This window comes from Diadema setosum, chromosome 5 (genome assembly GCF_964275005.1).
Source record: "Diadema setosum chromosome 5, eeDiaSeto1, whole genome shotgun sequence".
Lineage (NCBI taxonomy): Eukaryota > Metazoa > Echinodermata > Echinoidea > Diadematoida > Diadematidae > Diadema > Diadema setosum.
In genome coordinates, this window is record NC_092689.1 from 39,399,911 (window position 1) to 39,471,999 (window position 72,089).

Sequence of the window (72,089 nt, forward strand, 5' to 3'; positions counted from 1 at the left end):
TGTAAAGAAATGACAACATGTTGTAACTAAATGAACATGTTGTAACTAAATGAACATTTCGTCCACGAAATGATAATTTCGTTAACGAAACAGTCATTTTGTCGACGAAATGACCAATTTCGTAACGACATATTCCGTTTGACACTTGGCGCTCCATGGTTTTTGTCCATGGTTTAGACCATGGTTTCATTTGTACCACCTTCGTGCATTCGGGCCTTTAGGTCTAACTTTGCTCTGGAATACCAGTAAGTATAAAACATGTATTTCCCAGGGGAATCTCGTGCTAACTAGTACTGCCACAATATTTCAGGTATTACTTTGTTTGTTTGTTTGTTTTTACATGTGGCATGGAAAAGGACACATGAGCCGGTTATGTAAAGATGTGCTCCTGGACAGGCACTGATAACACATAATAGTTTCGTGCAACATTCCACGAGGAAGCATTCCAAGGACAACTTCAAAGATTGTCCAAGGTTTCCCCCAAGATTAGTACTGGAGTAATCAACACTTGCAATTTGCATTCTCTTTGTCAAAACAGCTTGACTGGATTACTTTTACAGAGCAAATGCAAGAGGTAACCATTTACATTTCGAATACATTATGATGCTGGCTTATGCAGGTGACCCTAATGTCATCTGCTAAGTTGACACTCCCATTATCCTTTAACCCTTTGACCACAGCACCCAAGATGTCTCAGAACAAAGTCTGTAGAAATTACATGTCCTTCAGAACATCAATCTGTTGAAAGCATGGCACCAATGTCATGAAAGCTGTCATTGCCAATGGGTATCTGTAGCTTATACACTTGCGGTTACAAGATGCAACATACACTGAACAAAGTTTACAAGCAGCAATATTTTAAAGGGAGTAAGGCAACAGTACTGTACATACATTTATGTATAAAAGAATAAAGTTAAGTATGATTGTAAGTACGTTCTGTATCATTTACTGTATACGCCATATATTTCGCTTGTCTAAATTTTCGCGAATTGGGAATTCCGGACTATTTCGTGAGTGGTTAAAATTGCGATTGTGGAGTCCTGTACTGAATGCAGAAGTGTACACACGTACGTCACATTTACATCGGGATCAGAGTCAATATTTTCGCGTGTGTTTAATGTCGCAAATAGCACCTAACTTGCGAAATTCGCGAAAATAAAAACCTCGCGAAATATTTGGCGTATACTGCAGCTCTCATTTCCACTTTAAGTACAGTCCTTTTGGATGGGAAACAAAGAATATCATGCACTGGTCAAGGATTGTCTTAATGACACTTAACTGTAAGTGAAATTTTACATGTTTAGCCCTTTATATGCCTCTGATATTTGTCATAACTTGCCAGGCTTTACTGCTGGTATTCATATGATTCCCAACCCCCCAAATACTAAGTTAGATGTAAGTTGGATAAACCCACTTTTAATTTGGACAGTCACACATGGAAGTCAGTTTGATACCATATCAAATAGGGGGGTGACACACTCAACTCTCATCCATAGATTGTTAGTTTCAGGACATAATATGATGCTGACCAAACAAAGCTCACTGGTAGATGCTCCAGTCAATTAAGAAACCAGTGTAAGGGATTCAGGTTTAAGCAGAGTAGGATGGAGATGACATCCATACCGAGTCATGGGACTGACTGAATTAGGATAACGATGGTTCACAGTTTTTTGCTGCTCACAGCTGCCAATACAACAATACACTAAATATGATACTCTGAAATTTCAATAGACAAGGAAGAATCTGAACCTCTGCAGAATTCCAGTTTCCATAGAGCTCGACAGTGAGTTTTCTGTTGTTATATGTATGAATCTGATTTGTGTGAGAGAGAAACTTTACACTGCATACTCTGCTTTGGGTCACAAGCATCGTACCCATGAATTTTCATTCAACAAATCTCACTTTTATCTTAAAAGCGAAAGTATATATGAGCAGAAAATAGAAATCTGGCATTTGTTGCTGTAAAAGCTGCATAATTTTGGATTGTTGGGATCCTGCCAAGATCATATACCCTTCAATTAACAAAGCTGGCAAACTAACTCAAGACTAAGTACACATTCAAGGTTTTGCTAGAAGAGAAATACTGCTTCACTTTATGCTGTGGCACTGAAATGTCTACAAGGCTTTAGCGTTCAAATCTTGAAACATGCGTTTCATATTTCATTAATAGTACATATCCAAACTGAAAGACCTAGAGTACAAATATGAACATACGCGTATCACAGGGAAGGATAAATGTCTCTCTTTGGGTGAGGGTAGAGTAGGGGACACTGTGAGGTTACAACATCATTGTCTTCCATGGTTGACAACTGATGTCAGTTGGACTAACATCAAGTGATACGCATGTAGGCTTTGGGCAACACATGGACAGGTAATGAACAAGGAGACATTCATTTCATAAGGCACAAGTATTCAAAATGCTCATTTTGAAAAACAGGGTAAGACTAACCACTTGGTTCACAGGAGAGTACTGACACAATTGTGCAGATTTGATAAGTGACCCTATATCTCCCTGAATACTTCTTTTAGTATTAAGTATTTTGTGCCACAAATTCAAGGTATGGATGATTACTGATGACACATACATGTACTATCTAAACTACCATATGAATGACTGCCACATGCAACTCATCACATGGGACCAACATCAAAAGCATCTACTTTGTGATGGAACTTCCTTTGTATGCTTATGATGTGTTCCCTGTTTATTTTCAAAAGTGCCATTTACTGCTCCATAATGTGAACACTAACTACATTGTACATCAACACATCGAATACAGTAGACTCTCGTAAAAAACACTGATACAATAGACTCTGTTGTACAACAACTTGTTGTTTCCTGTAGAAAATTTCAAAGCTCCTAGGTAATATCAATTTGTGAGCCTTAATATAACAACATTTCAATTCATCAGAGTGATTTCACTGCTCCAATTGAGTTTGCTTTCACAAGAGTCCACTGTAGTACCCAGCTAAGTATTCTATTGATGGAGTTGACCTTCAAAAACCTTCCAAGACCTTCAAAAGTACAATCATTTAACACATCTAACAACTAATGCCCACAGAAGAGTTTGGCTACAGAATTTTTCTCTAAATTAAACTGATGTATATCTACTACTTTGATATAGCTCTTCATTATATTTATAACTGACCAACTGAATGATGAGTTTATCACATAGAATTGCAATAAACATAATTTACAAGATAAATGTTTGTGAAATATAGCTCTGTAAATAATAACTGCATCAATTTGAGCTGTTAGCAAATCATTGGTATGTATATCTTTTTCATAATTTACAAGATATATTTTAGTGGAATATAACTCTGTAAATAATAACTGCATCTATCTGAGCTGTATTGCACAAATGCACACGAGATGTAAGTAAAGCTTGCATACAATAATTAAAAAAAAAAAGAGTCAAGAAAGTAAATTGAAGTAGCTTTGGCTAGGCCAAGCATGTAATGACATGAAGTTCTACCCAAATTAAACAAATGTACATTCACTGACGTTGCAAACCAACCATTCTTTAAAGTAACCTATTCTTAACCACATCAACGTTTGTGACCTCAAAAATGATTCTACATATCATTCAATCTATGGCCACTGCCTGTAACTGACTAGGATACATGAAAATATTTAATGATAAACATAAAAGATATATAATTTGCATTTGCATGTAAATACAGTTTTATCCATCAAGGTGAGAAACTATGAAACTCTTCAGTGGAAGTCACCTGTATTATCAAAATGAGGAAGTATATACTGTGGATGACAAAAAGTAAAATGGCATCTCACTTTCAAATTGAGTCTGGCTTGAAACAAGTATCGGTATGACACATTTAAACTCTGAGAGGGGAAAAAAGGGGGATATTACTTTCTTTGTTTACAAATCCCACAAACAATTATGAACACTTTTGAGACTGAGATTTTCTACAGCTGGAAAAACAATTATCAAGAGGCAAAATATACAGAGATGGATAATGTCTCGATCATTTTCATTGCTAGTCACCTTGTAGTGCCTAGCCCTTATTGCTCTAAGTTGCACAGTTGTATAAAACAAGCAGCAATTGCTACTCTGAGCACACAATCAAAGAATATTACCGTATCTTTCTCCCTGTAATAAATTCCAATGCTTCTACTTCTGATATAAATAAATATATATTCCTATGTATACTGTCACATGGAAATAACCAATTGAAGAGAATATTTACCACATAAGATAAGCACAGTGATTAAAGATCAATATCCCTTGCTAAGGGTACTTTCAGTAGAGCTCCAAGTTCTTTTACACTTGCAATTGTCACACCACTGGTATCAATTTTATGTGGCAAAAGATATCATCAAAGGCAACAATGAGGAAACCACTCATTGTGTGCAATTAATCCACACTAGGAAAGATAAAGAATGGAAGGAATGCTGGCAACCAATTAATTGCTTATCTCACAGTTCAAAGTAAACCACACACGGGAGAACATCACGTAGATACTTGCCTGGCTCATATCTGAGTCCTCTGAGGGTATTGCATCATTGCTAGAAGAGTGAATGCATCTCGTTTGCCTGCACGCTCCTTCTATTATATGTCACACATCCTCCTCTCATTCTCTGACTCAGAGTCTTGACTCACGGTCAATTCACGTCCAGAGTTTGGTGGGGGCAATGCCCTCTGATGTCATGATACTTGGCTGGAGATCCTCTCTGCACAGGAAGTCCAGTGGGATGACCACCAGATGACCCCTGACCTCTTGCAGACTCTGCCTGGCCTCCTGTGGATCAGCCTGGGCTAGTGGAATCTCCTGCCTGTACTTCTGGAGCTCCAGAAAGCTGGTGACCCGGTTACTTGGCAGACACCTGAACACCTGCAAAACACACAAGGGCAAGAACACACTCATTGCCAACATCTCATTCAGTGTAGAAGTGATACCATCTAGATCTCACCCTTTATTTGCAGCATGGTGTCTGAACCAGGGCCGCATTTCATAAAAAGTTGATATGATAGCAACTCTTGCTGGAATGGCAATTGTCATGGTAATGACAAGAATCCAGCCTCCTGACTGGCTATTGCTATTGTAAGTTGCCATTCCAGCAAGAGTTGCCATCCTAACATCTTTTATGAAATGGGGCCCAGGACTACCAATATTCATGCATTCAAAGCAGGGAGATTCTACAGGGCGATCAGGGAAATACTTGTGCATTACAGGCATTTAAATGGACAAATATAATTCCCTATTCAGGAAAATTTCAAAATTCTCTTACTCAGCCAAACGATATTATAAAATTTAATGGAAGCCTCCTGCAGAATCACAGAGACTTGACAGTTCTGGGGGGTGTTTCATCAACGTTTGTCAGCACTGACAAGTTGTCATCGCTGACAATCACCATAGTAACAGTCAGTGACCAGAGCATCTCAGCCAATCAAAACCAAGGATTTTGCTGAAATTGTCAGCGATGACAACTTGTCAGCGCTGACAAACGTTGATGATAAACCCCCCCCCCCCCCCCCCTTTAGATTGTTTTCAAATCTTACTCCAAAAGAACTACACACTTTGTGTGACACTTGTGTGCAAACTCAGCCAGCCAGGCTTTCTGCAGTGGGGTGCCAGTGAATAAAAGTGAATCAAATGGACATAAAATGTGATCCAATTACTGACAGCAAACTAACAGGGTCCTACAATGAATTTAATCATTGAAGCAGAAAATGCCAAAGAGGAATCAAAATACTTGTATATTACATCATTTCACAGTAAACTGATTTGTAAAATGTACAACTTCACTCTATGGGATTTTCAAGAGAAATGAGGGCAGATCACGTAATCAACAAATACACATCTAGTTGGCAGTTATCACGGAAGGGAGCATCACATTGGCAACTGACCTCCTCAAAAATATCAGTGTTGGTGTGAGCAATTCTCTGCCATGTCTGATCATAGAAGGCATCCGAGACTGGGTCAGACACATCGATGTGGCCATCACCTTTCAGCACACCAAGGTGCTCCCTAGGATGGCAAATAAAGAGTACCCAAAGTTTGAACACAGCCACTCTGACACAGCAACATTTGTTGGTCATTGACACAGCAACATTTGTTGGTCATTGACAGAAGAACATATCTATTTTCCAAACACACTCTACATGAAGAAACTCAATGAAACTGACACCTGAACCTTCACTCCTCTGAATAATATCTTTCTTTCACTTTTCATGTCTAGTCCAGATCATTCCACAAAATAGGATCTTTCTATTTGTACATATTTTTTAACTGAATAGATAAATCAAGTTGTTCACAATGGAATTCTACTGTCACAAACATTGTGCTTTGTATATTACACTTACTGTATAGGCATGAAGAAATGATATAGCATGAATCTTCTGATACATTGATACACAAATATCAATACTGAGAAACAATGTCAATATACAGTCTGGAGAGTTTTAAATCAAGTGCAGCTTCATGTTACAAAAGCCAGAATAATTGTATGGAAACTGCAATGAATGTTGCTATTCTTGTATTACTGTGTGGGCTAGGTAATGGCCTGCACTAAAACTGTGCCGTGCCTACGGACATGAATAGATGTGAAAGGATTTGTAAGGGTTTGTGATACCTGAACAGCTGCTGCCTGAACTGCAGGGCAAACTTTCCAGCCATGTATTTCCGACCATTCATCCGGCTCTTTACGCGCTCTGTGTCCTCGATGCGCACGGCCAACTCACTGTCCCGATTTCCCAGCATGCTGCGGTCATTGATGTTGGCCGAGCCCAGAATGACAAGTTCGTCATCGACAATCATCAACTTGCAGTGGATGTAGACAAGTTCCGTGACAAGCCGCCCGTCTAGGACATCATGAGTACGCAGCCCATAGAAGCTAATGTAGTCATCAGGATTGGGAACTGCGAGATGAGAAACACAATATTGTCATGAGAATCACTACTCTCTAAGTGTCTGTGTGATATCACTAAGCCAGCTGTGGAGCAGTAGATGGATTTGCAGACCCACGACTAATGGGCTGACAAAGGCATGATAAAAATCTGTGCTGGCAGGTAGCTACATCAAAGATGGTATTTCAGTTCATGTTGGAAAATAAGGGTAAATACTCTCTCTAGCAAGGGAAGTGATCAGAGTTATCTGTGTCTCCTGAACAACACTGAAATGTGTCAAATTGTTTCTTCCACTGAAAATCAGATGCTTAGCACTATGTGCACAGATCCATAGAGAGAGATTTCTCCATATCAGTACTATTTAACAAGATCTAACATAACAGAACTTTATCACCTGTGCAAACTTTGGAAATTATATGGAATGTCATGGAATCATATGGGTCATTCCATTTTGTACATTATAGCCTTTTGCTCTAAATTTAAATTTTTGTTTCCTCTGTTTAACAAGCTTCTTCTATTGTTGATCAAAATGCTTGCATTTATATATAAAGGTCACTTTCAGACAAAGTCCTTTAGCCTTCATTAAACATGTATACTCAACAAAATACACACTGATGGCATTCTCTACTTGATACTTCATATGACATGTCACCAATCTACTGAGATCACAATGTTTTATTTATCAGAAACCACATTTGATAATTGATCATTGCACTGACAATGTATCTTACTTCATCTAAATGTTATTCAGAGATAACCACAGGGTGCGAATATTCAAAACTTATGGAGTCGACATCCCTGTGGTTCTGAAGTGATACCATGTCCCAGGAAACCATTTCCTCTGCCTCCTGCTTCTAACTCATCAGCTATGTGACTGCATGTCTCATTAAAGACTGATTACAAGAGACTCCCATTAAATAGCAAAGTCACTGGGACAGGCAGCTTTCTTCCACTGTACCAAAGTTTTGATGTAGACAATCAATAAAGTATATACCCAAGGTAAGGACAGATAAAATTCTGGGGTCTCAATTTTTTATCTTGCTGTAACGAGATTTTTGTTATAATTCGTTTTTGTCACAACGGGAGTGCATTGTATCACACTCACCACCAGCCATCATTAGCCTCCGGAGCAAGGAGTTGTCTCCTTTGTAGATGGCCCTGTACTCCCAGTGTAGGACAGCATGAATAGCACCTGCAGCATCGGTGCCAACCTCACCCTCAAAGGCTGGTAGGAGGGGCATCATCACATACACCCGGTATGTCTCTCCGGCACTGAAATGCACAGATCATGTGAGTTCAAAAAGACGACTGTGAATGACGAAAGCATCAGCTCGCCTTGCCCAAACAACTATTTACTAAAGATCACTGGCTCATACATTGTTTGAAAATTTCCCCTTCAAAAAAGATAAAGACCATTTAACACAATGATGGTGATGAGTATGTTTACATGGATTAAAATCTAATATGATAATGATGGTCAGGATCAGGATGATGATGATGATGATGATGATGATGATGATGATGATAATGATGAAGATGATGATGATGATGATGACACTTTGTAATGGTTACGAATGAAGATCTGTCTAAAATTACTGTAATTTGTGTGAAGTCAGACTGTTCTGTGTGTTTTTGTTTTGTTTTGTTACATATCCTTCGGAAACTCCCATCTTTATCACATCTCTCTCTTTTATCATCTCCATTTTGCTCCTTAAAACTGTCCTTGTGTCCCATCTTCCAATCTCTGATCTTATCACAACCTCTCTTCATTAACATCTGATCACCATGCAAACTTTTAATCAACACACATAAAAAGTTGCATGCCAACATAAATTTACAAACATCTAACAAACTCTGCGCCAAGTGACATACGCAATGAACACCTGAAAGCTCTGCATAAACACAGTGATCACAACGAGGAATATGAGAAGAGGAAATGAGCTCGGGCTAAGCATACAACAGTCACAGAACACAAATAACAAAAGAGAACATCCAAACTAAAAGAGCAATAAAGTCACAGAGAAGCTCACATGCACCCAGGGAGAAATCTGAACCATGATAAGAATTTTTAAATGCTTTCTATGGACAAGTCCCATGGGAGATCAGCACAGATGGGTACACATAAAAATTGTTTTGATTCATACAGTTAAATGTGCAATACCCAAAAACATTTTGCTCTGGTTGGCAATTTTTAGAAACGGTGCCAGCTTTCTTCTGTTAGCAATAAATTTCTCGTTGCCAAGGTTTGGCTGTTTGATTGTCTGTACATGGTACCAACAGATGGGTAAACTCCTAAGAAAGCAAAATAATAATGACCCAAGTGTTCTAACATTCACCATTGATATCATTAATAACAAAAAGTTGTACTGTCATCTCTCCTTTATGTGCTATTTGTCAAACAGTGAGACCAACTCTGATGATATATCAGTCTTGTAAATATTTGGGTTTCCATCTGCTGAGGACATGCACAAGTGATTTGAAATGGAATAGATATTTCAATTCTTGCTTTCCAGTCGAATTGAAGGCATACGATGGAAAGAAGTTTAATGTTTCCTACCCTTCCAATTAGAGAGTTGTAAGGTGATGTCATCACTTGATATGATTTGCCCATGTAGTTCTGTTTCATGTCACTGGTTTGCAAAACATGAAACTGCACAATTTCTCGATTTTATTTATACCCACTGTTAATGAAACTTGTAAGTTCTGTTTGTTTGAACTTTATTCAGTATAAGCATCAACTTAATTATGTAGTTGTTTTTTACTATATTATCTATTACAGGCCAATCTTTTCATATTGATTATGTTAATGTAAATATATAGATATGAAATCAGTGATATGATATGGGAACAAATACAACTTGTGAGAGAGGGTTTGAGAGAAAATAAAATTGTATGTCAATAACTGAAATGGCATGCATACCTATAAGCCCTCATTATCCGCTCAAAGATGGCATCCGCTATCCTGTTGGTGACATCTGGGTCACGAGCAATGGAGATGAAGAACTGGTTCTGGGCATACAACACATGGGAGTGATTTCAATGTCACTGATGACATGCTAAGCACAATATTGGGTATTCTTTTGTTTTTCTGGTAAAAAGTAAATACAGATATTAGTCTGCTTGCACATACATTGTACGAAAACTACAAATTGGTTAAACTCTGTGATTTGCTTTGTTTGATAGCACACTACACAGAAAGGGTTTTGGATTCGGGGAAGGGTTTGGGACAAGGTTACGGCATGAATTAAGATGATGACTAGGAAATTCAAAACAATCAAAATAAGGCATGAAAAGAAAAAAATAGAAAGAAAATAGGATCCAACCACCTGACAGTACACAACACACTGCCATCACATGGTAGTCTCATTTGGCAAGTTCATATATTCAAATGACTTTCATCAAAATATACACATTTTCACCTTTCAGTCCCAGTAAGATAATATAAACACTATGAATGTGTGAATGATTAAGGGGTTTCAAAAGAAAAACTTCAGTGTCAAAACATTAAAACAGCCATGTGACCATGTCTACCACTATCATGGACATGTTTGAGGAAATGCAAGCATATATTTAAACCTTCTCACAGCAAACTTATAAAAAGTACAAAACAACACATCTAAATGCACAATGGAGCATCTTTTTCTAAGAGCATGGGGGAAGAGAGAGAGATAAAGTATAGAGGAAAAACTTCAAGTTTACTTCTTTTCAATGCAGATGCAAATGCGCATAGGTTCAGAAATGACAATGACCTTATCCCCCATGTGGTGCTTTTTCTTTCCAAACAGCAAAAAACATGCAGAGCATAAATGGTCACATTCTTCATTACCTATACTAACAGCATTTCAGTAGCCCTGGCTTGGAAAAGAGGAGATGAAAGACAGTGATGCACAATATATTTAATAAACAACAAACAAACAGACAAGTAAACAAACAAAAAGACTTGCCTCACTGTTGTCATTTGAATTCACACAATCCCGTATTGTATACACACTTTGACCTTTACTACACTTGCACTGAAATAGTAACTCGTAACTTCATAGGGATTTTTTTTTACAAAGTTCTGAATCTTTTTTTATTTATGAGGTTTTGTCCTTATCATGGCCTGCTTCATCTTTGGGCATCTAGTAAAACACAACAGCTATGCTAGAAAATGGATGGCTAAAGGGTGAAGAGTCACATAAATGTCTTGCCTGTACTAACTCTTCCCATGCCAATGTGCAACAACATTTGCTATGATAGGCAGGACTACCCAGTCAAACCTAGGAAACTTTTCTTATTTGGTGTGATGAAAAAAAATGAAGGAAAGTGATGAATATACTATTGGCGATTACAAGTTAAATCTTGTTCATATCTAAGCAATACTATTGATACTGATAAAGACAGCATACATGAAGATGGTGAAAATACACCAAACAGACAATTTTAATAAGGCTTGAAAATAACTGGTCATTTCGTTTTTGAGGAAGCATTCACATAGAATATTCACACAAGTCAAATATCACGGTGGCTGCCTGTCATTTGATAAATCTTCTGAATAAACAAATAGGATTCAAATATGCACTTGCTTTTCATTGATCAGCTGGGGGGAAATGGATCCTGAAGAAATGCAATGCCTTTCCTTTTGGTTTCCTTTTGCAGATGGACAATCCAATCCTGAGTTTACTCTCGTTTTGCATTTGATTTATTGTTTTGCTCACTTCATCGCATGGTACATAGAAAGGAAGTGAACTACATGTGAGATTGTTGTGCCATACCTCAATGTAGAGGAAGTGCTTGCTGTTCTGAATGGCATGGATGTACGCCTTGTGGATGGAATCTTCTGTCCTCTGCATACCAGCTGACCACTGAGCTGAGGAACGCAGGATCTACAAAAGTGTTGAACATGACCATTATTTGACAAGTCCTTCAGTTGATTGACTGGTTGCTTTATAATAAGTTCTGACACATGAAGTGTGATTCACAAGCACAATCAAGGCCTTGCTGAAATCAGCTCTACTTTCTATAAAAAATTGTGTCGATATACAGGCAAACTGAATCTCTCAGAGCTATCTGGTGTTCAGGTTGGCCAGTCAATGTTACAGATGGAAGAATCAATATTGGAATGATGATCTTGTAATTTTTCCCAAATATAGCTTCACATATCTTGTAAAACTAAAATACGACATGAAATCCATCTATTGCAGTAATGTTATTAAAGTATGCTGAATTTCACTTTAATCATCAAAGTCAACTTCTATGTGCAGTGAAAACCTGTAGGTAATGATGTCTACGGTTTAGACTTCACCTGACATGTACAACTGGTTGCCTTGGCAGTCATCTCTTGGAATGCATCACTGGAAGATGATGCAGATTTTGGGATGAGAAGAGGAACCCCTCGAAACTCTTTTTTCTTCTGCTCCTGTATAATTTTGAGTGGGAGGATTGAAGTTTTAAAGAACTGAGACAAGATAACAAGAAATGAGTGCATATATATATATATATATATATATATATATATGTATGACCAGCAAAGAAACATATCTATCAGGAATGAAACCTTTAAATGGTTACATTTTGTGTGATTCCCTTCCAATACCAGTCCACATCAACGCTTTTACGAGATGATCATTACACCCATACACTGCATTTCCTGATACACACTGTAGCTATAGTTTGTGATATTCATCTAGTCCAAGGAGGTATACCTCCTGGTGTAGTCTTCATGCTTGTTAACTTGTATTTACTGTAGATTACAATGGCAAATTACCTTTGTGAAGTTCCACCGCTGAATGAAATGTCTAGCTACATCCAAGGCTGCCTGTCCATGGACCACTGCAGCAATGTCATGCCAAGGCATTCTAGGTACATTGTAACGGTCAACGTTTTCTGACGAAAAAGAGTAGAAAAAAAAAATCAGTCGACTAATACTGACATCTGATATATACCGTTCGATAGTCAAAGGGATACTTAAGCTAGTTTTAGTTATATCAATTAATGACAATTGTAACAGAACATTATTAGTCAGTGTAAAATCAGAACAGCGAAAAGGTAGCAATGACATACAGAATCTAATAACAATGATAGTAATTCACAATATTTATATAGCACATTATCACATGAAATGTCACTAAGCGCTAATGCCTTTTACACTAAAAGCCTACCCTGAATGCCTGCTCAGGCTCAGTCACATCCTTGGCAACGAAGTTACAGTAATCACAAATTTTGAATCACAAATCTTGATTCACCTTGAAATGATATTTGGTATGCTTTCTTTCACAGTAATCATGTACACATATATAAACAGGAATGAGTGACAAGCACACAGTGCCTTTTACACTGAAAGCCTACCCTGAAAGGCCTGTTCAGGCTCAGTCACATCCTTGGTGACAAAGTTACAATAATCTTTGCCCATCCAGATCCTCGGGGCTCCGTCCTGGATGCCAAATTCCTGTATCCTCCTCTCCACCCCTGTCAAGGTCATACCATTTCTGACTACACCTCCATCTGGGTATTAGAAAGTCCGGGGAAAACTGTGATGGTTTTTCTCACAAAACAGAGGGCCATGATGTTGACTGCACTGGACATTACTCTCTAACGTATTAAACAATTATCAATTTCATATTGTATCTATTTGGTTCACTGATAGAAAGACTTGAAAATATCCATTCAATTAAAGGAATAATACATGCACCAAACACAAAGCCACACATACCATTCATGGAATCTATGGCACTAAAGTTTCACTAGCAGCACCACCAACAAATTCATATATGTTTTCTGCAGAATGCCTCAGTGAAATAATGATTTGATATCTATGAAATGACTAATACATCACAAACTTTTGCACAAGTCGTTTTTCTTCAATTCAATGAATTCTTGCATTGAGTTTTTTATGCAACTGATTGACAAACTGCCCTACATTGACTTCAATGTAGGGCAATTTGTCAATCAGTTGCAATAGAAAAGTCATTTTTCATTCATCAAGTACACACATTTCTCCTGTGATAGCATACCATAGGGCAAATATGCACTCTACAAAACTACCAGTAGTCACTTCAGCAGTCACTCATCCATTCTGTGAGTTGCATGGTGATCACATCTCATCACTGAGCATACCTGGGTTAAAACAAACAAACAAACAAACAAACTATCCTATCATGACTAAATTAGAGATATTACACTCACCCACTTCGTCTCCCCCTTTTGTCATGGAGGTCTCCCGTCCCTTTTCAGTTGTATTCTGCCAATGAATAGACACAGACCATCATATATGTATCTGTCAAACATAACTTAAATTTCTTACCCCCTGAGAAATTCTTGCTTTAAGGTTCTATGTAATGTGACCATGTTGCCATTGAATTTCAGTACTATCAAAAAATGTGTATATTTGAGGTATCTTAAGGGAAAATACACTTAGGAATAAATCTAAACCCCCCCCCCCCCAATATATTCATATTCAATTTTGACATTCTGAACACAACAGAAATATCGGCAACTTATAAAATAATCCTGGCTAACCTGTGACATCAGGCCTTGCTGACTGAATGCGGAACCTGTGTCTGTGAGCCTGTGCCTGAAGTCATCCCACCGTCCATAGCAGATGTCGATCCCACCAATGAAGGCTATGTGCTGGTCGACGACGACGGCCTTCTCGTGGTGGGCCCACAGCATGACACCTGCCCCTCCAGGTATGTGGTCTGGGTGTCTCATTACCTGTAAGGAGGTGAAGAGCAAAATCTTATTGGTTCTCTTACAAGAGATGTACATGACAGACGAGGAGTTTGCCAAGTGCGGGAGGCCAAGAACACAAGAAAGATGTCAGCATGGCTACTGTATATGCCTATATTTTGCAAGTATGATATCTTGTGAATTGAGACAAATTTTAGAGTGGTTAAATCTGCAATCAAGAACCACAGCAGTAGGATGAGAAATACATATCATTCCTTTTCACAAGAAAACTAAGTAATTTCCCACCTTTGAGACAAAATATAGTGTATTTGTGTTGCAGAAGGCAATATTTTTTTGCATGGTGTTAATTTGTGAAATGTAATGTACATAACATATGCTGGTCAAAGATGACAGCCTTCTTCTACAGGATGACACTGCAGACATAACGGTGTGACTGTTGTGTCTTCAGTGCTTCCAAGAACATTTTATGGAAAGAAGATTCTACTGAGAAAAACAAACAAACTGGAAGTAATAGCAGATAGTCTTGTAGAGTGAAAAGAGGCCTTTTGACACTACTGTGGACGGAAACATAACATAGGACACAAGAATTATTTGTTTTCCATTTCTTTTACTGTAAAAGTGGAAATTTTTGCGCATTTCACGCAACCAGAAACTAGAGCGAAAATAAAAGCACGCGAATATTTTTGCTTGCTATATGCACCACTATGTAATGTATTGATTCCCCAAAATTAAAAACACACAAAGTTCAGCTAACTTGGCTGAGGGCAAAAAAATTACTCGCGCGAAAATATCCACTTTTACAGTAACCCGTTGAGGATGAGTCTAGAGTATACTCTGGCAGGTGTCTATGGGAAATGTGTGTTGTAGCAAAATCAAACTGTCTTCAACGGGTTAAAGGCTGGTGATAAGCACATTTTACTTACCTGGATGTTTGGATGCAGTGCCATCAAGGTCTGTTTAGTGTGTTGACTTCCCAGAGCTATTGCCATCTCAACCTCCTTGTACAACAGCACAAAGACCTTCACCCCTTGTTCCTGTCCAGTAAGAGCAATATGTAAACCACATATAACACTGTTCAGACTAAATGTCATAAATTACTGAATGCTTTTCCTTCTAAGAAAATAATTTGGCTATTTTCAATGATATAGCTTATATAGTTAATTCTACAGAATGACAGATAATTAAATGAAATATGTCTTCAAGAGTGCAGTCTGGTATTCATTTCTGCATTTCTTTATAATTTGTAAAACATGTACATTGCTCCTGGTTCTACGATTCTCCCATTTTTATGGAAATGCCACGAAATGTACATATTTGCAGATACAGCTGCATCAATTCATTAATACATGCAAACATACATGAACACCAACATGTACACATACATACATACTTTGTACACCTCTGCTCATGTACATACGCAAATATACATACAGGCATGCATGCATACAAACATATCAAAAATTTCTTACAGCTTTTCTTTTGAGGATGCAGTCCAGCCGCCACCTATTTCCCTCCACTGCTGGTCGTTTCATGTAGATCTCAGCGATCAACCTTGAACAGCATGAAAATGGTGGCAAGAACAAATAGTGATGAAAGCCTGGAACCAATTTTATAGAAGGAATAGCATACACATGTAGATTATTGTAAGTTGCAATTATCACAGGCCACTAATGCAGCAGCCAGGAACAACCAACCAGGAGTATCATATGTCACTCCCATGATAACTGCACTTAAAGTCTGTGAGTGAGTGATTAACAGTGTTGAGATATGTGTGTAAACTGTAAGTGCCCCTAATTCTCTGACTGGTTTCACCATGTCGGCTCCAACCTCAGTATTTCTTGGATTATTTCCTAAGGATTTATCAATTTCCTACCTGTTAATAGATATGTGTGCCCACTGGATCTACTCTGATAATTTGAACTGTTTGGTCTGTTGCCAAGGAATTATTCCTCTAAAATGCACAAAAAGTAATTTGAGAATAAATAGGAAGGTTACACAAATCAAGAACTGAGTTGAAAGCAAAAATGATCTTCTCTTAGAAAGAGGAACACATTTACATTAAATATTCAGTGGGGCACAGGGATGATTCAAAAAAATGAACTTTAAAACAAATGTGCTATCCATATTTGCTGAGTTAAAGGACAAGTCCACCTTCATAGACATGAGGATTGAGTGAATGCAGCAAAAGGCCTATCAGTAGAACACATCAGTGAAAGTTTGAGGAAATTTAGACAATCCGTTCAAAAGTTAGGAATTTTTGAAGTGTCTGCTCAATCACTGCTGGATGAGAAGACTACTACAGATTGTGATGTCGCATGTGTACAACAATATAAAGAAAACAAAGAAAATTTGACATATTTTCACTTTTCTTGACTTACCTCTTTCAGAAGGCAGGAGGAATAGTATTACCCTTAACATACGTCAGCGACAAGTCGAGGAAATGTGCACTTTTTTCATGAAAATAAAATTTTGTGACATTTTCTTTATATTTTCCTTATATCGTTCTACACATGTGACATCATACATTGTAGTAGTCTTCTCATCCAGCAGTTAATGCGCAGATACTTTAAAAATTCATAACATTTGAAGAGACAGTTTGATTTTCCCCAAACTTTCACTGATGTGTTCTACTAATATTGCTGCATTCACTCAATCCACATGTATATGAAGGTGGACTTGTCCTTTAATAGGTTTCTGGATAAAACCAACTCTGAGTTCACATAAAGAGGTACTCATGAAACTCACCACCAGTCCAGGATGAAGATCTCCTGTTGTGCCTGTTCCATAGCATCAGCTATCATCTCAAAGTAGTCAGAACCATCAGCAAAACTGATGGAGAAAATGAAACAAGACATACTGAAATTAAGCAGGATGATGACTGACATACAGTATATTCAAAATGACTGCAATCAATTAAAATGTTAATTATTGGACAGTGCGAGGGCAGTAAATTTTTCATATGATTTTTTACCTACAGTTGTAGCTAAGAAGTTGCTCCTGTGGAATACAAATCCCTCACATGCATATTGCCATACTTACTTACTGGGCACTGCATTTACAAGGTAGGGCCCTACTAACACACCTGCCCACTTGTCCAGGGTGACTAAATACCCGCTGTTGGGCAAGTAGAATTTACAGTATATGGCACTTGCCTGTTCAATGTATACGGTCCTTGCCCTGGGAGAAATTTTTTAAAGCATGTCCTGTAAGGCGCCTTTGATGTCGTATTAGCTCAATTTGATATTTGGCAGAAATTTGGGTTATCATTTAGTTTATAGTAGGACCGACATTTGTGTCAAACAATACACTCACACATTCATCCACCCATCAGTCAACATTAGCAGTCAAGGTGTCACAGGAGAAATCAACTAACTTTAGAATGATAGTGACACAGTCAACAAACTGAAGTGTCTCACTACAGTGTATGATACAATATATGTTGAATAGCAAACACTAGTGTCCTATACAGTTAAGGTAGATTAGCACAATGGTTGATATTACTACATGAAACACATTTGTACTAATATGGTTTATAACATGCACCACTTTATAGAGGAACAGCACAGGCTGTCACACCATATGTCATAGTGAAGTTTGACATAGAATATTACATTTCCAAAGGCAGGGGAAAAGAGCCAGACTTCTAACACATAGCCTCCAATCCTAATGTTCTCTTTAAGCAGTAAGGGTAGCATCAATCTGAACAGCGACAACAACAACAAAGACACATGGTACAGTATCCACATTAGCATTTACAGAACATACCCCTGTACCATGGTGTCCTCCCGGGGCGGGGCGAAGGAGCCGTAGGGATTGTCTAGGGTGTACTCGCACATCTGAGCTCTTTGTGAGATGCTGGACATCCATTCAAAGGCTGTAGACTTGTGGTTGCACTTCACCAGCAGGTTTCTATATTACAAACATTATCACAGGCCATAAGTGTATCATCAAAGTCACTCAACCTGGAGTTTGATTCACACACTCATACAGTGCATGGGAACACATACAACACATAAAAAGATTCTAGCTATTCCATTGGTTGTTTGTTCATCACATGACATGCATTTAAAAGTACCATTGCACACTGACGCTGCTGAGCTGTGCAATTTTTGTTGAGCAATTTTGGATATTGCATGGCTGACATCACTCTTTTACATTCTCTTCCATGTTAGGATCATGATCAGCTCGTTGTGTTTGAACCGTTGCACGGAATGCATGCTTCTGACGTACCAATTTACATACCTTCACCAAGTGCACTCATTCAATTACAAGCATGCATTCAGTCACTCATTTTACTGTCAGCAACTTCAACTGCTCGCTTTCGTCTATGACTGATCAACCTGTGGCAATTTTCTTTGTTTTGTTTCTGTGACTTTATCAGGTTGATGTGGAGACTAGTCACACATATCAGGGTACTTTTCCCCTCAGTTTTCTCAAACTGTTTCATTTGACCTTCTTTCTCTGAACAACTAACCATCATTTCAATATGTGATCAGAAGGCAACTGTATTCAAAGTGGCAATCTACAGTGTATAAACTCGGACAAAATTAAACACTTCACTAACAAATCACTTCCTTCAATAAAACAAAAAACTGGAAAAATTGTTTGTTTCATTTTCACATAATTCATCTGGCCTGTAAAAATGATTTGTAGGGCTGACAAAGTAGCTGATGGCACATCCATGGAGGCAAATAACAGAAGGTCACAGGCTTAACTGTACCATTCATCCTGTGAAATTATGATTCCATACCTGTATGTGTTCCTGATTGTCAGCCCATGAGATAGACCTGTATCTTGCCGTCCACATGCCGTGCGAAAGTCCTGGTCCATGAGCAGCACGGCTCTCAGATGACCGTCCCTTGGTCTGACGTAGGCCACAAAGGAATCCTTGACAACCAGCCACCTACAAACACACAACGGAAAGCCTGCTCCTTGATTAGTCTGGTGTTTACTGTATACACCATATATTTCACAAGGTTTTTATATTCATCAATCTTATGAGTTGGATGGTATTAGTGAATTTAACAACCTGCAAAAACATTAATGCTGATCCCGAGTTGATCACGAATTTAACCCCTCGCGAAATTGTCTTTAAGGCACAACTTGTGAAAAATTAGACTTACTAGATATATGGCATATACAGTACCATTTAACTGTCAGGTAATTCCAGTGTTTTAACATTCTTTGTAACAAATGCATTTCTCCTTCATCTCTCTTTCAATTGCAATACCAATGCTGGATGCTGCAGTGAAGAAAATACTCAATTTAGTTTCCTTGCCACATTGGTTACTGGTAACGTGAAGGCAAAATGAATGACAAATCACAGCCAAATCACTGGCTTTTTTGATGTAACATGTACAAATGCGAATTGCCAATCTTTTGCCATACATACTTTTAACAACTTTTGACTGAAGAATATACAATCTTGAAATTTCCATCACAAAGACAGACATGACTTGTGGCTTCAACCACAAAGTTTTGATTTCCATTATCCACACAATGGAAAAAAAGAAACACACCAACATAACTCTGAACACTTGATTTCACTCCTGAAAAGCTTTGGGCATTGTAATGAGGCTCACAAGAAGACACTGACCAGTACACTTCATTTTGTGATATCCTGCTTACAAAAGATCATACCTTTTGCTGTAGTGACTCTTAGCGGTGCATGAAAGAAAGGAAAAGCAGCCGAGCTGAACTCTGCGACCTCCTGATCTCTTCAGAACCCATCCTTCTCTGTCGATAGTAGTTGAGAAATAGAGGGAATGAGAGGGACAGGAAAATGGACATCGACAGAGAAAACAAACTTAAACTCATACATAACTTGCATTTCAATAAATATTTATCTACTACCTACAATACATGTTTCCCTTCACGTTAGATTTCAAATATGACTTTCTATACAGTCTTAGTGATCTTTTTCTTTTTTAGTTGCAAACTGGTGCAAGAGGGCTGTAACAAAATAATCATATCTTAGTTTCTTTAATTTGTAATTCCACTTTCTATGTATCACAGTATATCAATCATAAAATTTGTTGTATTACGTGAAGGGGAATTGCACCCCTCAAGCACTGCTCTTTAGCATTCCTCCCCATTTTCAGCATTCTGCGTACTTATAATATTCTGTAAACTTATCTTTTATTATCTACTGTGATGCAATTAATGCATTCGATTTCTGTAAAATATCTATGTTTCCGTTGGCAATGGAAAAATGAATGAATGAATAAAAAAGGACTCATCACAGTGTAAAATAGACAGACAAGAGAAATTAAAAGCTGCCTCAAGAAAGAGAAATGGAAGGGGGGAGAGAAAAAGAGAGAGAGAGAGCGAGAGAGAGAGGAAGATGGAACGAGGATTATGAGTGATTTTACACTGAGATCATGCATGTATCTCTGTGAACATTGTCAACAGACTGAACAGACTCTCAAAACACAGTATGACTTACTTTCCTTTAGGCCCAACTTCATCCACAAAGGACATATGACTGACCTCCAAAAACTCTAGCTAAAGAAGGAAAGAGACAGAACAAGCAAAATATTTGATATAATTTTTTTTCTCATAAAACACTCATAATCTTAAAAGTTTCAGTTTTCACTTATTGTCTTATTTCAGGGGGTACTTATGACACAACATCATATGCAGCAACTGTACATCTACTATACAGATGTTTCATCCACACAATGTACAACAATACTAGCGTTTTATTTTACTTTAGAGATTGGTTTCATGAACATAATGCAACCATCTACGTCTAATGTGTTGGAAAACTGCCAGCACTCACATCAATCACATCATGTAAATTCAGCCATCAGTTACTGGGAGGTTTATCTTGTGTTTGCCGTTTATCATAGCGAGTCTCATTTTTTGCAAATCAGGACTTCCTGAAAATTTCGCGAGTGGTAAGATTCTGATCACAGAATTAGAGTCAATATTTTAGCACGTTGTTAAATTTGCAAATAGTACCGAACTCCCAAAATTTGTGAAATACAAACTTAGCAAAATATATAGCATATAAAGTTGCTTGATAGCTTACTGTCTTTGGATGATTTCTGTACAAGGGGTTGTTTGCCACGCCTTGCAAGTACTTCTCAAGTTGTAGCTGTGATAAAAGAAAGTTACAATGTTAAAAATAATTGCAGTAATGCAGCCAGTCAGTTTTTCAAAGGAAAACCTACGATATACTGAAGCCGTAAGTTATCTTAAGTTTTGGAATCAAATGCAAATTCTGTACATTTTGACAAGTTTAAGTGTAACTTGTATCAACTGCTAGCACAATACATTCAGCAGTGTAATTTTAACAACAGCTATACGTATGTGGTTTTTTTTTTTCCTTCAGACAATGCTGAAAAGTAAATCAAACTGATGTAGATGATAAAAGTAGGTTTGACATTTATATCCAATTATGCACACTTGTTTGCATTACTTCCAATGTCTTTATACGTACTGCACCATTTTCCATCAATATGTCATGATGATTGTATTTATCGCTGACACACTACTTCCCCAAACATAGTGGTAATTTACTGCTTGTACTGATTAAGAGAGAGATAAGCTGGCTTACCCAGTCACTATATTGAGTCATGATCATAATATAAACGTCAATGTGTACCATGCAAACACAAACAGTTTGGAAAGCCAACTATGTGAAAAGAGCTTTGCGGGTAAAGTCCAAAGCAGACCAAGCACCTTATTCAACCAGTGTGATCTGTTTTCATACTAACAAGTCCACAAATATCACACAGTGGCCAAATTCAGAATTCTGAAGACCATGAAACACGATAAATTCACATATATACTTCTGGTAAAATTGGTATAAATGTTTTACAAGATATGACAGTTTGTGTTTATTGCATCCCATATGAAAAACATGAAATCTAGCTTTACTGGTCACATTTGAAAACTTGACCCATATCAATGACATATGGCTTTTCAAGAACTTGCCTTCACTACTGTCAAGATGGTCATGGTATCACAGTTTGCAAACAGAGAAACTATTGATAGCACTAAGCATGCACAGCTTAGCTATCTCGGTAAGAACGAATGTACTTGAACTGTCAAGTATTTTCTGTAAACATGTGTACTAATACACAACAAAAAGAAAAAGCCGTGGCTATCTATATTACCAAAGTAGTAGTTGAAAGGATAATATATACAATGAATGACATTAGTAGGGATCTTGACTTTCATCTTACATCTTAGTTTCTGAAGGCAAAGTATACCATACTTCTTTTCAATGAATATGTTTATTATGTGTGAAAGAAAAAGATAAATATACAGGGAATAATTTTCCAACTCAAATTTGATTAGCAAATTTAAGCTGATGAACAATATTTCTAATGGTATCCTGTACATTTCTATGGAAGAAAACTGCTATACAAAAATTAGTTTGTGTAGCTGTGGAGTAAAAATGCATAGCAAATTGCGATGCGATACCAGGAAAATTATTCCGATATATGTGAATCCCCCCCCCTCAAAAAAAAAAAACAAAAAAAACCAACAACAACAACAACAAAAAAAACACTAAAACCCTACATCCATCCAAATTATCATACTTCCTGACTGGGTAATATCACATGACAAAGTGTTTGTAATGGATTAGGCAGTGTGCATTAACTCTTCTTCCTTTGGAAACATACCAGCGGTATTGAATAAACTTAGTTGATATTATGATTAACTTACCATTCTCTTGGCCAGCTGGTGGGATCTCACTAAAGCATCTAGTGTTCTTGGGAAGTGGGGAAGGTCATTGACATCATCAGGGAGGCCCACAAATGTTTTATGCCTTTCCTTGTGGCTTGATGACATAACAGACAAGAGACAAGTTTATACAATGAATGCTCACTTGAGAGAAACTTTGTTGTTCTCATAACTCATTTGCCCATGCAGAATATAATTCATTTGACAAAGGACACCACATTCAGTAGATTCAGAACTTACATTTCATACAATATCAAAGTCCTCAGACCTTGAATGGCAGCAGAAAGATGTATAAATAAAACAGAGAAAAATAAAATGGCTGATTTTTACCAAATTGGTGTATGTGTGTGTGTGTGTGTGTGTGTGTGCATATAGCAATTGAGATAATGATATAACATTAATTACAGTAATGACTTTTCGAAAATGAGCTGGTAACATTGTGAAACAAAGCAGCAGAACTTACTAACAAATACAAATATCTGGGCAAGTGCACATGCATACCCACACAAACACTCAGACAGACAGACACATACCCACACACACACACACACACACACACACAGGATGTATTATATTCTTGAACTCACCTAGATTTACCAAGCGGTATATGCAGCCTGGCTTTGTAGAGAATGAGTTCCTCATGCAGACGAAGGAAGTGATTGTACCTTCTGTGAACTGTCCACACACAAGGCCCATGTTGCACCTCAATATAATAGCTATGAAATAAAAAGGAATAAACTGCTAGTGCTGCACTTTTATTTTATAAAGTGTAGCACCTCAACGAACAAATACAAGTCAAACTTATTTCCAGTTAACTGTATTGTACCACACAAATTGAACTTCTCCATCTTCTCAAAAAAAAAAAATAAAAAAAATCATTATACATATTATTTTCATTTTAAGGCTGTATGAAGACACATTATGTAAATATCAAGTTGCAAAAGTCTCCTGGTTTACAATTTCGCTGTTTGCTTGTCTGTCATTTGTATATTTGTTTGCTTTTTTTTTTTTGTTTTTTTTTTGATACCCGGTAAACATACATAGCCACATGACATGTGATATGCAGTGTCTAAACAGCTGATATCAGATACGGGATGTCTCTTCTTCAGTTTTATTTTCCCTCCTTCTCAACTAACATTTTCATATCTTTCTCAGACAAATTACTGAAGTGGATTTTGGTATCTACTGATGAGGTACAAAACTACATTGTGTGTCTATGCGCACATTGCTTCTGTATGTTTTTTTTTTTTTTTTTTTTTTTTTTGATACAGAGGGCAATGTCCTTACTGAACTGCTCTATTGAACATCTCATCTTGAATTACAACATTTTGTAGGTGTTTATACTTTAGGAGTGTCTAATCCAGAAAAATTTAGAGCTATATTTTTGTGATTCATTAAAATGGTCTATTCTTTCACTAGCCATGATTTTTTCAGTGGAGATAATGCATCAGATATGGTTGAGTTATATGTATGGGACAAACATTCAGATTTTGACCTTGACTTCTATTCATAGCCTTCTCATTCCTGCCATAAATTCACTCCATCCAATGACTCAAGTTACTTCAACCCTATGCAACATTTCAAGATATGTTCCACCTACTGTTTTTGCATCACTCATGAAGTCATGTTAAAACTGTTATAGAGAATTTATCTATTGCAACTATGCCACTAAAAAAAAGGGGTTAAATCTATGACATAACTTCTAAGCATCTAGTCAAACGTGAAATTGTAGTTTGACATTCATCTTTGATACTGACCGAACTTAAACAGATTGTCCAATAACGTATCAGTTACATGCTGAATCATATAATATCCATGTGCCAACTGTGATAATGACATGTGATATGCAGTGTCTAAACAGTTGATATCTGATATGTCTCTTCTTCAGTTTTATTTTCCTTCCTTCTCAACTAACATTTTCATATCTTTGTCAGACAAATTACTGATGTGGATTTTGGTATCTACCGATGAGGTACAAAACTACATTGTGTGTCTATGCGCACATTGCTCCTGTATGTTTTTTTTTTTTTGTACAGAGGGCTATGTCCTCATTGAACTGCTCTATTGAACATCTCACACTGAATTACAACATTTTGTAGGTGTTTATACTTTAGGAGTGTCTAATCCAGAAAAATTTAGAGCTATATTTTTGTGATTCATTAAAATGGTCAATTCTTTCACTAGCCATGATTTTTCAGTGGAGATAATGCATCAGATATGGTTGAGTTATGGTGTATATATGTATGTGACAAACATTCAGATTTTGACCTTGACTTCTATTCATAGCCTTCTCATTCTTGCCATAAATTCACTCCATCCAATGACTCAAGTTACTTCAACCCTATGCAACATTTCAAGATATGTTCCACCTACTGTTTTTGCATCACTCATGAAGTCATGTTCAAACTGTTATAGAGAATTTATCTATTGCAACTATGCCACTAACAAAATGTGTTAAATCTATGACATAACTTCTAAGCATCTAGTCAAACGTGAAATTGTAGTTTGACATTCATCTTTGATACTGTCCGAACTTAAACAGATTGTCCAATAACGTATCAGTTACATAATGAATCATATAATATCCATGTGCCAACTGTGATAATGTTAAATCAGACACTTCTGACTCTTCCAAGTTTACAGTGTAAGTCCCACATTCAAATCGACATTTGGTGGATTTGCTTTTTCTTCACCAAATTGTATGAACTGCTATTGTCATAGAAACTCTGTCCAAAATTGAATGAACTTCAAACAGACAGTTTCTCCATTCATCATGTAGGCATTCAAACTGCACTGGAACACAAGTGCATCGACAGATAAATCACACTAAGCGATGTCTCTAGAAGCACCTTTTGTGCAGGGAGGAAAAATAATTGGTTGCAATATGTCACAGATTTTGATCACATGAATTCAGAAATGGAATACGGCAATCTGGCATTTAAAAAAAAAAAAATTCTACAAAAAGTGAGGTGAGTGGTATCATACCTTTCAAGATTAAAGGGTGTGTACAGTTCTGGTTGAGGTGAGGATTCAGCTTTTAACGTTTTGCAAGATATTCAGAAACCACTCTATGAGATGTCAAAGAGCTTGCAATTCTAAGGGGTATCAAAAGTTTATTTAATGAAAATCGGTTTTGAAATGGCTGAGGTATCCAAAAACAAGGTGAAACAAAGAGATCCTAATAAAAGGCGTGGCCTGTCGCCTTTTATTGCTATCACTTTTTTTGATATCTCAGCTATTTGAAAACCAATTTTCATCAAATAAACATTGAATCCTTGTTAAAATTACATGCTCTTTCATATTTCATAAGAGGTACTTATTTCTCATCATCTCACTTACGAATGTTCAAAACATGAATCCCACCTCAACCAGTACGGTACAGTCCCTTTAACATCCATGGGATAACAGAGCAATAATAATGCCATTCCAATATATACTTTCCCACAAGAGTACGGTATACTTCGTGAAAAAAAGAACTTCAGGAAAGTTTTTGCAGTCTAGAGAAGGAAGTGTATGATACATTCCCTGAAAACAGGAGTCAAATAACTGGAAGTATCCTGGTATGTCCTGTTCAAAAGGCAATCAGGATACTCATTGAATCCAGTGCCTGTTTCACTTTCAATATCAATTTCTTTCATTACAAGCATCCATGGACTGTAACCTCACATATCTGAGGCTAAGCCATTACACCACAGGTCTATTCCTCACATAAGTAGCGCCTTCAGCTGAAGAGTTTGGTTATTTGCATCACTTCACTGTTTTGCGATTTAAGTACAATGTGGGTAAATGCAAACTATTTGTAAATATCCAAAAGAATACACTTTCCTAGAAGACAAACATGTTCAACAGCTTCCACCACCAGCAAGAATGCAAATTAGTGTAATTGGCTGCTTACTCTTTCTCAAAGATACTGCTGGTTTTTACCCCAGTCTCATTTTGGTTGGGACTCGCATAAATGGGGCAAAAGGAGCCTTTCACACTTACAGGTTTGGATTGAGATGGAGAGTGGAGTGGACACGGCCGCAGTCTGCTATCTTGATTGAGATTGGTTCATCTGAGATAAAGACCCTTCTCAATTTGTCATGGTATGGCACTGGCTCATCATACACGACCGTATAAGGCACTCCTGCAGGTGGCATCATGATCAAGATATTTCTTGTATTGATTCTGGGCTGTTTCACTTTGTAGCTTATTGATTCTAGTTATCCATTGTGATTTTTATATACATGTACATTATGCAATGGCAAAAAAAAAAAGAAAAAAAAATACAGACAAACAAACACAAACTCAGTGACATACAAATGGTAATGTAATCTGGATTTGCTCAACAGCATAACGTCGCTGGGGTGACAAGACCTGGATCTGCAATTTTGGTGAAAATGACTTTTTTGGATTAATGGTCAAATAATGGGTTAAGTGATTTCCTGTCCAAATCTCAACTGTCTTACTCCAAAAATGAAGCCGCCACGACATGTCAAAGGAAAGGCTCTCCCATTGGCTATAATGCTTGGCCGCCATGTTTTTTGGCTCTCCTGAACATTTTACATTTTGTAGATACGAGGTCTTGTCGCCCCAGCGACGATAACTTCCTGAGACTAATCATTTCATCTAGACTACTCATTGCATGATGACCATACAGCACTGAATATGAAGTTCTGACAGCATAATCACAGTGCACTCACATAGAAACACATGGATAGGAACTTAGGTCGCTCACATGATACTCCTACATATAATGCCAGGTATGCAGTAGAATTGTTGAAACTCACACTTATCTGCTCCTATATTTGGCATTCATCAAACTCTTAAACCACAGAGGAGCACAGACAGGCCAGAAGTATTGCACACAAAAATACAAAATTGAACTCTTCTCTGGATATTTCAAATTAACCTTCTTCATTATACATGAATGCAGTTGTATCTACCACCTGCAGAAATGTACAAAGGGGTAAGACATTACAAATAATAGGAAGATGTGAGTCAACAAATGCAACTTTAAATTTGCTGAGAAAGTAAAAATTGTAGGTTTGAAGAGATTTGCTAACAAAGGATATGCATGCAAGGGCCTACATACCATTAGCATTTGCCGAAGCATTCTGGTTTGGGCTATCGACGAAGTCCATACACCAGTTTGCTTGTCTCTCTGTGACTTCATCCTCAAGTGCAAGGTCACCATTCAGAGAGGTCATGCGGAGGAATTGCTGCCGTCTCCTTTCAGCTAGCGCTGAATTGTTCCCAGAGAAGTTGATTTTGTCCATGTATTCCCTTTTCACTCCTTCGACATATACTTGGGCTTCTGCAACAGACATCTCAGAGCCCTGACTCTGTCAAGAACAAAGTGAGGACAGTGGGAGTTTCTGACCATGGTTCACCTTCCTCAAATTACCTAACCAATATCCAGCCAAATCATGTGTATGGCCGTGCATCCATTTCCAAGTTTAGATATGTTTAACCAATTATATGATAATCAAGAGATAAAACAGCTGCTATATTAACAGCAATTACTACATCATCAAAAGGTATTGACTTGATACTATTAGAATAGAAAGCACTTCAATCAGGTTCTGAGAGCTACCTGTAGTCATTTCATAATAAATGACATGAAAGGAATAAATGTATCTTTGCAGAACATGTGAAATGGCTGAAGTATTAACATGATTCATGCACAGATGCACTTCAAATACAAATACTAAACAAGCTGTACAGAATATAATACAAGCCTACAGATTCTTCATCTTTTCCAAATATACACACATAATTTTGTCATATAATATACTGCAACCCACCCAAAATTATGGCTCCAATCAGTGGAACCATTTACTAACATATTTGATGAACATTTGCCATCTAGCAAGGAGCATTACTAGTTTGGTCACTGAATATCTTTAGCAAAAATGGACCAAACTTATTTTGGAAAATCACTTGGGGAATCCAATTCATCTAGCAGATTCACCTCAATAGAGGTGAATCTCTAGCAACCATTTTAAGCTGTTGTTGATGTTAATTCAACTGGAGAAGAATTAAACATGATTATCAGATCAAACAAATCAAACCAAACCACACCACCAAAGTGGTGCACACACAGGTGCATGCTTGAATGATATTCAATGACATTCTTTCTGAAGGTTGACTGCATGCATAATTTCATGTCTTCTCATGAAACCACTGTGACTAGTGTTAAAGGGGCATTCCAGATGATTTTCATAATTTCACATCATGTAGCACATAAATTGACAGCTCCATGTATAGATTCGCGGAATTTATTGTTGTCCTTCAGCAGAGAAGCCAATAAATTGAAAATCTTAAACAAAATACCCTGACCAGTGTTGATGACATCAGAGCCTCACATATTTCAGAAATGTAGCAGTGTAATTCCATTACATTACTGCCTGCCTAACAAGTTCAACTGTGAAAAATCTATGCATGCCTTATTCTTTTGTTCTGCTTCCTTGAGCCCCAACTCATGCATTCTTATGGCAAGGTTTCCATGTCATCATCCTTGTTCAGTGCAATTTGTTATAAATTTTGAAAACATTCTCATTCCTCATCCCAATCACTATAAATTCTGAAACTCCGTACTCAGTTTAACTAATTTATAGTTGTTAAAATGTAATAGTCTCAAAATCATCCGGAGGTCCCCTTTAAGAACTCACTGGCTCGCAGTCTAGGACTGGAGGGAGTACATGACTTACTATCCTACTGCTTGGTGACAGGTTGGCTAGGAGAACATCTTCCATCCTTGTTCTCTCAGCTTGGGTCTTGTTCAGTTTGGCGGAATCCCAGTCAAATGTCTGGTAGGAAATACGGCCACTGCTCTCTGACAACCTAATGTGAAAAGTCCCGCATGGTTTGACTATGTGTTCATATATTTACCTCTGCCAAGGGAGGAGGTTATGTTTTCGTTACCGTTGGTTTGTTTGTTTGTTTGTCCCTGTGCAAAATAACTCAAAAAGTAGTTAACGGATTTGGATGAAACTTACAGGAAAGGTTGAGAATGACACAAGTAACAAACGATTAAATTTTGGTAGTGATCCGAGAATTTTGGGGGAATTTATGAAGGATTTTTGATATTTTGACAGATAGGGTAAATGAACTTGGTGAGTTCAAGCTGCGCATTTTTGAGGTTTTCAAACACGCACTAAAGTGCGTGCTCCAGTTTCTGCAGCTGGGAGAGGCGTGCCACGCAGCTAAGGGTTTATGATGTAACAAAGGCTTCTATATTGGGAAATCGGGCAATTTTTCAGCATGTATACCTATGGGTGTGGAAATCACTGATCTCTACGGAAGAGCCCAAAGAGCTTTTCCCCAGTGGTGGAGAGGAAAAAAATCTCTTGAAGAGCAAGATCATTGGAGGAAAGTAGCTGCTTGGCGGAGGTCTGCGCTCTCAGAGTGCTTTTCTAGTTTTTAATTCATTTTCTCTTTCAGTCATGTACATGCAGTTGTCTCTCCCTAGTGGGCCAAATGTTAGAGAAAGGGGCTTAATGTGGTTCACAGGGCTGGGTGCTACACACTAATGTGCCCACCAGCACTGCACATCTCAAACTTACCATCTGGAAAAGTAATATTCAATATTCAATAGATACTTGATCAGGCAAGAGGGAGAAACAGGTGTCATGACCTGCAGTCACAACTCCAGCATTTAAAAGGTAATACATGGTGCCTGAGAAAAATTGACAGTCCTATCTGAAATGAATGAGCAAATATATGACCAAACCTTCAGTTTTCCTTGTTCATTTTCTTTGTGAAAAATATGATTGCCCTGTAATCATGCTACCTGCCCCTGCTCTAGCCCAAATTATCTCTATTACAAATACTAGCTAGATTATGATTCTAACTTGTTAGGGAAGCAAAGATTAAACTCATATTACTACAAAGTACTAAAACAAGTGAATGAGTTTCACTTGCATTTTGTGTATTCCTATTTTCATGTTTGTGCAATGAATTATTCCTGAGATATTAAAGGAAGAGAGTCTGCACAAAGTATGAACAGTATGAAAATACAACCGACAGTGGCCTATACTTATAGTGAAGAAGAACCTCCATTATCTGTACCCTATGAAAGCTGCATTGCTCTGAAAAAGAAAAAAGTGAAATGCATTTCAAATTCTTTAGCAAATTACTACTTATACTTTACCTCCTGACAGCGTTGCTGCTTCCATCAAATGTTAGTACGTCTGCGCTGACTGGGGAGCTGTTGGAACGACCTCTGCTGTCAGGGACCTGCAGAGTATTCTTTTTGCCTGCAAAACTTGATCGCCTGAGGAGGTTGTCATTTTCATCCTCTGCTTGCTCCTCTGGGCTGTGCATGTGGACCTGGACCAGATACTTTCCTGTAGGACTTGCTTCCATTTTTTTTCCAGTGTAATTTCTCCTCACGACTGTATCTGTATGTTTGTAGAAAGAGGATAAAATACTTTTTTGTAGTGTAGAATTCCCATCAAATGGCAACCTTGCTGCCTACGCATGTAACAAAAAATGCAAACTTCTCAATTTCATTAGAATGTCTCTGCTGTTAGGAACAGTTTTCTTTATGAGTGATGGTCATACCCAGGCAGCCTACCAGTATTTTCATTGTTGCTGTTGTTTTACTATTGTAAAAGCCTAGATTTCCTCTTTCTCTTCAGCATTTCCGGCACGGAAAAGTATGAAAACTAAATCATTCAGCTTAAAGTCATCAAAATACATACAGTGAGTAGTGGCTCTCATAGATCTGATAAACAAAAAACTCACATTACACTTGACATAAATAAAATGAAAACTCATTCATCAAGACCTCTGTTCCCACTTACTTGATTTATAAAGAATATACAAATTGTGAGTGGATGTCAAATATTGGAGAGGAAATGACTTCTGACAAGAATATGGTTGCAAACTGCTGGATACATCTGACTAAATAAAGGCCAATGGCATCATACATTTGAAAATTTACAACACAGAAACCCACTAACATGAAATCAATCACAAAGTTGGAAACAAAACAAAATGCTATAAATATCAAATCCTCAGCAAGTCTGAAAACAACAAAGATAAGAAAGACTAGAAATTTATGGGCAAGACTGCTTTTTGCAAAAAACAAAACACAATAAAGCAAACACAAATACAGGCCTTATCATGTCATATGAAATTCCACAGGAGTTTCTCCACTAAGAATAAAGTCTTTTATAAAGCTGGGAGATTTGCCACATAATTAACTGCATGCATTGCAAATGGCAAATAAACAGCAGTGTAATGGAGTGGTAAGGAAAAAAGGTCATGATATTCAACACCTAAATAAAGTGTAACAATTACCATATCTTGCACTAATTAGGTGATACGCTATCAGCGTATCACCTATTGTAATTGTCAAAATTTCTCTTTTTTTTTATTCTTCTTTCTTTCTGCCACATTTTGTGTCGTCAATATCTCAACAATGACATCACGGAATGACATGACATTTTCAGTCAACATGTCTCATAACAATATCTAGCCACAATAAGGTTTTCATGACAGTAACATATCTATGACGTCATCTAGGCGCCATTTTGTGATTTTCGGACCTTGTCACATGATCAATCATAACTTCATAACTAGATGTCATTTCTGTATCATTTTCGCTGGACATAAAGTTCAGGTCACGCTCTATCTTACTTTCTAACGCTAGTTACCCAGGTCATCATTAGGCGCGCGTAAGCGCGCGTCAAAATTTTAAAAGGCTCAAAACGACTTCCCAATGGGAAATCTCGAAGTTTCAGACAATTTTAAGCGTTTCAAACATTTTCTCGCGTGCGCGTCCGTCCGCGCAATTTCGCGCGCAGAGCGCTTAAGAAACATGGAAATGCAATTTTTTGACTGATTTGGATTCCTGATACTTTGAGTAACAGTATCCATTGATTTCCGATCGATTTCGACCCATAACAAAGGAATGCACAGGCGTCAAAGTTGAAATTCCGCACGCGCGTCTTTCTGCAAATATAGTGAAAAAACATGTCTTTGTTTATTTCGTCATAGCTCTTTAAATCGTCCGTTGACCCTATATTTCTATTGCATATTACAAAAGCATATGAATTGTAAATAACATTCCAAGTATCAATATTGCCACAGAAACGCGATGACGTCATCAAATCGTCATTTTATATAAAAAAAGTGGAATTGATTTTTTTGAGGTACTGTTTCTGACATTCATTTGCTCGTATCTCTGTTGTTTAAGCTCAATATTATCCCAAATTCAGATATGTTGTACTTTGAACATTTGCCTCCCAAGTCCATGTGATGGTTTTGATATATGATGACGTCATCATACTAGAAATTGTGATTAAAGGTAAAGACTCAAAATCAGACAAGTTTACGTGTTATGTCTATGGGAGGTGATTTTTTTTCAAACCATGCATTGACTTGACAACGTTTAAGCACCTTTACCTCATCTGATTTTGCTCCATTTCCTCTGAAACATAAATATGTTGTAGCTGAGACAATAAGCTGCAGTCATCATGCATTTTATATTTTCAAATTTCCTCATCAGGTCGACAATTTTGTAGTTAAAAACTGAAAATGAGAATGCAATCTGTACGGAATGATTCCCGATTGTTCTTTGCAACTGTATATTGGTCGAATCCACGCGGCCACTTGTGGGAAGTTGAATAGCGCCATCTCAGTCAGCACTGTCACGACAGTATTATCATACATTTAAGTTTCGCATAGAATCTCCAGGACAGCCATATGGCGTAATCGCTTAGCGCGCTGGGTGTTCATAACGCCATACCGGAAGGCGAGAAGTTGGACTCCCGCGGAAGTTTTCTCTTTCTTTTTTTTTTTTTTCCGGCAATTCAGCTTTACTCCGATGTCATTTATCGTATTATTTTACCAAGTATACGTAACCCGTGAACACGGCTGCTCTATTTCCCTCGTTTTGTATTGGAGTTTGGAGATTGGGTTTGCTTCATTAATTTTGTCACACTTAATGTTGTAAATTGCCCCTTGTTACAGTGTCCCGCTTGCCACCTTTCGTTTGCTCTTTCCTTTCCTCTTCATTGGTTCTTGTAATATTGTAACAGGATAGGTAGGAACATGTACGTTTAGATAACTGGCAGGAATGGGAGCTGAATTGATTAACTCTAGTCCAGGTGTATGGCGTCTCGCTCATCTCTTTGAAATTCCAGGTTGTTATTGTTTGACCCAATAACGGAGTTGTAGACAGGTTTTATGTTGCTATAGAGGTATCTTGTGCCACATGAATGGAAGGCATCACTGTTCAGTAGTAGTAATGAACTTTTTCATGTTGTAAATGATATAAAGATATGAATTTCACATCCAATCTTCGGGACAGCCGTGTGGCTTTATAGTCGCTTAGCGCGCTGCATGGTCATTATGCACTACCTTAGGACGAGATGTTCGGGACCCGCAGGACGCTATTATTTTTTTTTCTCTCTCTCTCTTTCTTTGTTTTTCTTTTGGCAGTTCAGCCTCATTCCGATGTCATTACCCCACGACACACAGTCACTCAAGTTCCCTTTTTTTTTTTTGTCGGAGGCTGGAGGTTGGATTTGCTTCATTTATCATACGTAATGTTGTAAATTGCCCTTGATATACAGTGCCCCGCTTGCCACCTTTCGTTTTCTCTTTCCTTTTCTCTACGTTTGTTCCTGTTACACTGCACAAGACAGGTCGGAAAATAATTTACATAACTCAACTGGAGCAGGAATGGCAACTGAATAAATTAACTCTAGGACAGGTGTATGGCGTCTCGCTCGTCTCTTTGAAATTCCAGGTTGCTATTGTTTGACCCAATAACGGAATTGTAGACAGGTTTTATGCTGCTATAGAGGTATCTTGTGCCACATGAGTAGAAGGCATCACTGTTTAGTAGTAGTAATGAACTTTTTCATGTCCCTCCATGTCAATTATAGTGTGTTCAAAGGGGTTGTGTGTCTATCTGCCAAAGAAAAGGAAAACCTTATTTTCGCCATGGCTATTTCTCTATACGTAACCGTAGGTGATGAGTGTTGTTGGTATCTGAGCAGTGAATAACACAACATCAGGCTAAAATCCCCCTTTTATACGCGCTAAGCGTTCAATTTGATATATCTTTATTTATGTAGTCAATCACTGCTAATGGCGTTACAGAATTATGTTATAACACCTTTCACTGAAAGTTTATAAAGCAAAGTTTATGGACAAGGCAAGCAATTGTACATGAATAATACCAATGATTTCAGAGGGAAATTATGGTATACCTAAATGTAAGGGTATCATTGCTTTGGAATTGCTGAAACAATATCTTGGCACGAGGTCTTCCACCTCTAATAACTGATCCCTTTAAAGATGTGTCGGTCACGGGTGATCGTCATGATTCATCTTTCACGTAGAAGCTTCCGTTCCACACTCTTAGTTCGAGAAGACTTACCATCATACTTCAAATTGTGATTAAAGGTAAAGACTCAAAATCAGACAAGTTGACGTGTTATGTCTAAGGGAGGTGATTTTTTTTTTTAAACCATGCATTGACTTGACAACGTTTCACCACCTTTATTTCAGCTGATTTTGCTCCATTTCCTCTGAAACTTAAGTATGTGGTAGCTCAGACAATAAGCTGCAGTAATCATGCATTTTATTTTTTCAAATCTCCTCATCAGGTTGATAATTTTGCAGCTAAAAACTGAAAATGCGAATGGAATGTGGACGAAACGATTCCTGATTCATCTTTCACATACATAAGTTTACATTCCTCATATTTTCTCGTCGAGACGTATGGCCGAGAGGATAAAGGCGACGTCACAAGATACGTGAGGTTGCACACGTACGGGTTCGAACCCCATAAGAACACGAAACAAAATACTTACATCTTTTGCTTTTTTTCTTTTATGGAGTATTCACCTTCGTCCATGTAGAAATCACGTTTTCATGTAAACGTACACACACACACACACACACACACACACACACACACACACACAATATCCCTTTGTTTTGTGTTGGAGACCACATTGCTTTGACTGGCAACTTGGACTTCAAATTACAAATGTTAAAGTGAAGATGGCTCTTAAAAGACCGCATGGCCATGTTTGATTTTTTTTTTACAATATAAAGACCTATTGGTAAATATTCATTCACATATCCTTTCCAATCAACTTACTTGGACACGCCGACACCACACGAAATTTTCAATTGGTTGCATGACAGAAACAATTTCATCTGAATTATGTAGGACTGCATAAAGAATTGGACTTCACGAATATTTCTCAATATTATATTATACTTCAAGTCGCTACTTAACATTATTTTCGTTGTCGATCACTGAAAATGAGAATGGAATCTGGTCGAAACGATTCCCGATTTATCTTTGTAACTGTATATTGATCGAATCCACGCGGCCACTCGTGGGAAGTTGAACAGCGCTATCAGTCACTTGACGTATATCGCCAAAAAACTGAATATCAATGTAAATTTGTGTTGTGTATAGCATACATAGATAGATTTAAGTTTCGCACAGGATCTTCGGATCTTCCGTGTGGCAGAATCGCTTAGCACGCTGCGTGTTTATAATGCCCGACCGGAAGGAGAGAAGTTAATCGAGTCCCGCAGGACTTTTTCCTTTTATTTCTTTTTTCTTTTCTTTTTTTCAGCAGTTCAGCTTCACTCTGATGTCATGAACACAGCTACTCTATTTCCCTTGTTTTGTATTGGAGTTTGGAGGTTGGGTTTGCTTCATTAATTTTGTCACGCGTAATGTTGTAAATTGCCCCTTGAAACAGTGCCACGCTTGCTACCATTCTTTTTCTCTTTCCTTTTCTCTTCATTTAGATTTTGTTCTTGTTATACTGTAGCAGGATATTTAGGAACGTGTACGTTTACATAACTAACAGGAATGGGAACTGAATTAATTAACTCTAGTCCAGGTGTATGGCGTCTCGCTTATCTGTTTAGAATTCCAGGTTGTTATTGTTTGACAAAAACGGAGTTAAAGACAGGCAGGGAAGGAAGTGACTTGATATTGCTTCATATTATATGAGGAATTTCGGGCAATACCTTTCCAATTAGTGTAGTGATTTTGACAGGGTTCTCTGTCGTTTATTTTCGTCATGGCTGTTTCACTAGTTTAGCCATAGGTGATATGTGTTGTTGGCATCTGGGAGAATAGAACAGATCAGTACCAAACTGGAAAAGCCCTATAAGCAATGTGGTAAGCATTCAATTTGTTGCATTATCTTTCTTCTTTAAAGTCAATCACTACTGATCGAATTACACCATATAATATGGCACGTTTCACTGGTAGTTTAGGAAAAGGGAGCTAATTCAATGCAAGATACAATGATATGTGCTACCATTGATTTTAGAGACGTCATTGTGGTGTGGTGCTGGTGGTGGTAAGGGAATCATTGCTTTTAAATTAATGAGACAATCCTTGGAACTTTGCATCAAGAATATAATGCATGTTCGTGCGGCGTTTTTTTTTTTTTTTAATCCTGACGTGGACATTATTTTTCTTTATCTTGTTTTTAATTCAAGAATGTTATATCTGAATATGTTCGATTTAGTTACGGTTTCAATGCATCTTGTTTACCATCTTCTCTGACATTAAATTGATGGTTTTTAAATTTGACATTGTCTGTCTATTTGTCTGTTTATGCTCATAAAACACTGCTATAACAACTAAAACATTTGTTTCACTTGTCACACGCAATGCTATGGATTGCAGTTGTGCATGCAGTTTTCCTTTTGCCACCTCTCGTTTTTCTCTCCCCTTTTCCCTCACTTTGGTTTTGTTATACTGCAGATGGGAATGATTACAATAACATAACCCAACTTGAAGTAGGAATGAGAACTGAATAAATTAACTCTAGGCCAGGTGTATATAGCGTCTCGCTCATCTCTTTGAAATTTCAGGTTGTCATTGTTCTATCAACGGAGTTGAAGACAGGCTTTATGTTGCTATAGAGGTATCTAGCTCCACATGAATGGAATGCATACGCTGTTTAGTATTAGTAATGAACTTTTTCATGTCCATCCCTGCCAAGAAAAGTGTGTTTGACGGGGTTCTGTGTCATTGTGCCTATGAGAAAGCAAAGTTTTATTTTCGCCATGGCTGTTTCTCTATGCGTAGCCGTGAGTGATGGATGTTGTTGGCATCTAGCTGGGCAGTAAAAAACCGAGTATCATGCTATAATACCCCCCCCCCCCCCCCCCCGTTAGGTTCTAAGCGTTCAATGTGATATATATTTCTTCTTCATTATGTCAATCACTGCTGATGGAATTACAGAATTATGCTATGACACGTTTCACTCAAAGCTTAAAAAGCAAAGTTTATGCACTATACAAGTAATGGTGCATGAATCCTATAGACCATTGATTTTAGATGAGAAATTATGATATGCCTATAGTAGGGATGTCATTGATTGGGAATTAATGACACGATTAAGCATTTTCATAATCCTTATCCTTCACTCTAACCTCCGTGAAAATATCATATTTGAATTCAACCAATAAGATGGTAAAAAATGCATGCATTCATGTTTTATCAATATACAATGTATGGACTTTCCAAACATTCAACAGCGATTATCTCAAAATGAACATTGTGTGGGTTAGCACTATATTGCATCGACCCCTTCAATTGTCTATCAAGTTCATGTCGATGTTTTCTAATTTGATGACGTCATCATACTAGAAGTTGTGATTAAAGGCAAGATATCAAAATCAGCGAAGATTACTAATCGCTGCCTCATGTTCCTGTGTTTGATCGTCCAGTCAATACCAAACTGACGACATACGTTGAATATGTTATACTTTGAACAATTGTCTATCAAGTCCATGTCGATGTTTTCTAATTTGATGACGTCATCATACTAGAAGTTGTGATTAAAGGCAAGATATCAAAATCAGCGAAGATTATGTGTTATGTCTATGGGGGGATTTTTTTTTTTTAACCATGCATAGACGATAACGCTCAAGCACTTTTACCTCACTTGATTTTGCTTCATTTCCTCTGAAACTTAAGTATGTTGTAGCTGAGACAATAAGCTGCAGTAATCATACATTTTATTTTTTTTCAAATCTTCTCATCAGGTTGACAATTTTGCAGCTTAAAACTGAAAATGAGAATGGAAGGTGGACGAAACGATTCCTGATTCATCTTTCACATACATAAGTTTACGTTCCTCATATTTTCTCGTCGAGACGTATGGCCGAGTGGTTAAAGGCGACGTCTCAGAGACGTGAGGTTGCACACATTCATTCATTCATTCATTTTCATTTTCATTTCATTTATTTCATTCCTTCTTTCTTTTTCGTCAAACATAACACGAAATGTATCAGAAGATATAACATAGGCATGTATTCGACTTTACATGGTAGATAATGGTTAACAAATACGAAATTATACATGCATACCGGCAAAATACAAAGTTATGTTTGGAGGATAAAAAAAAAAGAAAGAACTGAGAGGTTCACTGAAAAGCATGCTTGTAAATTGTGAACCACTCAAAAGGATTCTTGTGAATACATTAAACTTTTTTTTTTTTTTTTTTTTTTTACAAAGACAGGAGAGAACAAGACAGTAGAAACACAACGACATTACATGACTTTACAGTAGGGTATACCATGACACATGCGGGTTCGAACCCCACAAGATCACGAAACAAAATACTTAGCCATTTTACTTTTTTTTTTCTTCAGTGGTGTATTACATATTCGTCCATGTAGAAATCACGTTCGTATAGAAACGCACCTATACACACACACACACAATATCCCTCTTTCTTGTGTTGGAGACCACATTGCTTCTATTGCTGCAAAATTTTGCAGGCTGACTTTATCAAACCGATTATAGTATAAGTAATGACGACTACGGAGGTGTTGTACTTTGAACAATTGTCTTTCAAGACCATGTCATTGTTTTGTACTTTGATGACGTCATCACACTGAAAATTGTGATTAGAGGTAAAGACGCAAAATCGGACAAGTTTACGTGTTATGTCTATGGGAGGTGATTTTTCTTTTAAACCATGCATTGACTTGACAACGTTTAAGCACCTTTATCTCAGCTGATTTTGCTTCGTTTCCTCTGAAACTAAAGTATGTTGTAGCTGAGACAATAAGCTGCAGTAATCATGCATTTTATTCTTTGAAATCTCCTCATCAGGTTGACAATTTTGCAGTTTAAAACTGAAAATGAGAATGGAATGTGGACGAAACGATTCCTGATTCATCTTTCACACACATAAGTTTACGTTCGTCATATTTTCTCGTCGAGACGTATGGCCGAGTGATTAAAGGCGACGTCTCAGAGAAGTGAGGTTGCATACGTGCGGGTTCGAACCCCACAAGATCACGAAACAAAATACTTTGCTATTTTACTTTTTTTTCTTCAATGGTGTATTACATATTCGTCCATGCAGAAGTCAAGTTCGTATATAAACGCACCTATACACACACACACACACACACACACACACACACACACACACACACACACACAATATCCCTCTTTTTTGTGTTGGAGACCACATTGCTTCGACTGCTGCAAACTTTTGCAGGCTGACTTTGTCAAACCGATCATAGTATGTAATGACGACGACGGAGGTGTTGTACTTTGAAAAATTGTCTTTCAAGACCATGTCAATAAGCCAGTTCGGGTTTAGCTCATGGGCACATGGGTACAAATGACCTTTCTTCTTTCTCAGTTGATTAGGCACTCCACTAGTTTCAAGCGACAGAAGGCATGAGCTTGCCCAACGTAACAATTTATGGAATTCATCAGTCATGTTCAAACAAAGGATGAACTTGCATAGACCAGGTGACCAGAATGATCCTTCCATTGACATTTTGGAAAGCATCCATTTCATTATTTTGCATTGAATGTATTAACAATCTCTTTCTATTGATATTGTCAGACACCGCTTTTGCTGTCATGTGGATGTGCTGGCAAGCACCACTTATAGGGATCAGTTGAATAATCATTACATTACAGATGCTTATCTCAGTGAATTTAAAAACCACCATGCTCTGCTGGTACAGATGACCTTTTTCTGCTCATGCTCAAAGTGGAACCCCGAACTGGCTTATTGTTTCGTACTTTGATGACGTCATCACACTGAAAATTGTGATTAAAGGCAAGGTATCAAAACCAGCCGATTATAGGTTTTATGTCTACGGCACGTATTTTTCCCAAGTCGCCAGAAATGGCATAGCGACATCAGTCGTTACAAGGCCGCATTTCCGTCTAGCAATGCAATACATGTTCACGCGGCCCCGTTTGTTGAGTGGGCATTGACTTTTTCCCCCTGTAATATCTATACATTTTTTTTTTGCCTAACCATTTCCGTGGATGTCCCGTGGCCGAGTGGTTAGAGAAACGGATTTGCATGCACGCTGAATAATTTCAAGGTGCCTATATCACATTCTTTTCTTTGTCGATCACGGATGACCGACATCTGATGACCCCAAGCGTATCACCTAACTCGTCCTTAGTGTGACGAGTTTCATATCTCGTTAATCATTTTAGTTTGGTCAATGTGTTAATTGTAAACAGTTTGTCGCACTTTGAATAAAAACAATGTTTCTGACAAACGATCGAGTGTAGTCTTTACACCTTTTTATTTTTATTTTTATTTTCTTTTATTTTTTTATTTTGATTTTTCTAGTAGGTCCCTACTGTGCTACAGCCCGGCCTAGTGTTGGATGGATTAAATAAAACTTAGTGCAAAGAGTCAAAGTAACTCTTAAAATGGATCTTAGAGTGGTCTAAACTGGCTAGGAATAGAATGGTATGCCAATAAATCAAAACAACGACAACAATTATAAATCAAAACTGGTCTACTAAGCTTTGTGGCAATAAGAAGTTGCATACTAGTACCCACCCGACATAGCGTAACAGTGTCTGGTCGGGCTAGCCAACAGTCTGATCTAACTACTTTTTCTTGGTTGAGTACAACACCAACTGAACAAGCGGCAAAGTGTTGCATGCACTAGCCACTGGCTGCGCTTACCAAGCCTTCTCCCCGAGCGTCGCGCCTGACATACTCTTCGTGATCCCTGTAGCTTCTATACTCTTTGCTGTCCAGTTCAGCCTACCTGTGCAATGCAACTGCCATGTACAGGGCCAGTAGTGATCGTACTCGTGTAGGCTCCGCAAGCGCCGAACGAGACTGGAGGCCAGCGCCACAGCGCCGGGGGCGGGGGTGGCTCAGTGGGGTGGCTACGCGGTTGAACGATCACGTCTGGAACTAGACTCTTATATTCAAACGTTAGAGACCTCTAGAACCATAAGAACAGAACCAGGCTAGAACAGCAGAAGTGGCACTACAACGAAGGTTGTTCCAGACCGACGAAGTGGTATTGTTTTACGTCTTTCTCAACGATCAGACCCATACATGAAATAGTTTCCTTCGTATTATTTCTGACATTTAATGGACCATAGACACAACCAGCTTAGTGACGTCGGCGCTGTACTGTAAAAGTGGATATTTTCGCACGACTAATTTTTCGCGCTTGGCCGGGTAACAAGAGTTTCGCGTGTATCCTACAGCAACTACTGGAACATATGGCACGCGAAAATATTCGCGTGCTTTTATTTTCGCGCTAGCTTCTGGTTGCGCGAAATGCGCGAAAATTTCATCACCGCGAAAATTTCCTCTTTTACAGATACCAGTATTGTATCGAGTGTTTTGTCAAGTGTGGCGGCACGCTCTACACTACGCTCGTGTCGTTGTTGTTGTTTTCAAGATGTAGAATCGCATACTACGATAGTATCCTCAGTTGAAGCGGGCAGCCGTTCGAGTAGCAGACGACAGAGGGTGTTAGTATTATTAATAGCATACAGTAATTTACCTGTATACGTGTACAAATTTGTGCGGATTTGACTCAATGGCACTGCTGACGGAAAATCGAATATTGCGTGGAAATCCAGTTCCCCGTCGCCTATGTTTTTTTCTGTTTGTTCTTTTTTTTTATGTGAAGGAAATGGGATTCTGAGTCATTTTTTTTTTCGACATTTCATCATGACGTCGCGAAGCACGGAAAAGAGAATTTCAAACAAAATCCTTAATTCTATTTTCCGTTTTCAGTCGACATTGAGATGTCATCTGGTTCATTTTCCCACTAAAGGCCCGGTCCCACTGCACTTACGGATGCAAAGAGGATGTAAAACGTAAAAAAAAAAAAAAAAAAAAAAAAAATGAATAAAAAAATTGCCATCCGTTGGAAAACGCTATACGCATCCGCTGTGTACTCATCGCATACGTGTTTCATACGCTCTATCCATCGAGCATCCGTCCACTACGATTTCATCCGCGCAAAAAGTTTTAAGCTGCTTAAAACTTTTAGAACGGATGAACTTTCCGCCGTGTACGATGTAAATCCGTGACATACGAGCAACAAACGTTGTATGTCCGTTATCATCCCTTAAACGTCTGCTGTATCCTCTCTGCATCCTCTGGGCATCCTCGCAACTCACATCCGCTGCAGCTGAAAACGGAAAGAGGGAGGAAAGATATGGTACATGGAACGTCTATACATCGTTAATAGCACGGAAATAGAAAGGATGTAAGCGTATGCATCTCTTACATAAAGTATTTAAAACGGACAAAGCGTTTGTTTCTGTTAGGCGTACGTGATGCATCCGCTTTATCCGCTCTGCATCCGCTCTTTCCCCTATGCGTCCGTGTCGCAATTATCTCCGGTTACCCCTTCGGAGCTGTCATTCCCTTCCATCCGCTTTCATCCTCTAGCAGGTTTCCGATGAACATCCGTTTAACATCCCCTCTACATACTACCCACGTCCGTTCGTTTTCCGTTCTGTTTTCGCCAATTTTCGCCAATTCTGTCAATTTCTTGAGCGGATGAAAGCGGATGGAGCTATCCCCGAAATTTTGCTCGTCCGCTGTGTCCTTTCTGCATACGTTTTGTGTCCATCGGCGATGAACATTTGCCGCGTTCGGGAAATGATTCATATTTATCGGTGGAATTGTGATTGTTTTATGATACGTACCGACTAACAGTATTAGAACTATAATTGCCGTCACATTATCTCGGGCCTACCATTATTATAACCAAGTTTCACACTTGACACTGGCACGCTTCTCACAGGAGTCTTTCTTTCTCTCTCTCTCTCTCTCTCTCTCTCTAAATCACACACACACACACACACACACACATAATTTAGCTAAATTTTGTGATGAAATTAGGAAGCTCCACAAGAAATGATTATTGCCTATATTATCATTTGATTGATATTTTATGTTAATCTGTATTTACAATATTGAATTTTGCTTTAAATTATTGAAATTGCTTTTATCTGCGGTATTGTTGCCCTGCTATTTTAACTTTGTTTTGTTTGTCCTGCTTCTCTCTCTCACTCTCGGATCTTGCACTATTCTGTATATTTGGAAAATAACATGCGATTTTCTGTATATGTATACCTACAATCCATATCTCATGTAATAACTCATTTGTTTGTTCATTACGATGTTTATTCAAATTTTCTTCAGTACCCATACTTTTGGTGACATAAGAAAATAAAAACCAATGTCAGTGTCATTGTCACAACAACAACAATCCCCCACCCCATCCCAACCCAAAAAAAAAGAAAAAAAATATATTATATATTATTAATATTTCCAACCACACACACACACACACACAAACTAAGATTGTTTGTATCTTTTTAAAATCAAAATGATAAGATATGTGTGCACCAGGAACTCATTTCATAAAAAGTTTATACTAACAACTCTTTCTGCATGGAATGTCAATATTGTCATGGTAAAAACAAGAATCCAGCTTCCTGATTGGCTGTTGCTATTGGAAGTTGTCATTACAGCAAGACCCGAATTGCTATACATCCTTTATGAAATGGGGCCCAGGTCGCACGATTCACAGCTTTAAAAATGCTAAAGCTCCTTGGGAGCCGGCTTTTTTTTTTTTTGGGGGGGGGGGGGGAGGAGACACCCTCCCCCCCCCCTCACCCCGTCGCTCCGCTATACCTCTAGCCAAGTGAGAATAACGGATAATGTTTATTTTTTTTTTTCATGGGTATGGGGAGAGGGTTTAACGATCATGCCGGTGTTGAAATCTAGCCTTTTATCGGCTAGGGACAGAAATCTGTAAATCGTTGTGATGATCATATTTTGTGCGAAGTCTTTAAGATTATTCATGAACCGAGAGAACGCTCGCATCTTTCATATTACTCATGTTATGACAGTCATGTAAGTACTTGCACTCCTGTATAATGTGCTTCGACTTCTCAGATTCTCAACGCGGGCTGGCTTTTCAAGCGAAATGTTTCCCGGCCATTTTCGTGAAAATGTCATTTATTTCCATTTTATGTGCATTCAAATTCGTATGTTTGTATACATCATCATGATCAGCATTTGAATAACTTATTATTATGAAGAGCTTCATTGCAAAATGAGCTATGCGCCAACTTTGAAAACATTTTAAAGTAAGTCCATCAAGTTGGAGCAAAATAGAACCTTTCCAGTGATACCTCACTTGTAACATTACACTCGTTATATTCCTGAAATTATGATTCAAAATTATACCCCGTTTTTCCTATTATTTTCTTTATAATAACTCGACTTATCAAGAGAGATAGTTGGTTTTGCGATAAAACTCTTCTGTTTTCTTTTGCTAAACATAAATGTAAACTTAATATAAACTCAGAAAGCCGTGTGATGATCATGACTAAGATAAAGTTGCCAAATGAAGGTTGTAAACACAGTGGATTATGATGATCTTATAAAATGAAAATAAAGATGTAAATTAGAGATAGACAGCCATGAAATCACATGACGAAATGAAGATTTTATATTGAAATTTAGGAAAAGAAAAAATATGGACTTTCAAAATGAACAAAATGCTGCCATGATGATGAAATTTAAGATAAAGACAGTGTAAAAGTCTCATTCAGTGATTATCTGGACATAAGCACTCTTGCTTATTTTATAAGTATACGACGGGGGCGGGTCCAGGAATTCCGTAAAGAGGGGGCGCGTTTACAAAATTAAAGGGGGCGCACGCATCCTTCCCCATTTTTTTTTTCTTTTCATTTATTTAGTTTCAACAAGAAATAAAGGGGGGGGGGGGGGCGTGCGCCCGGTGCGGTCCTCCCTTATGGATCCGCCACTGTATGGTACGTGCATTACGGAATATTGAATGCTCAATATTGTAAAAACCGCTTGCTTAAAACGAAAGTAAAAGTGTTTTAAGTGCTTATCAAGCCCATCGCGCTAATTTGAATGCACAAATTTGGAAATATATGCCCAAATACGTTATTGAATGTTACACATCCGCATTTAAACTGTGTGCCTTGTTACCATTAATTTTGGTGCCGATTAAAAAACGAATTTGTTAAACGTGGAATCGTTTGACCAAAGTCACTTCACCGCTTCAAACTTATGAATTTGAATGCACATAAAGTGAAAATGAAAGATGATTTCACGAAATTCTCCGGGAAAACCTATATATCGTAGGCCAATATAGTACAATCAGTCATAAAATTATGTGATAATGATAAGGCCATATCTGTTTGAAATCAATATAGACGTGAATGTTTTTGATAACTTCAATGCCACAACAAGCTAAGTATACTAAAAACTGACCTTTATTCGCGGCTCCGTGAAAAGGATTGACTTTGACTGTGAAATTACCTGAAAACCTAAATGTATAATATAGATTTGCTGTGTTGTTCTTGCTTTTTTTTTTATTGTCATTTATATAGTATCTTGTTGAATTTCACCTTGTTTGGAACACTGACGTTGTTTCGTCAGCAGAAAGCTAGCAGAAAGGCTCCACATATCTGTCTCTCATAGGAATCTTTAATTTTCACCTGATTTTTTTTTTTTTTTTTTAGTTTGTCGGTTTCTTGAACAAATAGCTAGTCTTTTCTAGTCAGTTTCCCTTTGTTTGCGTTTATCAGATATTTTTGTATTAACTTTACAATTCAGAAAATCAGGTAGGAGATTATTAAGGATTTTATCAATGAGAACAAGTTTTTTCATTCGCTTTTGCATGTAGGCAGTCAATATGCAGCCTCCCTTACAAATTTCGCCTATTGTGACGATACTCCACTTTCAGAACAATAGCTCTGCCATGTTCTGAAGTATCTCTTTAAGTCTTTTCACGTTACGAGAAAAATGCGTGCCTTCTCTGATCAGCTAGCCGCTAGCAGGGGCAAATAAAATATTTTGGCCGGCAATGTTCCCCCTGCTACGTCATCCCTCCCTCCCCTCCCTCCCCCGCCCTCCATATACCTACCCACTCCTGGCTCTATCCCTATCCAGAGACTTTGGTATGTTTGTTGATAATTTCCAAAATATTCCAGCAAACATGTGCACGATTCAGAACAAAATAATACAGCTCCTCGTACGGGAGGGGCTACTGATACTCCTCCACCAGATTCCGCGCTGAGGTATAAGAGATCAGCAGCTCGGCTAGCACAGCGCCGTGACCAAAGAATTTCTTCTCCTTTCCTGGCCGGCATTTTTCTCCTCTCCATCCTCTGATCTTTGGGAAAAGCACTAGCCGTGACCACCGAACTAAAACATAGTGGAATGCGTGTTCACCCAGGAAATACGCAGCCACCAAAACTTGCTACCACCGCCATTTTGATAGGGCAATTTTTCCTTATATGGAGTGCACGCTATGTGGATCCAACCACTCTCTCATTTTCGATTGTTCATGCACGCGTCATATCGCGCACCCCACCCCCACTTCCTCATCAATCGCGCACACACTGGTAACACGGGAGGTATATGTTATGATATGGGAGGTATGTTCAATTCGGTGTAATAATGGCATAGATAAAAATGGCAGTGGTAAAAATGGCAGAGGTAAAAATGGCAGAGGTAAAAATGTCAGAGGTAATAAAGGCAGAGGTAAATAATTAAGACAGTGGTACAAATGTCAGAGGTAAAGTTGTCAGTGGTCGAAATGTCAGTGGTCACAATGCCAGAGATAAAAATGTCATTGATAAAAATTTAGTCGTAGAAATGCAAGATGACGAGGTAAAAGTGACAGAGATTTTATTTTCCTTCATGTTTCTGACACCTTTCTAGCAATACGCGCTTTTCGTGCCTTCTCCTGAAATAATTAAAGCACGGGGGAGACCGGGGAGAAATGGGACACGGGGAGAAATTCATTATAAACTCATGTATATAAGTTGAAAAATGGTCGGCAAGTCAACAATCCAATTATATCAGTATGAGCCTCGGTACACCTGAAAAAGGACATATTGACTACCATACAGCTCTACAGGTATCTTGTCAGTAAAATATCAAACTTAGATCTCGTAGGTCCTATACTATGTTAATAGGTATTTTAATAAGTGTGCAAACTTCTGAAAATAAAATTGCTTGATAACAGACATGCAGGTATGAAAAATTGGATCTTTTACTGTTTTTGTTATCACTGGGAGAAATTCAATAGGGCATAGTGTTACATTTCTCCCCGCAGCATATGTAAATCCTACTTTGGTCATGATGGTTATCTAATTTCTCTCCAGGTTGTCTCATTTCTCAGCGCTTGATGTTCCGTATTCCCCCCCCCCCCCCAAATTAGGGGTTAAACAAATCATTAATTACACGAAAATGTTATATATATATATATATATATATATATATATATATATATATATAGGGGTATCACAAAATGCTCTACTAATGTTCCTACACTCCTGTGCTACATACTCTCTCTAAAAAAAAATTGAGTGAAAATATTCACTCTTAAAGGAGTGAATACAAAAAATAGTGAATTTAGAGTGAAATTGGAGTGAATTTTGAGTGAAAATGTTCATTTTCACTCATTTTGGAGTGACCTCAGGGATCACTCCTAAATCTTTGAACAATGTAATGAAATATTTTGCCAGAGCCTACTGATGTCTGCCGATACATCTAGCTATAGTTTGTTTTTTGCGTTTTGTATTTTTACTTCTATCAGGCCTTGTGAGAAAGATATAGGCTCCTACGAAACCTGAATGTGAGAAAATAACATAGAACAGGTGAAAATTAGCGGTTCGCTTCGACAATGTCTCCTTCACTTCTTTACACTAAACAGTTCAAAAATGAAAAATAATGACAATATACTAGCCTGGAAGTGAGCGGAATTCGTTTGTGTAAGAGTGTGTATGTGAGAGTAAATGTTGTATATCTGCGTATAGAAGTATATGTTTATACCAAAAGTGGGTTCGTGCGTGTGTGTGTGTGTGTGTGTGTGTGTGTATGTTTGTGTGTGTGATAACTTCATTGGGCGAAACAACGTATAGGATTATACTGTTTAAGGCATAAGGGCTATGCAGCATTGTTGAAACCCCCTTTAGTAATAATAATAATAATGATAATTTCCCATAGGCCTATACTAGGCTCTTTTTTAGCTGGTTTATTATTCCTCTGAACAGACAGATTACGCCACTGCACTAGAATCAAAATCAGAATAATGAGAGTGCTGTCATATTTTTAAAACATAATTCAATAAATATTCTTCAAATCTGCAATTTGGATTTGATAATTTGATAAATACAGTTTGCTCTGGCTATAGGTCATTATTCAAAACCTCTTTATACGTTTACCTCTGACGAAATCGCTCTCATTACTTCTGACATTTTACCTCTGCCATTTTTTCTTTTGCCATTTTTACCTCTGCCATTATTGCCTCTGCCATTTCTACCTCTGCCATTTTACTATGACATTTTTACCTCTGTCATTTTTACCTCACAATTAATCATGTATTTGTAGCCTGTTTGAAAAATTCCAGGATATTCTTGTATAAATTCCAGGAGTTTTTAGTGTCGATTTCAGGAGGACTGACCTTGAAAAGTGGAAGCACTGATGATATGAAGCAATAAGACAGACGCAGGACTTGCCTGCTTTTGATGAGCAACTGAGACTCTGGGCCTAACTTCTTTTAGTGGCGAGCATTATGCCTAAATTAGAGTGCTTATTAATGAAGAAACTTGATTTATTTACGGTGCATATGTAATTCTAGATTTAATAAAGCAATCTAGAAAAAAAACGCCGCAAACATGTTAAAGGTCCAGTTTACCTTTGGGAGCAGTGATTTCAAAAATGTTCAAGATATCACATTTGATGCATATGTGTAGGTCTGTTGTATCACAAAACATCCTACCATATAAATTTTTGCAATAAAGCCTAAAATATGAGGAGATATCAGCATTTTTCTCAATAGACCATAACTGTATACGGTTTAGTCTGAAAGCATTCTTATTATAACTATTGTTCACATTTTGTGTATTTAACAATACTTAACATCGATTATACGGATTCAAATTTTTACAGTGGTTGTTTCTATCCATAATTCACATTTAAGAACTATTTTAAAGCACTAATGTTAGGTTTTTGTTTCATCTGCAAATGGTAAATTATGCCTTTAAAAGAACTAATGTGAGTCCTCCGCATAGCCGCCATACAGCCTACACACAGCGCCCGTGCACACATGATTTCGTCGAGCTCTAGACCCTTTTTATCGACTTTGTCAGACTGGCAAAAGATCGAGAAGTTTAACTCGAAGTTTTGCCAGTGTGACCGCAAACTTTCCACGTAACTTTCCGCCTAACTTCTCGATCTGTTTGCGGGCTATGTCTCCGAAGCGCAAGGCCATTGTCATGTACAAACGTGCATTGTTATGTCATAATCACTAGCCACTGGACGGCGTACTCTTGCTTGCGCGCGTACCAGTGGCCCAGTCTGACCGCGCCTAAGCGTGCACTCCATATAAGGAAAAATTGACCTAACAAGATGGCGACGCAACACGGTAAATTTGGCTGCACGGTCTCGTGTATGTTGGGAATAGGGACACGCATTCCACTATGTTTTAGTTCGGTGGCCGTGACCTATCCTTCATAGCTTAGCGCCAGCTATCGCTGAAATTGGGTGTAGGCCTAGGTCCTGTATGTATAAAATAGCGGCAAGATTCGAATCGCACATACGATTGAGGCGATTCGATCGAACGCAAAACAAATAAATTGTACGTAAAGAAACGTACGTACGTACGTAACCGAACCACCGGGCCGTCCGACTGCAACTGCTGAGATAGACGACGCGACAACATCTTGCGCACAGGTAGATCTCTATATCAATGACCCCCCGCTTCGTTTTGTTAACTGAATAATTGTAGTTTGGTACCGTACCACATAGCATCTATGACTATTTTCGTTGCGGCATAATTGAGTTTAAGGTAATTCCAAACGTTTGCATTCATCGCAGATCGACTTGCCTGCTTGTACAACCGACAACCTGACGCGTTGCTCGTTGTCCCACCAGTAAAGAACTGTGTATGGTTTTTGGCCATGTATTGTCTAATACTAAACTGTCTTCATACAGCCCTACGCCTACAGGACTGATGACTAATCATGCATGCATGGTTGGTAAGGGAGGGTATGGTTGGGTACGCCACATGTAGCCACCTTAAAACGTTCAACCAGTGATTGTGGAGAAAACCACGTTACAAATTCCGATGATGCGCGATTAAAAACGCGATGCTGTCCTCAAAATAAAATTATTTGAGGTCGCCTTATTGTTTACTGCCCTTACCGGTTAGCTTACAACTTACAAGAATCGCGCACGGTGTCAGTTTCCTCTCACTATTTTTTGGTACGCCAGATATTATTGTCACCCGTAAATGATAATCTGGATTTCGATGTGAAAAATATGCTAAAATTTACCTGATTTTCGCCTCACGAACGTTAAAAATACTGCAGGTTTAGATCCTGATCTCGCACACTCATTTTGCCATTTTTGGATTCCACCTATGGTACTATCATCTTCGTCTAATTCATTGCATTGATGCATTCCATGGCATAGAATAGGTAAAAAATTAAGAAAACTTGCCAATTGCCAAATTGAAAACTCCAGAAAATCACAAATTTGAGCAATTTGATGCCTGTTTCCACCTTGTTTCTTAACACTTATAACAGCTAATCAAACAATGCATGTTCTCTGCGTATTGTGCCTACACATTAGTTTACCATGCACCTTTATCTTGCTTGGCGTTATTTCACTACCGGTATGTCACAGAGATTGGGAATCAACAGAACAGTCCCAAGATTCAAAACTGCAGACTTCCAGTATTTACGGCATATTCGAGGCAAAACGTAGGTGAATTTGTTTCATGCTTTTGGAATAAACAAGCTGCAGATCCTTAGGTGATGAGAGGTGGTACCCTCAATCATACAATCCCGTCAATAAGTCTTTTTTTTTTATGTTTGACATTGCCACATTGCAATTACACATAGAATGTTTGCCTAAATTCTAATGGATTTGTCTTTAGAACTTTAGTTGGAGTGAGTAAGTAGAGTCTATGTACATGATGTAGACGGGCTCTATTCGTACTGTCTTTGACTTTGACTTTCAATAATCATAGAGTAGGTACCTATTGGCCATAAGGCCTAGTTCTAATTACACAGTCTAGAACTTGCTTGGGTGTCGATAGGCCTAGACACCAACAATTATGTTACTTTCACTGTCTTCAGCCTTAAGTTTTTGTTTTGCAATGACCAATGCCAGCAATGGATAAAGTACAGTATCTGCACCCATGTACCCGGGCCAAGGTTCGACCTCCCGTGCCAAGGTTCGACTGTGGGCAAAAGCATGTGACAGGTTTCATGACTGTAAGATCGTTCTGTATCTGGTCGTTAGGGATATGTTCTGCAGAGACTACGTCTGGCTTCATGGAATCCCCTCCTATACAGGAGTCAAAAAATGATGAAGAGACTCCTCCGGACAGACAGATTTTGTGTCTAATAGGTTTCTACAATAACATATAGCAGGCGCAGTCGGTCAAATTTTGGAAGGCGTTGCCTTTGTTGTCGAATTATGGGCAGCTTATGTTGTACCTACTACTATTTCTTTTTCTGTTAATCTCACTTCAGTGATACTTTTTGACTGTTCAGTATATTCAATTCAATCATGTTTATTAGATTCAATTTGAATAGTGGATGGGATGGATTTTCAGTGAACAATAATGTATTAACCAAAAAAGAAAATACATCATTATCATTTAATTGTCAGATACTTTGTCTCCAAAATGGTTGCATCTCTGGAGAGCATCATTGACTCCCTCCTGCAAGGGCATGTGGAGTCCTCCATGGGTGACATCCATCACATCCTGACCAATCCTGAAGAGGTCAGCGGTCTCCAAGAGTTCAGTAACCTTATTCAGGAGGCTGCCAGGCAGGAGCAGGTTCAAAGGGCACATGCTAGAGATGTTGTTGCTGGTAAGTCTTTCAACAAGTGAGTTATGTGCACTGTGAAACTGTGATATGTGATTACTATTAAATTTTTTCAATGATGTTCACAGTGTCACTTTATATCAGGGCGTCACAGAACTTACATGTAATGTAACCTCATTTTGAACAGATAGATACATAATTGACACTGCACTTTATACTTGCCAAGTTGCCCTCTTATGACCACCCCCCCCCCCCCCCCCCCCGCAAAAAAAAAAAAAAATGTATTTCAACATAAATTTTACATATTATTGAAAACACACTGCAGGCAGACGGGTATAACCGTATTTAGTATACACCAGACGATTGTAACAATGTGATATATATACAAATACATGTATCTCACTTCTGTTCTATCAAAATCACACCTAAATGGCTATTTTGGCCATGTTAAACATTTTCATGTGACATGATGGTGTAATAAAACTGCTGAATTGAACCAAGTACATTTATAAAGAAATGAAATGTGTAATGCTTTTCCATGTGCCGAAATGACTTATGAGGGTAGATGCTTCTGTTCATAAGATGTGTCTGTATAATATTTGAGTCATCCTCATGAAGAAAACAAAAAACAAAATCTTTATTCCAATGCATTATTTGCCATATGCAAATGAAACAAAAACCCAGCTTTAGTGCTTCAAAATAGTTCTAAAATGTGACTTAGAGATAGAAACAACCAATGTAAAAATGGTAATCAGTGTAATTAATGTTAAGTATTGTTAAATGTACAAAATTTGAACAATAGTTGTAATAAAATTGTTTCTAGAATAAACCATCCACAGTTATGGTGTACTGAGAAAAATAGTGATACCTCCCCATATTTTAGGCTTTATTGCAAAATTTTTGTATGGTAGGATGTTTTGTGATACAACTAACCTACACATATGCATCAAATGTGATAACTTGAACATTTTTTAAATCACTGCTCCCAATGGTAAACTGTACCTTTAAGTGAAATCATTTCATTTTCATGAATAATCAACTTCATTGCCTTTTGCCAGCTTATGCGTCTATGAAGGATGACATTCAAACATCAATAGCTGAGGACAAGTCAGGGGATGTCGTAGGGGAGGAGATAACCGCACTCCAGGACCTGCATCAGAAAGCGTTACAAGACACTGAGGCCACGAGTCAGCAGTGCGAATATCCTTTTATTCCTTGATTAATGAAGTCTTTGATTCCAGCCAGACGAGCTGCAGTATGTTTTGAATATTGCTCATGTCAGCCAAAGGAAATGCCTGCCAATAACTTTCATCGTTTCCCCTTATTTTGATGTTTCATTCTGAGCACATCACATCTCACAAACAACTTAGTAGTATTTGTAATCACACTGTCGTATCAAATAAACCATGTATGCTTTGTAGTTGTTTTTTCCCCCATGGAAAGTTTGATCATTGTTCCTGATACATATGGAGTGAGATATAACAGGTGATGTTACACATACATGTATAGGTTGCATGACTAGAATGTTTTGAAATTTATACAGATTTAAGCCTTAACAGTTGTTCCTGCACAGCACTGAAGGTGAAGCGGGATGCTGTTGCAAGCAAGCAGAGTGAACTGAGTTCCATGAGGGAGACAGTGAAAGAAGATACCACACAGGTTCTTCCAAAGACAAGGTACATCTGTATTTTCATAGCATAGTTGTTGTTTTTCATTTCTTTTAGCTAATCAGTACAGTACTTTCCTTTTTAAGAAAATCTGTCTGATATCTGTAAACAGTCTCTTTGCCAATTTATACTGTCAACATTTAGAGGTTTATCCCCTGGAGTGCACCCAATGTGTAATGGCCCTGTTGTATATCACAATCATAAATGTAAGTAACTTACAGATAGTATAACTGTCATGATGATAACATAAAGGAAATCCTTATTTTGTACATCTCTTTCACAGCATGGTCCACTGTATGTTTTAATTTCCCACCTTTAATTGCACACATTTTATTTGTCTGGTGTTTGGGTTTTTGTCCTGGTCTTGAGTACATACTGTCAGAGAATATATTCCAGTCTTTTCCTGGCAATTGGTTGTAATTGTTAGTGTAATCATTTCTACATTCAGCCTAATACTGGTCACTTTACGTATAAACTAATGTATCTACAGTAGGATACTCCGCTGCCAATCATGCAAGTTTGGTTTTAGTGTCTAACATACACATGTTATGTATGCAAACTAATGTACACTGTTGGTGGTCGTGTGTGAAACCTACATGTGACTTTTCTATTGCCACTACGGAAAAAAAAAATAATGTTTTCACACTTTCATCTAATGCTTGATTAAATCCAGGTATAATGTGAGTCTCTACAGCTGCATTACAGGAGTGAAATGGGACTATGACAGCAAACCAGATGAAGTCAAGGGCTGTATCCTTTCAAATATTCATACACTCATCATAAATGTGGTCTAAATGTCTCTTCATTCATATGATAGATGACATTGACTTTGTATGTTTGTTGCTAGTCTCTGTGAAAAGAGTAGGTAAATGCATTATTTCTATCACCATCCACACCACACACCCCAATGTAACATAGCAACAATAAACTTCTCTAGTCCCAAGTTTTTAAATGCAAATGCTAATCTTTGAGCTTGTTTGAGTGTGTTGTGGACTGCCAACAACTTCTGGCAAACCTGTACCTACAGGTTAGATAAGATTTGTATGTGTACTTTAAAAGTAGGATGGAATTGGAGAGGGAAAATAGAATAATCCATCTAAACAGGGCACAGGCTTTAACCACATGCAATGTCTGCAATGTCTGATTTTATCAGTTTTGCTAAAATATGGAACCAGTCCTCAAAATTGTGAGGTATTTTGCCCACAGAGACACACAAACACACACACACACACAAAATATAAATGCAATCAAACCATCATCTTATTTCAAAACTCAAGCTATTATTCTGATATCTTATTACAATATTGGTAAATTGTATCCAACAGAACACCATCCTTAACTGTGTTACTTTATTATAAGATGTGAGTACATCCAAGGATGTGCGACCATTCTCACTGGACAGCAAGCAGCATTCAAGATTCTTCATCACAAACTATTTATGGGACCTCGTTGCGGCGGCCTCTGAAGCAAACTAGGTTTTATTCATAGGAAAAATTGAGTATTAGACAAGTGTTATTGACACCATACCTGTTTGGGGTGTCCATATATGAGATTTCTGCATCTAAAGAGTGCAGATGAAATGATCAAGCATGTGTCCATATATCTATGGACATCCACTCATTTACAAGTGCAGTTGTGATTACTGCTCAAGCCTCTGTGATGAAACTCTGATAATATCCCTCCTGTGCAGTCATGACCAGAGTGCTAAGAAACACACACGCACACACACACTCACACGCACATACAGATGCAGATAACACACATACAAACAAACAGGCACACACACACACGTACATGATACTGTAAAGTGGACATTTTCGTGTGTTAAAATTTTCCCGCATTTCGCGCAACCAGAAATTAGTGCGAAAATAAAAGCACGCGAATATTTTTGCTTGCCATATGTTCCCGTAGTTGATGTCTTGATTCCGCGGGATTAAACACATGCAAAACTCTTCTTATCCGGCCGAGCGTGAAAAACTAGTCGTGCGAAAATGTCCACTTTTACAGTAGTCTAATAAAATACTGGGTGCAAGAGGAGAACTCAAGTAAAATTTGTACCAACTGTTGAATTTGTCCACTTGTCAAAAATTGGATTCATGTATTCTTCTCAGTGAAAATCTGCATTACATGTATTTCTCTGCATCTACTACTCAGATAGTGTCACTGTCAAAATGATATGGGTTTTAAAAAAACTCCACTCTTTGCATAATCGTTTTAATTCTACTGACTTCTATCCTCCATATCCCCATGATCTTAACAATCCTCAGATACTGATGATACAGAAGATGTGATAGGGCTGATAGGCCTTTAATGAGGGAAATGGTAGGGACTGCTCACCTCCAGTGGTTAATAGGTTCATCTTCCCTTCACTACAATTCAACATCTTAAAACATCCGTACAGGAGTGTGAATTCATAGATATTTTTTTACGCTAGATGGGTCGTCTGCAATGATCATGAGAACATATTCAATCATGAAGAATACATGCAATTTCTGGACATTTTTAAAAGTCCCTTGAAGAAGGTATTCACTCGTGTACAATTTACATTTTCTTACTTTAGTGTTGTGTTGCAAACATGAAAGTGCACCAGATATTTACTCTCACTTACTGTGACACAGGAAACCTTACTGATTGTTAACATTGACTATTAAAGTGAAGTCTGGAGAGCAGAAGACAGTCCTGTTGACATGACTTCTAATGTCAGTCACATTTTGTCATTGTATCATCACCATGTTTCCCCATGCAATTCTTTGTTGAACTTTTCACCCTTTCAAGCAGCTTGCTACAAATGGCATACGTTAAAAATCCTGGTTAAATTCATGCAGTCCCAGGCAGCAGTAGACACCATGTCTTCTCCTGGAATGTTTGTAAAAAATTTGTACAGTGTACATTCCCAGTCTCGTGAATGCAGAGCTGCAAAGTCTCCCAGATTGTGCAGGAGGCTTCCTGAAAATTAGATTTCTTTTTATGTCCTGATAACAGAATACATGTATAAAAATCTCTCCAATTTAAGACTTGTGTTTGCCAATTGAGCTACATGTAAAATATATGTTCCTCCCTAATTACTTTTTGGAATCTTCCTGACTTTGATGGATGAATATTGGCATGTTGGCTGGTGTATGTATTTGCCTTCTCAGTAAAACATTATCTTCATACTATGTACATATGGTTGTAATATCTTGATGCTTAGACTTTTGAAACTGCATGTTGTGTTTGTTGTTATTTATGTAAATTTGGTGTATACTTGAATTAGAATACGTGGAAACAATTTGCATAATTTTACAAGTGCAGTGAACCCAAACAAACCTTCCAGAATCCCGCTGGATATTGCTTTCATGTCAAACTGTTATCCAAGTTTACTAAAAGTGATGGAATACATTACATATATATGATTGTTACCTTGATTAAAGTTCATTTTTGTAATGGAAGTTTATTGCCAAGGGTTACCATTTAGATCAGTATTGATTCCTTTGGAGGATTTTAGGTGAAATACAATGGTCGTTGGTGGTGAAAGTTCTTAATTGATTTTTGAAATTTTGTTATTTTGCAAGAATGCAAGAATTGTATGATGCGTCCTTTCTTCAAAGTCATCATCAGTGCCGTGTGACAGCAAATTTGGCTGATTCAAGTGAGAGGCAAACTCTAATGAAAGTCAGGTTATTAATTAAAGGTACATGTAGGATCTGAAGGCAGTGTCACACCAGCCTTGCGTGCGACTTGCAAAGAACAATTTTGACTACCCGGAGGTCCCCGTAGATGATCCGCACATGACAGTACCTAGCATGTATCCCAAAAGTAGTCGCCCGGAGGTGCGCACGCATATTATTTTACCCGCAACCGTGTTTAGGCCCTGTCACACCTTTCCGGGCAAGCTACTCGGCTTGTTACGTGTAGGGATTTTCTAGCATACCGGACATTCCTGAGGGCGGAAAAGGATTTGTGCGAGTCAGCGCATGTGTCTTACTTGCTGGACGCGTTATACTTGCGAATATACTGTGTGACCTTTGTACCAGTCGCGTGGGGGCTGACAACTCAGTGAAGGAATTCCTCTAATGGAATGGCTGAAATCTCACAGAATTTCATTATCTTGGCTGCATACGGGACTGCGAAGTACCTGCGTGGGAATTGCCTGGGAAGTACGGCCGCTAAGGGTCTCCTGCTGGCGTTCTGCGTGGACCTCTATGGGCATTCCCGCGACTCACCCGGAAAAAGTTTTGGTCATGCTCAAAACTTGGCTGCGGTTAAATCGGACTTACGTGAGCACCTCCGGGCAACTACGCGCTAGATACTGTCAGGTGCGGAACAACTGCGGAGAGCTCCGGGGAGTAAATTTATTTTCCCGCAAGTCAAGCAGCAGAAGTTTCCCCGTACGGTATGACAAGGCATGAATGAATATTGCAAACATTCTTGTTCGCCCGCTGAAAATCTTCTACGTGCTGGAAACTACCTACCCGCCACAAGCCCGCGTAGCTTGCCCGGAATGGTGTGACACGGCCTTCATAGATGCGGACTCAAGAAATGTATGAAATAAAGTCATCATACTCTTTGCTTGTTCACATTGTGGCAGGGAAATCATGATTAGTAATGAATCAAAATCTTAAGGAGGTCGGATGTTTATGGTTGAATTCAAAGTTAAACTTTTAAATGCCATCATATTAGCATTGTTGCTTTGGAATGTTATGACATGATAAAACATTACAATTACAAGAATAATTTGTTCCACGTTCTGTAGCGATAAAAATTACCATTTTATGTGGGCAACAGGTCCATGCTTAATAGACTTATTACTGATGATATGTGACAAAGTACATACATGTACATGTACATTTAAAGATCCTGAGGTCAAATATATGATAGTATCTAGGTGCATGTGGACAATGTTGTATATTAATTTATTTGTATAATGACACATCTATTCTAATTCTTTTTCAGCATAGCTGTAGGAGATAAAGAAGATAAAACAGACAAGATGACTTCTAAGGGGTTCTAAGTACTTCCTCAAGGTCAAATGAAGGGTTTGGTTGATACATGTAGACTCAGTAGAATCTCATGCTTGTTTGGCTTGTATTGATATCAATGTTCATACCTTTTGTATCATATAATCAATTTTTGAGTAGTCTTGTAAATATTGTAAATAAAATCCCCAAAATTGATAGTTTGTCTTGCACTTTTCCAGTTTTGATTGTCATTGTGAATACAAATACATGTACAGTGGTTCCATGACACTTGCTCCTGAGACAGTTGCTTCCCTTAAATAATTATCCGCACACTAATCCAAACATAAATTCTACCCACAAACCTGTAACCTTTAAACCTAATCAAATCAAACTAAGCCTATATATAAACACACACACACACACACACACACACACACACACACACACACACACACACACACACACACACACACATATATATATATATATATATATATATATATATATATATATATATATATATATATATATACATAGATAGATAGAGAGAGAGAGAGACAGAATTCCACCTTTATAGTAAGTTTCATATGATGTTTGGCTGTGCTATATGCACATACAATATATCAGTAGAAAAATCATCAGCTGTGTACAAATATGTAAAATGTAGAAATGTTTTCCAATTCATTAGATTCATTCATTTTCATTCAGATTCATTTTCAGAGATATTTCAAGCAGGTTTATGTTACAACCTTTTAATATGAGAATAATAAAAAAAAAAGACTTCAATGATCCATATTCTCTTGATGAGTATACAGTTTTAAGTGTATACGGTGTATATAATATACAGTGCACTCCCGTTATAACGAACACAGTTATAACGAAATTCCGGTTACAACGAAGTAAAAATTCTGTCTGCAACATTGTCCACTTTATGTATTTTTATTATTTATTTGTTCGGTCATAACTAAATTTCGATATTCGATACAACGAAAGAAAACTGCTGGTCCTGAGGACTTTGTTATAATGGGAGTATTAATTATTCATTTGACTATTTTTTGCAAAATTTTCATTTCTCTCTTTTCTTTTGTGTGTAGGACAGTATAACAGTCCGTCTCTTTATCTCCCTGTCCGCGGAAAGATGAAGGAACCGCGTGGGGGGGGGGGGTGGCGGGAGGGGGAAAAAAAAAGAGAGAGAGATTACAACAGTGGAAAAAAAATCGAGAGAAAAAAAATCAGAACACCCATGAATTTCGGGGGGGGGGGGGTGGAGCGGAGAGGGTGTAGCCCCTCCTCCTCCCCTCCCTCCGATCCCCCCCCCCCCTCCCCCCCCCCCCGGCCCCTGTGGTGGCCCTGCGGGCCTGCACGCGCCACACCACACACAGCACAACGTTCGGCCACTCGGCGCGCGGCGCGGCGACCACTGAGTGAAAGAGGGAAGAGACCATGCTTGCCTCTCCTCTGACCAAGACGGAGCGATGTCAGTCCAGGTCCAGGATAGGAGGTAATGAAAAAAACCTAGAATGAGTGTTACTCTTGCTCATGGTGTGTGTGTGTGTATGTGTGTGTGTTTAATTCCAGAATATCTGTATTTTACCCTTTTCATGGCCCTCGAACGATGGGAAAATTGTTTTTATTTCGTGTGGTTGGATCCCATTGCGGTGATCTTTATCATAGTCCCACTAATAATGTATTTTGTTGTGATGATCGCTTTCAATGCAGTGCACGTGCAGTGGTGGCGGATTGATTCCATTTATCACTTTTATATTGGATTCATTTTGATTTATCGTCTATATTAAATTTACTGGTACAATTTTTTAACTATTAGTTACAGGTTGCATTTATACCTATTAAATCTCTGTAGGTGTGTATGTGTGTTTCATTTTTGTTTAGGCCTAGGCCCTAGATCTTAATAGCATCTTGCGCTCTCATACTGCTGGTCTGTATAATTTACTTAGTCTGTAACAAGTTACATCAGAGTAGATTTAAGAAGTTTAAGTTGTTTAAAGGAAGGTGTCAAACTAGTAAGGTTAAACTCTTTCAGTCAGAGAGTAGAGAATACTAGAGTACTTGGAATAGCCTTTGTGAAGAAGCTGTTGAGGCAACATCGGTGAACAGCTTCAAGGGCGGTGAGTTGGCGCAGTCGGTAGCACGTCTGCCTCCAACCTGCCTCCGACCCAAGCGACCCGAGTTCGAACCCGAGTCTGGACTGAATGAGCAATTAAATGTTGTGTGTAATCATACCGTCCCCTCTAGCAAGAGGCAAAACACGCTGTCCTTCAGATAGGACATAAAATGGAGGTCCTGTGTGTGAGAGAGTCACAACTCGTGCACGTAAAAGATCCCGCTTCATTCACTCATTGCAAAGAGCGTAGGGTGTTTAACCCTGTGAAATGGTTCTGCCTCACATCCTACAAATTCACAATGAATAAATTCAGTTTATAAATAGTATCCTTATAATTTTCCTTCTATCAGTATACAAAGCAATCTTGCACAGGTGTTTGTTATACTTGTTTTCATTGGTGTCCATCTGTAAAATGTGTTTTATTGTTAGGTAAGCCCAATTTAAGCTTGGCGTTTAGGTCAGCACACCTCATTTAATGTACGTAAATTGTTATTGTAGATTTTCACTGTAATCCATTGGAAGTGAAGGAAATGAATATTAATTTGAATGTCAAACATTTTAAAAACATTTCTTGACAGGACATTGTACAGCATTCTTACCTCCGACAATGTAAATCCTTGACTGATGACATAGAGGAAAGATCTATTCCCACATCTGCAAAGATGTCTGCCATTTCTCGGAATCTCCTGTCTTCAGCCGTGTTGCTGGGTGTGGTTCTGCTCTGCTATTCTAACTCCCTGCAGTGTGGGTTTGTGTTCGACGACAGGTCTGCTGTGATAGAAAACAGAGACCTTCTTCCCGAGACCTCTGTCATTGATCTCTTTTACAATGATTTTTGGGGAACACCAATGCATAAGGTGAGTCATGTTATCTGTAGATGCCTTGTCAACTTCAGGAATGTACTTTAAAAAACCCAAATCACAAGGTGCTTGAGAAAAAAGAACACGTCTTATCTGTTACTTCTTTATTCTCCCGTTATAAAAAATGACAGGTTTTGTTTTATTATTGCAAAATGAATTTGACAATAATGCTTGAATTTCAGTTAGCTGTGTAATAGCATATTAGCAGTAGAATGCCTTTTAATTGATTTCAAAAGGTGCCACATGCAAATTTTAGCAACATTTGGAGTTTACATCAGTCTCTTTCCACTCCTCACCTCTATTTGTAGATTATTTACTGTAGAAAATATTTATGAGAAAACTTTTCCTATTTCTGTCTTGCTTTCTCCATTCCTCTTTCACCCAATATGATCTTTTTTTCTTCATCTACAGGAAAAGAGTCACAAGTCATACCGTCCACTTTGCATCTTGACTTTCCGCCTGAATTATGCTGTTGGTGGGCTTGACCCTTGGGGTTACCACTTGGTCAATGCAGTGCTACACTGGTTGGTATGCATTCTCTTTCTGACAGTCTCCAAGAACATCCTGGATGAGGAGACTAGCCTGAAAGCGTCGCTCCTATTTGCTGTCCATGCTGTCCATACTGAAGCAGTAAGACATATAAAGAAATACAATGATGACAAAACCCGAACTGCTTTGTCTTTTGTGGTCTGATGTGCCTACGACATGCAATTTTTTGGAAATTAATGTGCTGCTTTAATTTTAGAAGATATGAATTTCTGTGTTGCTATTGTTATAAGTTGGTAGGAAGGAAGCTGTTTTTTTTCTTTTTTCGAATAGTGTAAGTAAAAAAGAAAAGAAAAGAAAAGAAATATCATTCATGTGGTAGTAATAATCATATAAGTCATTTAACTGTATTTTTTTCCCCGGAGTACTGAACACTTAGCTTTGTTTGTTTTTGACCCAGTATGAATGCTTATTGAAACAATGGATCTCTGTACATATGATGACAATTTAGCAACAAGAGACCACTTGAGTTTTTGTTATTGGATTTGAGTTGTTGTAACAGAATGTAGCTGTTATTATTTGATGTAGCTGATTGTGTTCATACTGATTGTTGTTTACGTTTTTGTTTGTTTGTTTGTCTTCAGGTAACAGGAGTTGTTGGCCGAGCTGAACTGTTGTCTTCTGTGTTTATGCTGTTTTCATTCATGTCATACATCGTAGCTGCTCACAGCATCAACAAAACAAGTAAGCCTTGAAACATCTTAAATGTGTGATATGATTTAGGACCAAAAAATGGAAACCTGTAAAAAGGCCATAAAAATGCTTCTATTTTGGGCGTGCATTTGTTCTGCGTATATTACTTTGCCACAAATGCTTGATTTCCCATTGTGCAGGCACATGTGTTGAATTTATCAGTCATCAGTGTCTCTCCAATAGTCCATTTAGATTTTTGGTCACATTTAAACAATTCAAAGAGATTTACCTGCATTTGTATTCGTGGGCACTAAGTATGTACAATACCAGACCCAGACAGTAACTGTTTTTCTTTTCTTTTCTTTTCTTTTTTACATTGACTCTTTCTTTTGCTGTTAAATGATATGTTCATTTCATGTATTCTGTCTAGATTGGAATTACATGATATTAACAATGATCCTGGCTGCCATGGCAACACTGTCCAAGGAACAAGGCATCACAGTGGTGGGGATCTGTTGTGTCTATGAGATCTTTTACTTACAAAAGGTTTGTAATCCAGTCTGTCTGTTCTCTTCAACAAAAAGCCACCATCTGTCATATCACGTGGGTTAGTCAAAGTATTATTAGAATGCCTACATTCAACTTTCATTCACTGTGGTAGCCATTTTTGCTGCATCATCATTACCCTGCTGCTCTCACAGTACACCATTTATGGGTAAAGATAATAATGATGATGATGATGATGATGATGATGATGATGATGATGATGATGATGATGATGATGATAATAATAATAATAATAATAATGATAATAATAATAATAATAATAATAATAATAATAATAATAATAATAATAATAATAATAACAATGATAATGATAATGATAATGATAATAATAATAATGATAATAATAATAATAATGATAATAATAATAATAATAATAATAATAATAATAATAATAATGATAATGATAATAATGATAATAATAATAATAACAATAATAACAACAACAACAATAATAATAATAATAATAGTAATAATTTTGCTGATGTTGTCATTAGTATCCACTATCAACCATGGTGTTGTATTATTGCATTCATTCAATCTTATGCTACAGATAAACTGGCTTTCCTTCACACAACTTCAAACCAAGACTGCTACCCCTAAGACTGCCACCCCTAAGATTGCCAAAAAGAAATCACAAGAGACCAACACCCTCAGGGTGTCATTGATGCAGGCAGCCCCCAGACTTGTTTTCTTGATATCTGCCACACTCCTGCTGCTGTGGGCACGCATGAGCATTATGAGAGCTGAGCTTCCTACTTTTACCCAGTGAGTTGTGTTGTCTTTGTTGAATGTGGGAGCATTAACCCGTTGAGGACGAGTCCCGCGTATACTCGGGCAGGTGTCTATGGGAAGTGCGTGTTGTATAGCGAATTCAGTCCGTCCTCGGCGGGTTAATGAGTACTTTGCAATGTGTAATAACTGCATTACTATCATTTCAACTTTCCTATCTTGCCTTAACAGTTACCACCTCAAGGAAAGGCAGTTATGAAGCAAATTTGCAGTATGTGGTATTAAAGCCAATTTCAATAATGTAAGACTGATTTCTTAACCGGAGCAAATGGCTGCAAAGTACATAAAAATATGAAAAAACTTAGATGGCTAGTGCTACTAAAGAGCCCAATTCCCAGTGTTTTCATGTACAGTAGCTATCATGGGGATGATGGATTTTAAAAGATTACTACAGTGGACTCCCGTGAAGCCCTCTTGACTGGCGGTTTTGTTTCATTATATTGAAATTTTGTTATAACCAAAGAAATAAACAATGAAAAACAAAGAGCGGATAATGTTGCAGCCTGCATCTTTACTTTGTTATAATCATGTTTGTTATAACAGGAGTGCACCATATTGCAACACAAGTGAAAAGTTGCTTTGTTGAAGAGGAGCATTTTTTAATCTGTCATATATCTTTCGGATCTTTGAATTAGACCCATAGAAACAATCCACAAGAACTGGTAGAGAGCAGTGCACAATAGCTCTTCTACTTTCTCATCTATTTAATGCTTTATTTTTTATGATGTCCTTTTTGCTATCAGTTTTCACTGTGTTTTATTAAAGATAAAACAATAGCTTTGTGGCTTGATATTATATGATTTTATGATTTAATTTGTATCATTTTACTTGAAGAAGTTGAGTGGTCATATTATGTTTTTTTATCATATTTTATACTTTTATGAGATAATTTGTATCATTTCACTGGAGGAAGTTAACCTTGTCATATAAAAAAAAAAAAAAAAAAAAAAAAAAAAGAATAATACACTTCATGCAGTGATGTGTGGATATTTGCTGTGTATAGGTTTGACAACCCTGCAGCGTCTGCCCGTTTCCCAACTCGGCACTTGACTTTCTGGTACCTCCTGTCTGTCAATGCATGGCTCCTCCTTTCTCCCTACAACCTACTCTGTGATTGGACAATGGGAACCATACCACTTGTTACATCACTTGGTGATCCGCGTAACTTAGCAACTGCATCCCTTGTGTGCTCCATTGGACTCTTGGGCTTTTATGGTCTTTGCAAAAATGGAAAGCTGTCTCAACAGCTTCTCATGGTCAGTTTGGATCCATATATGTGACAGTTCTTGGTATTTGATATAGTTATAGTTTGTGAAGGAGACTCCTTGTCATGTCTGCAACATGTTTCACTGTTTTAATTTCATGATCATTATTTTTTTGGTGAAATAAGACTCATCAAATTAAAGATGACCTGGAAGTGCTATATTTACTCAAAGGAAATAAAAACTACTTCCAGGGAACTTTTTATTTTTCTGTGCCTTACTGAGATAAGATTTGATCTAAACTTGAGTATTAAACTTTGGTGTTAGAGGCCAAAGCCATTGAATAATAATTAAAAAAAAAAAAAAATTGTAGAAACTGGACTGTTCCCTTCTCCCAAAATTATCTCGGTTTCGACAAAATTTTGCGTAAGGATAGGAGAGTTGTTAATGAGACGGAAGTTGTTATACATCCACCATGAATATAAAAAAGATAGTGTCTGCTAAAGAATACCAATAAAATGTAAATTTGAAGAGGTAATAGATTTTTATGTTATTTACAGGAAACAATGTTTTTCATGCTATTGATCTGGAAGCAATTATATAACCTGCATGTGCATGCATATTGAAAGATGCCATTTTTTTTTTTTTGTGCATGTTTTGAAAAGTAAGTTATTTTTTTCCTTGTTTATTTTAAAGCCATGACTTCTTTTTCTGGTGATTTCTCACAGGTTTGCCGGAGCTCCAGATTCAAGTGCTTGTTTATTGTTGTTGTTTCTTTTATTGCTTTGTGACCTGCAGGCCCTGTCTTTTCTTATTCTGCCCTTCTTGCCAGCCAGCAATCTCTTCTTTCCTGTCGGCTTTGTTGTGGCCGAGAGAGTCCTCTATGCACCTAGCATGGGCTTCTGTCTGCTGGTTGCCATGGGGATGGAGAGACTGAATAAAAACAGGTGTGCCTCACAGTTTGGAATTATCTGTACAAATAAGATAAAATTAAACTTCAGTCACTTTAAAGATGTTTTATCATAGCGATTTTGAATATTTGATTACTTGTGCCATGTGTCGTTAGTCACCAGATGAAGTCATTATTTTTTGTTTTTGTGTGATACATAAAATAGTCGAAACTCATTGAACAGGTAATGAAAATTGATAAGCCTACTAGTATCTGTTATCAATGCCGACAGGGTATATCAGCAGTGTAGTTCTCACTTAAGAGAGAACGGGCAATTACTTACTTCTCCAAACAGTTGTACAGATGAGAAGGTTTGCTGATAATCAATTCTTAGCAATTGTCTTCACTGAGATATTTCAGCTGAAAATGATAAAGTATCTGTGGACCTCGTAAAAACGAATTCAACAACAAAGAATTTGTATTATTTGTGTTGTTGTTGCTGATATTAATGTAACAAAACTTGGATGACTGCTTGTGTTATTAAATTCATGTGATCTGTGTAATTCTTAGCTTTGGTGCAGCCTTCCTTTTCTTTGTACAATTTAAACATCCAATACAAAGTGGTTTTGTGTATGCATTTGTGATGATGCATTAACGATGTGATGCATTCCACTACTTGCTCTATTTAGTGTATTCTCATTAATGAGAGTTATCAATTCTGGTGGGAATAGAAATCTGTGTTGTGATATGTCTTATATTACAATTTGTATTGTATCAGAGATATGAAGGACCGTTTGTTTAAAGAATATCAAAGATGCTGACTGTTTGTCACTCAAGTGACATGTTATTTCTTTCTTTCCCTGGTACTTCATTTTTCCCCTCTGGTGCCCATAGCACAGTAAAATGGATCTCTGGAGTCTGTTTTGCGCTGTTGCTTCTTCTGCATGCTGGGAGAACTGTCAGAAGAAATGAAGACTGGTAATTCATTATATGTTATCGTATAAGAGAAAAAGAGAGGTGAATCTTGTGTGGCACTGAACTAGATTGGGGGAAGAAGCAATTCGTTATAATATGTGAGTACTTTTGTCTACTGGGGAAGCTGCAGTGGGCAAAGCTGCTTAGTTGTCAAAATTATGCATGACATATCTATTGGGATAAAAAAGAAAATTTAACATTAACATACGTAGAATCTGACTTCAAAGATTCATTCTTCACCTGTGGTCTATGTTAAAGGAAAAGGCCAACCTATTGCAGAGCAAGAGTTATCTTCTTTCAGATTTGAGTTTTCACAATACAAATAAAAATGTTGTCTCCTACTGTATTGATATTTTGGATTAATGAAATCAAACAAGTTCCATGGCGACCTGTCCATCAACCAATTGGAATCATATTTTCAGTTTTGTGGTAGTAAATTACCTGTAATGCAGCAGTATCAATACCAACTTCATTTGTCCAAGTTTTATTGTCTTCACCTTTTTGACAGTACAGTCTATAACTGCTACTCAGTTGAGTGGTGTGTGATTTTAGGAGAAATGTAGTTCAGTTTCAATATCAAATTAGTCTTACTTTGTTGCTTTGTGACTGTGTTTTTCAAATATGATACTTATCTATTCAGCTTCATTAAACACACAGATTTGATCGGAGCTAAATGTTTTGTTTTTGTTTAATAGAATAGAGAATGACATGTCATGTGAAAACAGAATTTATGTTGCAGGGCTTCATGAAGGAGTGAGATATCTCTGATTTTCTATCTTTGTAATCCTTGTAGGAAAGACGAGTACAGCATATTCTTGTCAGCACTGAAAGTGACCCAGAGCAATGCCAAGGCATGGAACAATGTTGGACATGCACTGGAGAAGCAGGACAGGTGGAATGAGGCATTCCAGTACTTCAACAAAGCAGCAACGTGAGCCATAGTTCTATCTTACTCTAGAAGAAGCTTGGATGTTTTTCCGTTCTTTAGTATAAAAAAAAAACAAAAAAAAACATGCAGACATTCTTTATGAGTGAATAAGTTTAAGCCATTCTGTTAATTACAATGCAATGGCTGAATGAGATTTTGTCTAATGTGAAATCTGTTTTAAGGGACTTTTACCCCAATAATTTAAGGAAAATACAGTGAGGTAGTGCAAGATTTGTTGTACTGCTGTTCCTTGCAGGAATAATTCACAGAATAATGAGAACCTGTTTGGGCAAAAACGTAGTGACTCAAAGTCATGTCCTTTATTTTGTTAACAAAACAAGTCTTTAAATCACATTTATGAGTGATTGCACAGTGGGCTGTTCACTCCTCCAGTACCAAACCACATCAACCAGGCTGCAAAATCATTAAAGCCAATGCTGATCAAATGATCAAATGATCTTTGACAAATCCAGTATGAAAATATGTTTCAGTCCAGCATTCTTTGACATGCACACCAAGCTCAAGATGTGAAGAATGGCGCCATCAAGAAAGTGGTCCATATTTTATTTCAACCTTCCTAGAATCCAGCCTAATGACATCGGATCTTGGATGAACATCGGCAGAGCACATCGTCAGCTGGGCAGACCCAGTGAGGCGGAGGCGGCCTACCGACGTGCCATGAAGCTGATGCCGCAGCCGATTCCGGGGCAGCGGTACTCCACCAAGATTGACCCCAACCATCTCAACGTCTATCTCAATTTGGCCAATCTCCTCAAGCGCGATGAAAGCAGGCTGAAAGAAGCGGAGGAGGTGACTTAATTCCTGTCTAATTTGCTCTTCATGCCATGACGGCTGGCTATGCTAAAATCCAGGGATAATCTTGAAAAATGCTGTCTGGAAAGGAGACTTGTGTTTGCTTTTCAATCAATGGTTTTTGGGAGTTTTTTTTTTAAGACTTATGTGGCTCATTCAAGTTATTTATTATTTGTAATGCTTGAAGTTATGATGCTTATCACTTAATAAGCTGGCACAACGAATACATCAAATATGAATTAATGTATTACATTTGCTTGTTTTAAGGATGCAGTTGTAGTGGTCATATCAAGTATTTTGACTGTATAAATTTTAATTGTTTGTGCATGTAGTTTGTGTTTAGTAGTCCTATTTCTTAAAATACATTGAAAATTGTGTCATTTTGTCAGTAACTTTTAAGAGGGGCAGCCTTAGCTGATTCAGGTGCCAAAATGCTGGACCAAATGTCAAAGCTTTGAAAATTTGGTTTTATGTTTCTTAATTTTGTGAATACTGCACTCTTTCCCACATGCTCTGCTCAGCTGTACCTGAAGGCTATACGCATGAGGCCAGACTTTGTAGATGCATACATCAACCAGGGCGAGATCCTGATGAAGCGGGGGAAGCTGGAGGAGGCAGAGTCCCTGTACCTGCAAGCAGTCAAGCTGGAGCCACACAATGCCAACATACACTACAATGTAAGTCATGTGACACATGCCCAGCAGGATACAAATGTTGGATGTCTTTACTTTCATGGTATAGATTTGACAAGACTTTGCAGAATGGTATTGATTTGAAACATGTGATTAAATGACTACAGCTTGTTCCCTCTGTCTTTCATCACCATTTTTCACAGCTGGGCATTGTAGCCATGAGAAAGAACCAGAAGCCAAAGGCGCTCAAACACTTTGACCGAGCTGTCGCCCTGGATCCCAAGCACAAGATGGCGCTCTACAACTCTGCCCTCTATATTCAGGAATCTGGCAACGAAGAACGCAGATCAGATGCAATTAAAAGGTGAACATTATTTTTCACTCTCATTTTTTTTTTTTTTTGGGGGGGGAGGATAAGTTAGATCTTCGGTGATGTGGGGTTTTTCCCCCCTTGGAATCAAAGGGTTGATGCTCCACTCAATATATGAGACAGTTTTCCTAACCCTCTCTATGCCAGGGACTTTGGACGGTAACATATTAACTTTTTAGCTCCGTTTTCAGATCGAAGTCATCATTCTTTGGATAACTTCATTCAATACTTTCATCTCTCACCTATGGAAGAGGAGAACTATGGGATACTTCACACTGATCTCATCATATTGGAACTGATACGCTGATATCAGATCATGGGGAATGTAGATCAGTAAGTTTGGACTTCCCTTGTTCTGTAAGTAAAGTCACTCTACAGGCAGGAAGAAAGGATGCAAGATATGTTTTTGCTTGACTTTGGATGACCTTTTCAAATGTACTAGGGTAGTCAGATATTTTAATCAGGAATTTTTGCAAGAACAGCTGTGATTGAGAAGACAGTGATTTAAAAGAAAAAATGTTTTGCTGTTATGATACTGATATGAATTTCTGTCACGATTGCCATCCTAGGTTGCAGAAGGTGGTAGAACTTGACCCGGAGAGTGAGCTGAGCTACTCTACCTTGGGTATGCTGGCGATGGATGATAACAACAATCTGGAGGCCATCGAGTACTACATCAAAGCCCTGGAGGTGGGATTTCATGCTATATTCCTGGAGATTAGATAGAATGTGACAGTGAAACAAGTAAAGCCAATTGGAAAACCATCATAAAGT

General features: G+C 37.9%; 3 protein-coding genes across 3 annotated transcripts in view; 2 read left to right on the forward strand and 1 right to left on the reverse strand.

Annotated features, from left to right (window-relative positions):
- Positions 1-4,629: 4,629 nt before the first annotated feature.
- On the reverse strand, positions 4,630-31,584 carry LOC140228269 (phospholipase D1-like). Its single transcript, XM_072308495.1, has 25 exons — positions 31,369-31,584; positions 29,927-30,059; positions 28,309-28,558; positions 27,219-27,360; positions 23,822-23,950; positions 23,217-23,331; positions 21,571-21,636; positions 20,983-21,041; positions 20,178-20,273; positions 19,288-19,440; positions 18,303-18,446; positions 17,283-17,366; positions 16,007-16,088; positions 15,461-15,571; positions 14,367-14,561; positions 14,034-14,088; positions 13,197-13,352; positions 12,616-12,734; positions 12,154-12,267; positions 11,624-11,734; positions 9,790-9,878; positions 7,975-8,141; positions 6,596-6,881; positions 5,871-5,991; positions 4,630-4,854 (listed from the first exon to the last, which is right to left on the reverse strand). The coding sequence occupies exons 1-25, from the start codon at positions 31,581-31,583 to the stop codon at positions 4,630-4,632; spliced, it is 3,417 nt and encodes a 1,138-aa protein (XP_072164596.1). The 5' UTR covers position 31,584.
- A 10,802-nt stretch (positions 31,585-42,386) lies between these two features.
- Positions 42,387-56,577, forward strand: LOC140228271 (uncharacterized). The gene is made up of 6 exons (XM_072308496.1): positions 42,387-42,539; positions 53,225-53,430; positions 54,444-54,585; positions 54,957-55,061; positions 55,726-55,802; positions 56,412-56,577. The coding sequence occupies exons 2-6, from the start codon at positions 53,241-53,243 to the stop codon at positions 56,525-56,527; spliced, it is 630 nt and encodes a 209-aa protein (XP_072164597.1). The 5' UTR covers positions 42,387-42,539; positions 53,225-53,240; the 3' UTR covers positions 56,528-56,577.
- A 4,855-nt stretch (positions 56,578-61,432) lies between these two features.
- LOC140228908 (protein O-mannosyl-transferase TMTC3-like) overlaps positions 61,433-72,089 on the forward strand; it is a 16,428-nt gene continuing 5,771 nt past the window's right edge. Inside the window, exons 1-14 of the mRNA XM_072309177.1 lie at positions 61,433-61,490; positions 62,808-62,968; positions 63,383-63,601; positions 64,102-64,201; positions 64,581-64,696; positions 65,268-65,482; positions 66,510-66,762; positions 67,507-67,655; positions 68,492-68,575; positions 69,366-69,503; positions 70,082-70,310; positions 70,835-70,990; positions 71,149-71,309; positions 71,885-72,005. Of these exons, the coding sequence (XP_072165278.1) occupies positions 61,433-61,490; positions 62,808-62,968; positions 63,383-63,601; positions 64,102-64,201; positions 64,581-64,696; positions 65,268-65,482; positions 66,510-66,762; positions 67,507-67,655; positions 68,492-68,575; positions 69,366-69,503; positions 70,082-70,310; positions 70,835-70,990; positions 71,149-71,309; positions 71,885-72,005 (2,160 nt within the window). The remainder of the gene's footprint in view (positions 61,491-62,807; positions 62,969-63,382; positions 63,602-64,101; positions 64,202-64,580; positions 64,697-65,267; positions 65,483-66,509; positions 66,763-67,506; positions 67,656-68,491; positions 68,576-69,365; positions 69,504-70,081; positions 70,311-70,834; positions 70,991-71,148; positions 71,310-71,884; positions 72,006-72,089) is intronic.

Excerpts from the sequence above, each read along its gene's own strand:
- LOC140228269 (XM_072308495.1), bottom strand. The coding sequence starts at position 31,583 with ATGGAAGCAAGTCCTACAGGAAAGTATCTGGTCCAGGTCCACATGCAC. Across the intron at positions 23,332-23,821 it reads ATACCGCTTGGTAAATCTAG|CCACAAGGAAAGGCATAAAA; the intron begins GTGAGTTCAAGA and ends TATGTCATCAAG. Across the intron at positions 21,637-23,216 it reads ACCAGCTGGCCAAGAGAATG|CTACAACTTGAGAAGTACTT; the intron begins GTAAGTTAATCA and ends CTTTTATCACAG.
- LOC140228271 (XM_072308496.1), top strand. The coding sequence starts at position 53,241 with ATGGTTGCATCTCTGGAGAGCATCATTGACTCCCTCCTGCAAGGGCAT. Across the intron at positions 53,431-54,443 it reads TGCTAGAGATGTTGTTGCTG|CTTATGCGTCTATGAAGGAT; the intron begins GTAAGTCTTTCA and ends GCCTTTTGCCAG. Across the intron at positions 55,062-55,725 it reads CAGGTTCTTCCAAAGACAAG|GTATAATGTGAGTCTCTACA; the intron begins GTACATCTGTAT and ends GATTAAATCCAG.